The sequence below is a fragment of the Carya illinoinensis genome, chromosome 1 (genome assembly GCF_018687715.1).
Source record: "Carya illinoinensis cultivar Pawnee chromosome 1, C.illinoinensisPawnee_v1, whole genome shotgun sequence".
In the NCBI taxonomy this organism is placed as follows: Eukaryota; Viridiplantae; Streptophyta; class Magnoliopsida; order Fagales; family Juglandaceae; genus Carya; species Carya illinoinensis.
This window is the reverse complement of record NC_056752.1, coordinates 2,722,140-2,790,823: the sequence shown is the minus strand read 5'-3', so window position 1 is coordinate 2,790,823 and position 68,684 is coordinate 2,722,140. Positions and strand designations below refer to the sequence as shown.

At 37.1% G+C, this 68,684-nt stretch overlaps 1 long non-coding RNA gene across 1 annotated transcript; it reads right to left on the bottom strand.

The window, feature by feature from the left end:
- Positions 1-10,174: 10,174 nt before the first annotated feature.
- Positions 10,175-64,453, bottom strand: LOC122305800. Its single transcript, XR_006241251.1, has 3 exons — positions 62,538-64,453; positions 41,781-41,783; positions 10,175-10,236 (listed from the first exon to the last, which is right to left on the bottom strand). It is a non-coding gene; the product is annotated as an uncharacterized LOC122305800 (long non-coding RNA).
- Positions 64,454-68,684: the final 4,231 nt, after the last annotated feature.

Sequence of the window (68,684 nt, the reverse complement as noted above, 5' to 3'; positions counted from 1 at the left end):
TTATGAAACGCTGGCAAAGGATTTTCTTTTTAAAATTCATTTGCCAGTGTTTTAGAAATCACTGCTATTTGATTTGGCAGCTATTCAGGAATTGCTGGCACACAAAATGGCAACAATTTTTGAAACGTTGGCATTTCATTTTTGGTTGATAAATTCCTTTGGCAGCATTTTGTAAATCGCTGCCATTTTATTTGCCAACAATTCCTTAATCGCTGGCAAATAAATTTCATAACCGAAATTTTTTTGCCAGCGATTCAAAAATCGTTGTGATATAATATGGCAGCGATTTATAAAATACTGGCATTTGATTTTCAGTTATTAAATTCCTTTGCCAACGATTCAAAAATCACTAGCATAGAAAATGGCAGCAATTTTTGAATAGTTGGCAAATGGCGTTATGTTTTTGAATTCTTATTCCAACGATTCTAAAATCACTTGCAATTATATAATATTTGACAGCGATTTTTATTTTACACTGCACTATATTGGAAATGGCTAAATAGTACCGGCAATTGATTAGCGAGTCTATAATCGCCAGCATATATATTTAGTGGAGAATTTTTTAGTTTTGATGACGATTTTTAATCATCAAGAAAAGTCCAATCTGTTGTAGTGATTTATAGAAGACGAAACATTATCTAGAATATTCTGTATTTCTATCGAACAGATTTGATACTTGCATTCGGTTGGGATTTTTGCACTGGAAGATTCTTGTGAGGTGTCATAAAGCGGGCCTTATAGTGTTTGTTGGATATAAAATGAAATAAGCCCATAAAAGAATGAAAGTCCATTTGGTGCCTCGAGCGAATCTGAATTGTAGGTCAGCCGATTAAGAGGAAATGAACATATGCTAAGTTTTTAGTTATATATATAATAAATGGCTTATCGATATTCAAGGCCCCTTATGACGTTTCAAAAAAAAAAAAAAAGGCCCTTATGACGGAAACGAGGGAACTCCAAATTAATTTGGTGCTCTCTCTCAACCCCCCAACTGTTGAAAATGGTATTGAAAAAGACTTGAGAGAGTGGTTGGCTAAGGGCTTCTCAAATGCAGATCGAGCAGTAATTTAATATATACATGATTTGTGCACTAAGAACAAAGAGAACTGGATTATCTGTTGCGTCGTGTGTGTAGCTTCTTATCTTTAATTGTCTTTTTGTTTTTTTCAAACCACCATTATTAATTGTTTTCAAAGGGTTAATTTGCATTTACCTCAAATAATTAGAAAAATGTGATCTTGAGCACCATTGATACCCTTCTCCATGCAAAAGAAATAAAAGAACATGGAGTACCATACTGATTAAAAACATCATGGATTAAACATCCTGATGATCTACAGTATTAACGTTGGGGCAGAACAATAATTAAAGGCCGGAAATGCAGCTTAATAACAAATGAAAAAAGGCCATGCATTACTAAATGCACCTAGCTAGCTAGCTACATTAATGCGGCATGCATGGTGAAAGTTAGGTACCCTTCTGATATAATTAGCCAGAAAAGAGTCACGTACGTACACACAACTTGATACTACTTCTAGATACAGTACTACTACTGCCGGAATAGGGGCGAATTATCATGAGATACTCGATCTCTCAGCCAAAACAAGGCTGCCGGGCCCCACACACACACACACACATATATATATATATACACACACACATACATACTTGGTCATTCACATTTGATCTAGATCTGTAGTATTTATACAAGCTATCATTTTTTAATGCAAATATGCTAAATTTTATGGCCGATCGTGGAGGACGAAGTTATCCTGCTTCGTGCATGCACATGATCAGAGGTGCCCATGACTTACTGACTGCATGCCGTACGTGGTGATCTGTGTTAAGTGAAGTAGTGGGACGGTTCTGATCGTCAAGTTCAGGTTACGGCTGCTAGCTGTTCAAGCAAATTACTCATCACATGCAGTCCCTGATGCACAGCCAGCAGCTAGCTAGTACAGAGACTGCTCAAGCAACACCTGCATTACATGCAGGTCATACAGCACGTAAGGCGCAGCAAGCAGGCCATGCAGCACGTAGTGCGCTGCCAGCACACAATGTAGACTCTGTCCAGAATATGCAGCAGCACCCAACAGCTAGAGCATCTTCCCGAATACTCTCAAATCATCCATTGTAGCAGTAGCATCTTCTATTTATTAACTGTACATTTTTCAATTTTACATGTATAGATATAGGGGCTCTGCCTCATTGTAAAGTTGGGGGAAAATTATTACAGGGAAACTTTCGTATCAGCACTACTAGCTAGCTTCAGGAGTAGTACTCATGAATATAGGGGGTAGGCGAGTCCGCCGTACGTGACATTTTGACGCTCAATTAATTAACTGTTTACTTACCTTTGGCTGCCTAAATTAGGTCAACCCGATTCGAACGTCATTGATTTACTCATATAATTTATTATTAATTAATTATTAATTAGAACCTTGGTGCATATCCAAATTGATATGGAATATAAATTCCATTCTCTCAAATCATTCAAAATAATATCATTTATTTTCTTTCAAAACATATATTTGTACTCATTCTTGTAGCCTTATTAGTAAATATTTGATGTCAAATTTAGAAGTGATTATGAATTTGATTTTTGCCAAATATTTTGTAAGATTCTTGTTTATTCATGTATTTATTTCTCATACAATAATTTAGATTTTTCTATTTTTGATAAATTTTCATAATTTCGAGTTTTGTAGTCATTTATAAAGTCCAGCTTGTGCGTTTCATAAAATAATTTCAAATTTAATTATTAATCAGTATTACTAAGAGTCTTATATGTGTTTTGAAAAAATCTTGTATTTTCTCTGTGAATTATTTGTTGAAACAAGCCTGCAACATAATCATTATTCTATCTAACATGAGATCAATTTCCACAGGTTACCACGTACGTGTAGTGGCAAAGTGCAACCTTTTGTGTTGATCGATATATAAAGAAAATTAAGGCTAAAACAAAATGCAAGACCAAGAATAGCATAATTAGCTAGATTTCATTGAAAACCCAACAAATTAATGAAAGCCACAAATTACAACGCCTTATTGTCCGTATGGACACTTGTCCGAAGTTACAACATAACTAAATAGAGCAAAAACTAGAAAAACACAAGTTTTTATTTTCTGGACAAGAAACAGGCCAGAAGAAAATTCAACCCTAGCTAGCCACAACCTTAAATTCTTAATTGGCAATTGAAGCACAACACCATTCTTAATGATACAGCTAAACACAGATAATGAAGTCATTTCCTGCACATGCAACGATCCATGAGAACATATATATATGCATGCAGCATGCATGCAACATATTTTTTTTTTTTTAATAACAGGAAGACTAATCCTCCATATATATAAATAATCTCATTTTTGGCTGAGAAACCATAAGCTTAGTGACAATACAACACAAAAAGGGGGAAAAAGACCTCTAGCTAAACCATTCTATAGAGCACAAGGATGGCCCTTTACAGAGCATTTCTAATATAAGGAAGGCCAAGTTTATCTGTCCTATATAACCCCTTCAAGAGGCTGGGGATGGATGTCAACTCTGTCCAAAAACCTGCACTATTTCTCGAAGCTTTCTGGGCCAAGAAATCAGCTGGTGCATTGGCTTGTCTGAATACATGTTGGATTGAGAATGTTTTTTCTCTTAGTGCTGCCATCAATTCCTCCCAAAAGTCTACCAGGTACCAGATTGGGCATTTTTTCTTTCTCACCCAATTTACCACAATTAAGGAGTCCATCTCTATTTCTATCCTATCCAAACCTCTTTGACAGATTTCCCTCACTCCCAGGAGGAGTGCCATAAATTCAGCAAAGTTGTTTGTGCCGTGAATCAGTGGGGAAGCAAAAGCAAAAATCATATTACCTGCTGCATCCCGTAAGATACCTCCTGCACCTGCTTGTCCCGGGTTGCCTCTACTACTTCCATCCACATTGAGCTTTAGCCAGCCATGCTTAGGACAATGCCAGTAAACAACCTGCACCTTTTTCCTCCTTTGGTATTTCAGTTGGATTTGCAATCCTTCTAATATCCTTTCATCTTGGAGTGATAAGGCCTTTGTTACACGCAGCTTTTCACTTAGCTTCACAATCCAGAATTTTATCGTCCTCCAAGTCTCCTCCACCGATGTGGAAATTCCTTCCATTCTAGCCTTGCATCTTCGTAGCCATAGCACCCATGTGACGATAGTGGGAATTATCCCAATCAGTAGACCTGTTGTGGTCGACTTGGAGGCTCTGTTAAACCATACCTGCACCATTTCTTTCCAATTATTAAACTGGGTTCTCAGCATGCCAACTTGGGTCGCACATTTCTGCCATATGTACCGTGCCACTTCCCCATTAGCTAGTACATGGTTCAGGTCTTCATAGGCACCTTTCTCACAACAGTTGCACTTGGAAACTAGAGGAATACCCAGTCTTCTTATTCTATCATCTAGACTAAGTGCATTGTTAAAACTTTTCCACATTGTGATAACCATCTTTTTTGGGAGACATGGGTGCCAAACCCAATTTGACCACCTGATTTTTGGGGTTCTAACACGTATACACTCCCAAGCACTCTTGGTAGAGAAGATTCCATCTTCCTTAGGCAACCAAATGAGAATATCATCCCCATTCTTTTGGCCACTAACCGTGTTAACTATCTCTTGTGCTTTATGGGTTCCAACCAGCCGATGTAATAGCTCTAGGTCCCATCCCTCCTCAAGTCAAATATCCTTTATTTTCAACTTTGGATCCGTGATGGGGGTATTTGTAGCTAGAATTTCCTCCTCCAACCATCTATCAAACCAAAAAGAGACATTTCCTTCCCTTATCTTCCCTTATCTTCCATTTAGGCATGCATGCAACATATATACATGCAGGAAGACTAAGAAATTGGCCTAGGGATGAATGGGATGCCCAATACCAGGGCTGTGACCTGGAGTCGTTGGCCTGAAGTCAGTGATCATGGCACGAGCAGGAGGCGGCGGGGGAGCCACCGCACCTTCGTCAGCTGCTGCTGTAGGAGGAGACAATAATATGGCTTCATGAGTAATTGCGTTGCTCATGGCCGTCATGTCATGACGATCATCACGGAACTTACCTCCGTGCTTATTAGTTTCCTTTTCATGGATTTTGTTATGAGTTTGGAGTGTTTGAAATTCGTTATTCTTCCCAACAAGCAAATGCCTTCCCTCAATAAACTGAGTTTCTTGGGAGAAAATCAAAACAAAGAAAAGACAGGTGAAGATTAAAATTTTGTTATGGGCCATGGATCAGGCTGAGAGATTGAAAGACAACTGGTTATACAAGGAGAGAGCGAGAGAGATGGGAAGAACCAAATCAGCTAAATTAAGCAAGCTGGTAGTTGCCTAGCCAGAGACTGGAGTAGTTATATCTGCTAAGCATATAAGTTTCCAATAAACTTAAAGCAACCTCAACGTATGAATTGCCTGAAGCCTTAGCTCTGGCGATATTTATAGTTACAAGGAGAGATCTAGAGATAATAGGACAAGTGGAATGTCCATGCATGTGCAAACGCAACAACAAGAGCCTATAGTAACTGTAATGGGTAAAATTGATAGAATATTACAGTGAGTGAACCCAGAGTAATTATTTCGTACTGAACATATCAAAGCCACACATGACATCCCCAGACCCGGACTAGAGAAATATTTTAGCCATTAAAATCATTTCATAAATATAAATTTATTAATTAATGCCGTTGTTTAATATAATACATCATATTATAAAATTATTTTAATTGTAAAATAAATTTAATATATTATGTAAATTTACATCAATTTATAAATTTAACTTTATAAATATTTTTTGTGACTCTAACATTATATATGATGATATAAAAGGATCCACATGTGATCTCTTTATAAGCTCATAAAACTTTTGTTTATAATTAATTATAAAATCTCAGCAAAAGTCATAGTGGCTTGACTGCTTTCCATTTCCATCATGATCTAATTATTAATTACTATTCTACTCAAGAAAAGAAAAACCCTCTAATGCGTGGCTGCGCGCGACAGACGAAATGAAAAGTACTACTGGCATATAATGCCGAACTCTTTGGTGATTCTTTTATATATTCCATTTTTTTATTTCTTGGGTTGCACATAATTTCTTTTGATCATAAAGGTCATCTTTGAATTAGATTCTAATACTACATACGCTCATGATGATGTCCCAACTTACTTGTGGCGGCCAATAAATCTGGCCACACGATCACTTAATGCAAATATGCTAAATTTTATGGCCGAACGTGGAGGACGACGTTATCGTGCTTCGTGCATGCACATGATCAGAGGCGCCCAAGAGTTACTGACTGCATGCCGTACGTGGTGATCTGTGTTAAGTGAAGTGGTTCTGATCATCAAGTTCAGGTTACGGTTGCTAGCTGTTCAAGCAAATTACTCATCACATGCATGCAGTCCCTGATGCACAGCCAGCAGCTAGCTAGTAAGAGACTGCTCAAGCATTAACACCTGCAATACATGCAGGTCACACAGCACGTAAGGCCCAGCAAGCAGGCCATGCAGCACGTAGTGCGCGTGTTAAGTGAAGTGGTTCTGATCATCAAGTTCAGGTTACGGTTACTAGCTGTTCAAGCAAATTACTCATCACATGCAGTCCCTGATGCACAGCCAGCAGCTAGCTAGTACAGAGACTGCTCAAGCAACACCTGCATTACATGCAGGTCACACAGCACGTAAGGCGCAGCAAGCAGGCCATGCAGCACGTAGTGCGCGTGTTAAGTGAAGTGGTTCTGATCATCAAGTTCAGGTTACGATTGCTAGCTGTTCAAGCAAATTACTCGTCACATGCTGTCCCTGATGCACAGCCAGCAGCTAGCTAGTACAGAGACTGCTCAAGCAACACCTGCATTACATGCAGGTCACACAGCACGTAAGGCGCAGCAAGCAGGCCATGCAGCACGTAGTGCGCGTGTTAAGTGGAGTGGTTCTGATCATCAAGTTCAGGTTACGGTTGCTAGCTGTTCAAGCAAATTACTCATCACATGCAGTCCCTGATGCACAGCCAGCAGCTAGCTAGTACAAAGACTGCTCAAGCAACACCTGCATTACTGTCAAGAACCCACGTAAGGGAGGCCACGGCCAAGTGGCTTACGTGCTGGCCTTGGTGTCCACACACCTCGCAACAAGCCCCCGCGGGCCTGCCCAGCACGCGCAGCCAGACCATGCGCGCGGCCCTGCAGGCAAGCCAGGCGCGCACATTGGCCAAACCCATGGCCAGCCAACACGCACAGCCAGGCCAAGGGCTAGGCCTTGCAAGCGGCCAGCAGGCAGCACTGGCAAGCCACGCACGCGACCAGCCCAAGCACCCAGCAGGCAATCTATGCCCACGTCCAGCCATGCAAGCCACGCCAGCCATGCAAGCCATGCACGCTGCACGGCCAGACCACCAACCGTGGGGACCAGACCATCAGCATGCACATGCCAGCGAGCTGGTGGGCCAGCATGCATGCCAGACCAAGTCAGGCAGCTGCACGACCAGCCTGCCTGTCCAGACCCGGCCTGGTGCACACCCACGCACAAGCCATGCGCAGCGACCACCAGCCACCCAGCAGCCATGCTCGACCAAGTGAGCACCAACCCAACCAGCCCTATCTCCACGGACCAAGACATCTCAAGGGCCACGTGGACTTATCCTCACCATTGAAGACTCCCTAGGGTTTTACTATATATTTTACCTTTATGCATTGTAAGAGGGACTTTTTGACATTTTGATTATTTCCGAACACTTATGTTCTTGAGGCTTTCGGTGTTTACACTTGGGCTCTAAGGGTGAAATTCGTGAATCCCTTTGAGAGAAACTTCTCTTGCAATTCGTGAATAGAGAAGGTTCATTTCTATCACTTTATTGTTGTATTGCATTGATTTATGTGCTTGAACAATATCCATTCCGTGGCATTCTTCCATTGTTATCCATTGGTGTTGCATGGTATTGTCTAGCATCTTCAACCATTAACTATCGGTTCTAGCATTGCTACAAGCTTAGCAAGCTCACCAATCCCAACACAACCCATCTCACCATCCTCATCACCTACACGGCCAGCTCTCACTTCACCCACAACCCTTGATCGATTTGAGCTTGATAGCTTACCACCATCAACCGGTCATAGCCATCATCCCCTTTAAACCGCCTGCATCTAGCCTTCCCAAAGGAACCCTACCTCCCTTCCCATTTCGGGAATCCTAGAAAACCAACCCTAGCCGCCACACCTAAAGTGGGGGGTGGACAAACCACCTTTCCAAGGTGCAGTTTGTCCCCTGCCATTTCGGGCAATACCAACCCTACACGCCAAGGCCACACACCCCTTGCCTTGTTCCTTCATTCGGCCAACTTCTCCCCAAGATAACACAAGCCGAGCCTCAACTACACCATTTTGCATTGCATGCATCACGATATTAGTTACCCTCATATTTCGAATATCTCTTCTCCCTCCCCAAACACATTCCCTTCTAAGCCTTAGGAAGCCCCATTGCCGGCCAAGGAGCAAAACCAAGCAAGAGAGTGGCATCTTCGGTCAAGACCATGTCCAAGGCAAGCTCGAGGACCCCAAATTCTTAGGAGCTAGACCGAGGCTCCTAACAATTACATGCAGGTCACACAGCACGTAAAGCACAGCAAGCAGGCCATGCAGCACGTAGTGCGCAGACAGCACACAATGTAGACTCTGTCCAGAATATGCAGCACCACTCACAAGCTAGAGCATCTTCCAGAATACTCTCAAATCATCATCCATTGTAGTAGTAGCATCTTTTATTTATTTATAAGTAGTGTTACATACACAAATGAAACTCACAAAAATAATTTCACAAACTGACATGGCTTTATCTGATACGTTGGATTTACTTTACGATAAAAATAACTTTATAATCTGACGAACCACATTAAGCCACATTAGTTTGTGGGATTACTTTTGTATAATCCCTTTGTAACTAAAGTATTTTCTTTTATTTATTAACTGTACATTTTTCAGTTGTAAAGAATGTTCTTCTTGATACTGACTGTACGTGTCTAGATATAGGGGCTCTGCCTCATTGTAAAGTTGGGGGAAAATTATTACAGGGAAACTTTCATTTCAGCACTAGCTAGCTTCAGGAGGAGTAATCATGTAATTAGTGGGTGGGCAAGTCCGCCATAACATTTTGACGCTCAATTAATTAACTGTTTAATTACCTTTGGCAGCCTAAATTAGATCAACCCGATTCGAACGTCATTCATGATTTACTCATATAATTTATTATTAATTAGTTATTAATTAGGATCTTGGTGCATATCCAAATTGATAAGGAAGATCAATTACTTTCTCTAAAATCATATATTTATACTCATTCTTGCAGCCGTATTAGTAAATATTTGATTTCAAGTTTAGAAGTGATTCTGAGTTTGATTTTTCACAAATTTTTTGTAAGATTCTTGTTTATTTATGTATTTATTTCTCATACAATAATTTAGATTTTTCTATTTTTGAAACTTTTTCATAATTTCAAGTTTTGTAGCTAATTATAAAGTCCAGCTTGTGCGTTTTATAAAATAATTTTGAATTTAATTATTAATCAGTAATATTCATAGTCTTCTCTGTGTTTTGGAAAAATCTAGTATTTTCTCAGTAAATTATCTGTTGAAACTAGCCTGCAGCATAATCGTTATTCTGTCCTATATTAGATCAATTTCCATAGGTTACTACGTATGTGTAGTGGCAAAGTGCAACCTTTTGTGCTGATCAGTGATGTCGGGTGTCGATATATAAAAGAAAATTAAGGCTAAAGCAAAATGCAAGACCAAGAATAGCGTAATTAGCTAGATTTCATTGAAAACCCAACAAATTGACGAAAGCCACAAATTACATGAACGCCTTCTTGTACGTATGGACACTTGTCCAAAGTTACAACATAACTAAATAGAGTGGAAAATAGAAAAAAAACAGGTTTTTGTTTTTTGGAGAAGAAACATGCCGAAAGAAAATTCAACCCTACCTAGCTACAACCTTAAATTTTTTATTGGCAATTGAAGCACAACACCATTATTAATGATACATCTAAACGCAGATAATGAAGTCATTTCCTGGACATGCAACGATCAATGAGAACATATATATATATATATATATATATATATATGTCTGTGTGTGTGTGCATGCATGCTGCATGCAACATATATACATGCAGGAAGACCAAGAAATTGGCCTAGGGATGAATGGGATGCCCAATACTAGGGCTGTGACCTGGAGTTGTTGGACTGAAGTCAGTGATCATGGCATGAGCTAGAGGCGGCCGGGGAGGCGCCACGTACACCTTCGTCAGCTGCTGCTCCCTGGCCGTCATGTCATGATGATCATCACAAAACTTACCTCGATGCTTATTAGTTTCCTTTTCATGGATTTTGTTATGATTTTGGAGCATTTGAAATTTGTTATTCTTCCCTACAAGCAAACGCCTTCCCTCAATGAACCAAGTTAGGGACGAAATTATGAATTTCATTCTCAAAAAATGACGGAATGTTTTGAACGGTCTAGTTAGGGACGAAATATTTTGTCCCAAATTAGTTAACCGTTAGAACACTAAAGATTCACCATTCGAACGTATAAATTTTACCGTTCGAACGTAATTTTGGCGCGTTACATAAATTTTTTTAGAGGAAAATTGATGAATCGTTCGAACGTTAAAGTTTAACCGTTCAAATGATACATCAGCACGGTTCAAACATGATTTGAAGGGGTCGAACGGTGACCATGGTTTTTTTTTTTTTATAGAATTATATTTATATTAACTAGTAATCGTAAGAAATTGGTTAATTAAATAATAGGAATAATGTAAATTAATAATTAGTTTAGAAAATATAAAATAATACTATTTCATAGTTAAATACTGAATTTACAATACACAAAATATTGTCCATGCTTAAAACAAAAAATAAATAAATAAAAAAGATAGAAGGTACTAATTAAGACCCCAAGTCTTTGCACACTTCCTCGACTGCAGCTATACGTTCCTCTATTTATGTCAGTCGAGTACTGATAGTGACCTGAGTCGCAGACATGGCATCAAACTATGTACAAAGCACAGACATAGCAGAATGGATCTCCATACGCACTGCATCGATCACCGCTAATGTCTATTCGCTGATCGTTGCATGCACAATCTCAGCCATCTCCTTACGAGTAACATTGTTTACTAATACCTAGGCCTGTGTAGATGTCCCCGCAGCTGATACTCCATGATCTCCTGGCTCTGCATCTCTCTGAGGATCAATCGGTTCTAGAACATGTCCACGAAGATGCAGTCTCGAGTGTCCCGTGCTGCGTGAGAGGGTAGTGTTGTTTATCGGTCCCATCGGTTCTCATTTACGCTCAGCAACATCAAGCACAACACTAGCAAACAGTAAAAATCGGGTGATCAGGATTCTGAATGGCAGTATATCCATCGAAATGTATCAAGACTCTGATCGAATCCTATCGAATATATACCCCACCAAGTCGTTAGGAATGCCACGAGCGACCCGTATCATAAATTTCATCTGATCAATGTCAATCTTTGTATTGTGCTGCTGAGGGTCAATGTTGTTGACAATTATCAAATTCAAAATCTTGAAGAAAGAAGATAAATCTGTCTGTTTGATGCTCTTCATCCCGTCATACGGTGGAGCATCTGGACCAACAACTAAATCCCTCACCTCATGATCAGCAAGGGTATCAACTACATCAGTATAAACTGATGCCTCCTCCTCAGTTGTCTCCGCCTCAGCTGAAGAATCAGACTCTCTAGGCACCACATTCGGATATGCATCTAGCAGCCTAGGAATACCGAGATGCTCAGCAAGTCCATCCCATGAAAATACAACGGATACTCCTCGGACAGAGATCCTGTAGGCCCCTCTGTCATCTGGGCTGGTACTACCGAGCTCTCTATAAAACTCAGCAACAATGTCAATATAGGAGACTGGCTCCCATGCTTCCTCCCTCACATCTAGGATAGGTCCCCAACCACGATCACTGAAGACTGATCGCAGTGAATGACCCTATACATTTGAATGTGTAAAACAACGTTTGAATGTATAATGTTTACAATTCGAACACCCAACATAGAGATCGAACGATCACTGTAATTTTTGAATGTTTACATGAATGGTCGAATGGTTGCCACTTGGCCATAACGTTTGAACGTCTAAAACAACGTTCAAACGTTGAATACCATTCGAATGCTATTTACATGAATGGTTGAAAGGTTGCATTGTTTTGAGCTGAACGTTTGAACATCTAAATAAACGTTCAAACAATTAGTGAATACTATTCAACCACTGTTTATAGCATTCGAACAGTATTCGAATCGATTTATTTTTCCAGACCGAGTCGACTCAGCCATTGAAATCCATAGAATCCTTTGATTCCATGGATTTTTCACCAAAATAAATCAAATAGAAACCTAAATAAACATTCCTACAAAGGATTAAAGCAAATCTATAGTGAGTATTGATGGATAAGTCGGTTTATCCTAATTCAAACAAATAATCCTTCAAAAACCTAAATCTAAACGATAAAATACTTTGAAAAAAAGGAATATCAGTATGTAAAGGAAGAGGCTTCGAGTGAGTACTATTTACAGCGGCAAAGACGACATTGAACGGCGTAGATCAACGGTTAACGACGGAGAACGTATGAAATGCACACGTTTGGCTTCTGTGAAAACGACGTCCGCGGCAACTTATATATGCAATACCGTTCGAACGTATTAACTGTAATTATGGTTACTATTAAAAGATGATATTTTTATCATTATAATTTTTCATGATTACTATATTTATTATTTTTAATATAGTATATAATATATTTTCATTTAATGGATTATATTATATTATATTATATTATATATAGTATAAGTTATATGATGTAGTATAATATAGTATACCATATAGAGCTCTCTATATAATAGTATTATATAACATATATGTGATATTAAAGATCACATATGTGTTATAGTAAATGCATGTTATGACTTGTTTAGTATACTAACATATTATATTTTAGTTATAAACTAATTAGATGACACTCCCTATTCTAGCACTATATATGGCACTATATATAATAGTATATATATGTTATATATAGTTTAATATATTAACATATTATATTTTAGTTTTAGTTTAATTAGAATACACTCTAAATGCTAGTAACATAGTAATATCTAACATAGTAATATACTATAGTTTATTAACATAGTAATATTTAATAAAATAACAACATTAATATCTAACATAGTAATATACTATAGCTTAGTAACATAGTAATATTTGATTATAATATATAATCAAACATATATGTTCACTGTTTGAATGTTATGTTGGTTAGTGTTAAAATGTTAATTACAAATTAGAATAGTACTAAATCTTTAAATCTATCAATTTCAATATTAATTAAACTACAAATAATTAAGATTCAATAATACTTAAATAATTAATCTTTAAATTAAGTATATGAATTTAGTTTAAAATACAAATAATTAAGATTTAATAATTGAAAAAATACTTAAAATTTAAATTAATCAACTGAATTTAAAAAAAAAAATACAAATAATTAAGATTTAATAATACTTAAATACTTAAAATTGTCATTAATCAAATGAATTTTAATTAAAATACAAATAGTTAAGATTGAATAATACTTAAATACTTAATATTTAAATTAATGAATTGAAGGTTAATTAAAATACAAATAGTTAAGATTTAATAATACTTAAATACTTAACTATTGAAATTCGTAAAATTAATTTTATTTAAAATACAAATATTCTAGATTTAATAATACTTTAATACTAAACATTTAAATTAATAAAATTAAACTGGAATTAAAATACAAATAGTTAAGATTTAATAATACTTAAATATTAAATATTTTAATTAATCAATTGACTTTTAATTAGCATATCTTGCATTGTTTGTATGATACATGTTAGCATATCTTGTATTGCTTGTTCATCAAAATAAACCTTAGACCCGTTCGAGAGTTATCAATCTGAATGAATTAAAAGATTGATAACTCTTGAATTGTCCAGAGTGGACAGTTTGTGTTGACCATATGACTAATACAAGAGGGGGGTGAATTGAGTTGTATTAAAAAAATAACAATTATAAATCAAATATACAATATAAAATATAAACAAAATACGAAATAACAATAAATATAAAGAGCAGGGGTAAGAGAGAAGCAAACTCAGTATGTTAACGAGGTTCGGCCCTGCTGTCTACGTCCTCGCCTCAAGCTGCCCCTTAAGAATTCTCAAATTCACTATTCAACCTCTTTCAAGTGAAGATAGAAACCTATTATACTTTTGAATAACACCACTACAAAGAATCCGTGTAGAACACCCTCTGCACTTACAATCACCTTACACGTAATGATTCAACTATTCCCTGTATAGAACACTTTCTACACGCACAAGAGTTATACATACCATTTTACTGATACAAGAGTTGATAGTGGGTAGGTTATCAGAAAATACTTCTCAATGAGTGAAATAAGAACAATACAACACAAACTATATCTCTCAAAATGAACAAGAATTAAGGATCAATGCTTAGAAAAAAGAGAATAAAAGTTTTGAATGAATGTTTTATTCTCTTAGTGTTGTCAACGTGAAACTCTCAAATGATCTATTTATAGGTATATAAGACTTCATATTCAGATTTAAAAAGACTCACATGTCAAAGATAATATCATTCACTTTTTCAAAAAATTCAACTAAAATGTTCTTCTTTTTTAATTGTCAAAGACAACATCATTCATTTTTCAAAAACTTCAAACCTAATTTTTTACTTTTGGCATATGACAAAAGGATAACACTTTACTTTTCAAATATTTCAAACCTAATCTTTTTACTTTTTGCATATGACAAAAGCAGCATATTTTATTTTTAAATTTTTTAAACATAATCTTTTTACTTTTTGCATATGGCAAAAGGAGCACACTTTACTTTTCAATTTTTTCAAACAAAATCATCTATCTTTTTCATAAGTCAAAAAAAACATCAATCACTTTTGAAAATATTCAAATAAAATATGCACATGTGAAAGATGACAATCAATCATTTTTAATATTTTCAAAGTTCAAAACTTTAATCATGTAATGCACATGTGAAAGATGACAATCAATCATCTTTCAAAATTTTCAAATTTAATTTTCAAAATATTCATGCACATGTGAAAAACATATCTTAATGCTTTATGATAAAGAATTAATTTTAAGCCTTTATCCTAATTTTGAATTTTCAAGAGATTTACAACGTTACTCTGACTTTAATGTGAACTTATTCCCTTCTTGCTCATGTTATTTCCTTGATATGCTTGAATCCATTGTATAGACAACTTGAGTTTGAGACTCCTTTATTCTTTAAATTCATTTGTTATCATCAAAATCCATGTATAGATATATAATTATACAAAACTTGAAACCTTGAGTTCAACAATCTCTCCCTTTTTTATGATGACAAATACTTGATAGAACCTGAAGCCTGTATTAATACTTAAGCTCCCCTTGAAAATGTGCGTTAGTTTTTCAAGTAAAAGTATAAATATAATTTCAAACATATATAACAAGTTTAGCAATTCAAACAATGTTAATGTTCTCTTCTAACACTTCTCCCCCTTTTGGCATTATTAAAAAGCATCCGCAGCAAGTAAATAGACTGAAGAAAACGGTGTGTTAGTAGAAATTATAGATAGTTGAAAAAATGGATCTGTCCATGACCCGACAAGTGTCACTAGAGATTTGAAAAAATCGTTTGATGTTGTTGACAAACGAGACTAAGGGCTCTAACTTTCTAAAACATGTCATTTTCACCAATCGGTAAAAAAAAAATCACATTACTTTTCGACTTGGATGATAACTCGTCTTGTTCTTTATGCTATCTCTATAAAATCAATTTTAAAGTTCATCCAATCTGCATCAAATTTTCTTCTAATCTCTATAACTTATCTACATTCCTTCAATATTCTCGCTTTAAGCCTTCAGTTCTTTTCTCAATGGCTCATTCTTCTAACATTTCTCTAAATCCATCCATGAGGCATTATGCACTTCAACCTCCTGTCCTTTCTGCAATTACCATTAGTGCCATGTTGTAGCAAGAAAATAATAATTTGACTAATAAGTCAGATTCTGATGCTATCTACGACTTGGTAAGTCTTGGGACTCGCTACTCTTCCTCTATTGTTGCTTTTTCCCAAAGGCTACAAGTCAGAAACCATGAGGTTAAAAAGTTTAAAGAATAAATTGTTGTACTTCAACGAATTGTTCAAGAGTCTCATATAAGGGAAGGACAACAAAAAAATAAACAGTGGAAATCTCTATTAGATTCTTCATTTCGCTTGCCAGTTCCCATAGATGGGGATGACATGATATTGTATGAAGAGAATGAGCATCTTAAACATGAGACTAAGAATATCAAGTTTATGTAAAAGTATTTAAAAAATCTCTCTCTATTTTTATTAACTCTAGTCTATCTTTTAAGAGATATTCATAGCATGCATCATTCTTATTTCTCTTCTAATCATACATAATCTATCCTCTGGTAAAGGTTTTGTGAAAATATCTGCTAACTGATCGTGTGTGTTTGTGAACTCTAGTACTATATCGCCTTTCTGCACATAATCTCGAAGAAAATGATATCTTATTTCAATATGCTTAGTTCTATAATGTTGTATTGGGTTCTTTGAAAGATTTATAGCACTTGTATTATCATATTTGATTGGAATGTGATTATACATGAGTTTAAAATCTTCAAGTTGTTGCTTCATGTAGAGAACTTGAGTACAACAACTACCCGCAGCAACATATTCTCTCTCAGCAGTAGATAGTGCAACAGAATTTTATTTTTTACTAAACCAGGAAACTAGTGCATGACCTAAGAAATGGCATGTTTCACTAGTGTTTTTTCGATCTATTTTACAACCAGCATAATCTGCATCTGTGTAATTGATTAGACTGAAAGATGTGTGCTTAGAGTACCATAACCCTAGGTTAATTGTACCACTAAGATATCTAAGAATGCGCTTAACTGCAATTAAATGTGATTCTTTTAGAGATAATTGAAAGCGTGCACACAAGCACACACTAAACATAATATTTGGTCTACTGGCTTTTAAATATAATAAACTACCAATTATACCTCGATATACCTTCGAGTCAACTAGCTTACCGATTTCATCTTTATCAAGTTTAGTTGATGGGCTCATTGGTGTTTTAATTTCCTTAGCACCTTCCATCCCAAACTTATTTAATAATTTCTTAATATATTTTGATTGATTAATGAATGTCCTATTTTTTACTTGCTTAATTTCAATCCAAGAAAGAATGTAAATTCTCCCATCATGGTCATTTCAAATTCTTCCTACATAGTCTTAGCAAAAACTTTACACATATTTTCATTAGTAGTACCGAATATTACATCATCAACATAAATCTGAATTAAATGAATATCATCATTTTCACATTTAATGAAAAGAGTTGTGTCGATTTTTCCTCTTGAAAAATCTTTTTCAATTAAGAAACTACTGAATCTCTCGTACCAAGCTCTAGGAGTTTGTTTGAGTCCATATAGTACTTTTGTGAGTTTGAAAACATGATTTAGGGAAATATAATTTTCAAAACCTGGAGGTTGCTCAACATATACCTCTTTATTTATAAAACCATTTAAGAAAGAACTTTACACATCCATTTGAAAAAATTTGAAATCTTTATAACAAGCATATGCAAGTAACATTCGAATAGCTTATAATCTTGCAACTAGTGCATATGTCTCATCATAATCGATTCCTTCTTCTTGATTAAAACCTTGGGCTACAAGTCGAGCCTTATTTCTAGTAATGAGTCCGGACTCATCTTTCTTGTTTCTAAAAACTCATTTTGTTCCAATAATAATATGATTTTTGGGTCTAAGAATAAGTGTCCAAATATCATTTCTTTCAAATTGATTCAACTCTTCTTGTATAGCTAGAATCTAAAATTCATCAAAAAATGTTTTATCAATATTTTTGGATTCAATCTGAGATAGAAAAGTAGTATGATTGCAAATATTTCTAAGAGATGATCAAGTACTTACACCTAGTGAAGGTTCTCTCAAAATTTGTTCCACTGGATGATCTTTCACAAATTTTCACTGTTTGGTTGCATCTTGTATTAAATTTTGATGATTTTTCCTGATGGTTCTATGTTGAACTTCCTCTATTGTGTTCTATTTGTTAAGATTGAGACTTTTTGTGTTATTTATACCTCTTGTTTCTTCATTAATAGATTTCTTGGAAAGTGAAAAATTAAATTCATCAAATACTACATGCATAGATTCTTGTACAGTTAAAGTCTTTTTATTGAATACTCTATAAGCTTTACTATTAGTAGAATACCCGACAAAGATATCTTCATCAAATTTTGCATCAAATTTGCCTAAATTATCCCTATCATTCAAAATAAAACATTTTCATCCAAATACATGAAAGTAACCAATGTTGGATTTTTTCTCATTCCAAAACTCATAGGGGGTTTTTTCTAATTTAAACCTTAGCATAACTCTATTTATAACATAACATGCAGTACTTACCGCTTCGGCCCAAAAAAAACTAGGCAAGTTGTTCTCATTGAGCATTGTTCTTGCCATCTCTTGAAGAGATCTATTTTTCCTCTCTACTACCCCATTTTGTTGAGAAGTTCAAAGAGCAAAAAAATTCTGCATAAAACTATTTTCATTACAAAATGTTTCAATATTTTTATTAACAAACTCTTTTTCCCTATCACTTCAGATACTTGAAATAGTATAACCCTTTTCATTTTGAATTCTCTTGCATAACTTGATAAAGGCATTATGTGCCTCATCTTTATGAGCAAGAAAGATGATCCAAGTATATCTAGAGAAATCATCAATAATAACAAATGCATAATATTTTCCTCCTAGACTTACAACTCTATTTGGTCTAAAAAGATCTATGTGTATCAGTTGTAATGGTCCAATAGTGAAAATATGTTTCTTGGTTTTAAAAGAAGTTTTTGTTTGTTTACCAAATTGGCATGCATCACAAATTTTGTCTTTAAGAAAATTTATTTTTGGTAAACCTCTTACAAGATCATTTTTTGAAAGTTTGGAAATAAATTCCATGTTGGCATGATCTAGTCTTCTATACCATAACCAATTAGTTTCATTTTGAGCTGAAAAACAAATAGTATCTTGTAAGGTAATTTCTTCAAAATCGATTGTATAAACATTGTTGCTTCTAAAAGCAATAAAATAAATATTACAATCATGATCATTCAAAATAATGCACTTATTCATTTTGAAAGTAACTGTAAACCCTTTATCACATAATTGACTTATACTCAAAAGATTCTGTTTTAAACCGTCAACAAGTAGAACATTTTTAATTATGAGAGAAGATTCATTACCAATTTTACCTATTCCCACAATCTTCCCTTTCGAGTTGTCTCCAAATATCACATGTCCTTCTTCTTTAGATTAATTTAAGATCAAAGAACTTAGTCTTGTCTCCCGTCATATGTCTTGAATATCCACTATCTAAAAACCATTTGTTTTTGCTTGTGGAGGACTTCATGCATACTTATAAAAATAATTAAAATAATTTTTCTTGGTACTCAAGTTCTTTGGGTCCTTTATTTATCAGTATTAGAAGAAACAAGATTTTTAGGTACCCATATGGCCCTAATAGTCATTGTATGCTTTCTTCTAATAGGACAAGTATGATAATTATGATCATTTCTGTTACAAAAATTGCAAATAGCATGTGACATATATGAAGAACTTGAGTGATTATAATAGTATCTTTTTTGACAAAATTATTTTTATGAAAAGAATTTTGAATATTAAATTTTGATGTAAAAGGATTATCAAAAAAATTTTTATAAGGTTTGTATTTTTGTTTTGACATATATCCCAAGCATGCCTAATCAAAAACACATCTTTGACTACCAAGAAATTTTTCAAATTTGTTTTTTCCATTTGTAAAGTTTTCAATCATATTTTCTAAATCAGTTTTTTTCTTTTTCAACTCAAGATTTTCATTTTTCAAAACGATACTTTCTTTTATTAAAATATCAATTTCGTTTGTTAAAGAAGAATTTTTCTTTTTCAAAGCAGTATACTTGATACCCAATTTTTCAAATTCCTCATATACCTCTTCTAAAATATTTTGCAATTTTTCATATGAAAGATCTTCAATATTATCAAGATTTATTACCTCAATGTCATCTTTAACCATAAGATAAAGATTTGCTGATTCTCCATTGCTTGCTTCATTATCTGAACTACTTGAATCATCATTCCATGTAACTTTCATTACTTTCTTGTCCTTATTTGATCTTTCTTTAGCAGAGGACAATCTGGCTTGATATGACCAAACTTATTACATTTATAACAAATTAAAGTGTCATTTTTACCTGAATCTTTCTTGAAAAACTTTTTGAAAGATTTCCTCGGAGGAGTTTTATTTTTCTTTAAGAACCTCTAAATTCTTATTGTTATTATCGCAACTTCTTCATCTTCATTTACTTTCATTTTCATGAGGAATGGCTTTAAGTGTCAAGCTCTTTTTTGGCTTTCCTTCTTATTTTCCTCTTTTCAATGTGTGCTCATGGGTATAAGTGACCTAATGAGTTCATTCATTTCGAGCTTTTTGAGGTCTCTACCTTCAAAAATCACTGTCACTTTTGATTCCCAACGTTTTGGTAAAGAGTTGAGAATTTTTCTTACTATCTCCACTTTGGAATAAACTTTGCCAAGAGCTATCAAACTGTTTATGATGTTAGTAAAATGAGTGTGCATACTAGAAATAGATTCATCATCATTCATCTTAAACATTTCATATTCATGAGTAAGAATATAAATTTTTGATTCCTTGACTTACGAAATTCTTTCATAAGTAACTTTCAAGTTATCCTAAATTTCCTTTGCCGTAACACAAGTCATTATTCTATAAATAACAAATTCATCACAGTTAAATTCAAAGTATAATGTCTATCGTCTTCACGATCAAACTGTTCTTCTTTCTTTTTTACATTTACTCCATCAACCACTTTTGTTGGAATAAAAAGTCCATTTACAATGCATTTCCAGATTTCTCAACCTTGATCCTGAAGGAATATTCTCATTCTAACTTTCCAGAATGAGTAATTGTCTCCACAAAAGAGTGGAGGCCGACTGCTAAATTGACCTTCACCAAATAAAACTACAATATTAGTCATAATAGTTATAATAGTCATAATAGTCACAAAACTGCAATATTAGTTATAATAGAGCTCTTAGCTCTAATACCAATTATTGCCTAGATGACTAACATAAGAGGGAGGTGAATTGAGTTGTATTAAAAGAATAACAATTATAAATTAAATATACAATATAAAATATAAACAAAATATGAAATAACAATAAATATAAAGAGTAAGGGTAAGAGAGAAGCAAACTCAGTATATTAACGAGGTTCGACCCTACTGCCTACTTCCTCGTCTCAAGCTACCCCTTGAAAATTCCCAAATTCACTATTCAACCTCCTTAGGTAGAGATAGAAACCTATTACACTTTTGAACAATACCGCTACAAAGGATACGTGTATAATATCCTCTACACTTGCAATCACCTTACACGTAGTGATTCAACTATTCCCTGTGTAGAACACTTTCTACACGCACAAGGGTTATACACACCATTTTACTGATACAAGAGCTGATAATGGATAGATTATCAGAAAACACTCCTCAATGAGTGAAATAATAATAATACAGCTCAAACAATATGTGACGCCCCCAAATCCTCACGCACGAACACGGGGAAATCTAGACGTCTGGATGATGACATCACGGGTCATTACCCTATCGATGTGTGCCAAGTGTGTGTATAAGTGACGAATGTGCACAAGAAAAACGCAGCGAAAGGAAAAGTCAATAACTAAGTACCAGAATTTTTCTTGTTTAATACAAAGCTGCTCAAAAACATATAGAATAGAATATTACAAACACAAATATAATTTTAAATCAAATACAAAACATAACATCAGTATCCCGGAGGAGCCGCATCCTCGGGCTCAGCCTCATCCTCCTCATCCTTGATCTCTGCACCAAAATCTACAGTACCAAAAATGGTGCCGCAGGTAAGTAAACTCATCTCATTTGGCCTAAAAACATATCGTATAAAACCAAGCCTCGCCATTATCCCTGATAATGGCCCAAACCACCATTTTTCCAGAAAATGGATCGCAATATCCTTATACAAAACCTCGCCATTTTCCCAGAAAATGACCCATTAACCAAACCATCAGAGCATTGTCTGCGGGAATCGCAGGCGGGACCCTACCACCATCCCTACGCGTGCACCGTAGGCGGGAATCACAGGCGAGACTCTATAACCATCCCTGCTCACCACCATCCCTACTCGTGCACTGTAGGCGGGAATCACAGGCAGGATTCTACCACCGTCCCTGCTTACCACCATCCCTACGCGTGCCTCTAACTCAAACCAGTCAGTCCAACCGTTCACATATACCATAAATCATTTCTCGCTTACCAGCACAGCTTTCATTTTTCAAACACATGTACATGCATGCAACTACACGAAAAATCCAATTTTTCCTTTTTAAACATGAACATGCGTGCACTATACAAAGCAAACATCAAGGCTCAAATATCTCAAACAAAAAAACAACAGCAACCAAACAACTCCGTCCTCAATCCATCCGACCCCCGAACTCCTCGGACTCAGTCCGGAATCAACCAACCAGCAGTCAAATAATTATTGTAGGAGCAAAATATATTTAAATCTAAAAGTAGAGTTTGGAAAATACTTACAGCGCTATACGGTATTTTTATAAAGCTCGCGGCGTTGCAAACGGCAGAGGAAAAGCAACGTAACAGTGTAATTTACACTGTGGCCGTGGGTAATAAATTACCCACTTTCGAACGGGGACAAACCAAGGCACGAAATTGATAGGGAATGGTCTTGAGATATTTATGAAGCTAAAGGAAACGAGTTTTGGCCATGGATGGTGGTGGAAATGGCGGTCGAAGGCCAAAAAGGGGCTGAACGGAGTTGAGCTCGTGGGAGCTGCTCCGGCAACGAATCGAGGCCGAAAATGGGTGGTTTAGGTCAGCAAGAGGTAGGGGAAGATACTATGAAGAGATAGTGGCCAGAGGTGGTGCGACGGCGCCGAAATCGGTAAAAAACTGTATGGCTTGGAGGAGCTCGTGGTGGCTAACGTTGGCTCGGATGGAGGTGAAACTTGGTGGGGATGTTCACCAGTGAGAGGGGAAGAAAACTGGGTGGGTAGTGTAGGCCACGCCGCCGGCGAGCGGCGGTTTCAGGCTGCGAAAGCAACCGGCAACAGGGGCAAAAACAGAGCAGGTGCAGTGACTTCCGGCGGCTCGCGTGGCTAACGGCTGGTCCGATGGCTCTAAAAATTGGTGGGGATGATCTCTCATGGTGCACTAAACGGTGGCCGGACGGCGGAGAACTAGGCGGTCAAAGGGGCAGCAACGGGAAGGAGAAAAAGAAGCTGTTCGGCGTACGCGGGAGAGAAAGGAGAAGAAAGAAGAAGAAAAGAAAGAAAAAGAAAGAAAAAGAAAGAAAAAGAAGGAAAAAGGAAAAAGAAAAAGGAAAAAAAAAGAAAAAAAAAAAAAGATGAGGGAAAAGAAATGAGGTCCAGTCCTCACTCTGGAAACCAAAACTGATCCGTCGAAAATGATTTTAAAAACCGTAAAACGAATAAATAAATTAAACACCGCATCAAATAAATAAAAACCAATCAAAATACATTAATTTAAAATAAAAGAACTATTATATTAAATAAATTAAAAAGCGCCTTCAGTGAAAATACACGTAAAAACGGGTCATCACATCCTCCCCCCTTAAAAACAAATTTCGTCTTCAAAATTTGCAAGATCAACCATCAGCGCCAAACAGATACAAGATACAACTACGAACATATATGAGAGATACATAACATCAACAACTCCCAACAAAACCAATGGTTATTAACTTCACACCATAAATTGCTAATATCCACGACATCTCTGCTTTACCTTCCAAACTTTCATCCCATTCCAACTTTGGTAACTTAATAGCCACCTCCAAAGTTAACCATCCATAAACCAAATTGCACGACCAAAAGATTAATCTCCCATTAAAATTTCGAATCACTACTAATCCTTCAAAATCAACACAAAATTTGAACTTCTAAGAATCTCCAAAAATCATGCTTTCGCGCGCACTTTGATAACTCACCAAAATACATAAAGGCTATGTCCTCAAAAATTAATATCATGAAGTATAAGCTCAATCAACACCTAATCACAAGAAAAGCTTTACCACCTTTCCGTAGAAAATCATATACCTTAAAAAAAACCATAAATCTCCACTCGTTCCTCAATTGGCCATCGCTGTCCTAAACGAAAACCAACATTCCGCAAAAATACATCCATTGATTGATGACAGAAACCAGTACTAATCAACCTCTAGGCCCCAATTTGAAAACACGTAGCATCATCCTAAAATACACATGTCTCTCCTAAAGATAAGGAACATCTCCAAAAGGCCCAAGTCCTTCCCGGCCAACCAACGAGAGCGCTTATAACTTCTATCCGATATCCCATACTTCAAACTCATTACCTATATTATGAATAACATTTAATCTTGCAATAACTCAAACGCTATAAACTACCACTGACTTCACCTAGACATAATCGAAACACTCTTGGTAACTCACCCACCTACTTGTACTCTCAAAAACTTTAGTTTTAGCACAACTAATTCCTTCAATAGCACTTCACAAAAAAAACATCTCAAGATAGGTCATACTGTTTAAATCTTCAATCCATCAAAAACTATTAAATAACATTCAAGGATCCTACTGCTTTATTACTTCATACATATGATCATGCTACCCACCTTTGATGCATAAATTTCAACTTCCAAGATTTATTACTTCATACACCACATATGGTGACCTAACGATCTCTTTTCAAGTTAAATAACCATATCCTCAATTCTCCCAACTGGATACTTGATCTCCAAAGAAAAATATAGCCTCACCAATATAAATTCATATGACTTCAAGTCGCAATTAATTTTCAAGATAAACACAACAGTCGTTTCAAACCATCATCCCAATGGATAACCCGCTTCGACTGCACATTCTGTTCAACTTACCAAACAACTCAAAGCCAAAATCTCTTGAATTTAATATTACCACACAGATTCCTCTTCAACTCCTACCAAGCCAAAAATGGATGAGACTAGAACCAACACTCCCCGAAATCCATACGCACTTACCATTACTACTCATTAATCTCATGTACTCTTAGCCAACACCACAAATCATTCAAACGTACAAGTGATCCATTATCACATTTCCATCACCTGGACTTATATCCTCAACTCAACAAGAATCATTCCTGAATCTACTCAACTTATATCCTTAAATCAGCAACTAGCCATTGCTTAAAGTTTGGTACCGAGAATGACCTTAAACTTGCTAAGAATCCATTCTCAAAAGTCTACGGATCGTATAGCCTCAAATTCAATCGTATTCAATACCAACACAAAATCTACTATTTCCAACGCCCTGATGGACCTATATCTTTCGAATCAATAGAATCATTTCCTAAAATCTGCCACTACAACCTCGAGTTAACAATAATTATTTTCTAAACTAACTCGATATCTTCAATCCTCAAAGAAATACACGCACTAGGTCATTACCTCCAATCCTCAAAGAAATCTACTCTAGAAAAATTTTCATTTCAACAACTCAACTCTAATCAACCCCATTTTAATGGTTACAAACTAATCACTCACTAGAATAGATCAAGCTATAACACTAAGTCTGTAAAACTAAGAACTCAACTCTTATTATAAATCAGTCCTTCAACTCTGCAATTCTAAAACCTTAAATCAAATAAGAATCATCTTCCAGAACTTCTAAGATCAAGAAACTTACATCGCATAAAAGAAAATCGACTCTCAAATCCTTCAAATTCTAAAACATTACTAGATAATAAATCATTTTCTGAAATTCTCAAGATTGGTAGCTTTAATCCAAAACATTCACCTTAAAAGCTTGTAAAATCTAAAGCCCCAATTGCCACCAAATTATTCATCCGAATCACGAAATCTAAAACTCGAAATCTAATTATTCCACTCCAAAGCTTGTCGAACCTAACACCTTAATTACCATAAACCTATTTTCCTAAAATCTATAAGGCCCCAAGCTTTAAAACTTTAATGAAACTTCATAAAATCTATCCTTGAAATTCGTTGAACTTACAATCTACTACATTATAGACCATTTCATAAACTCCACGGAACTAGAGAACTCAAGTATTCTACTTCCCTAAAAGATCACCCAGATCATGCCATTCTCTCCAAGCCTCGATAATATACATATATAAAAGAAAAGAAAACAAAACCACACAAGGCATTCATCACGAAGGATTAAATTAGACCCATACCTGCCATGACTCCAGCATTCTGAGTCTCTCTAACCTCGCCTTCAATGGTACCAGGAGTCATTGCGTACATTCGAACCTGAGCCAAATGCCTCTGGTTAGCTCTACCACTGCGACGAGCTCCATGGCTTTCTTGAACTCGACTAGGGCATTCACGAGCAAGATGCCCCGTCTGACCGCACTCAAAACATTGGTTACTACCCAGACGACACTCGCCTCTGTGAGCTCTATTACATCTTCCACAAACTGGCACTCGTCCTCCCATACGCACTCCCGAGGCTGCTAATGGTCGAATCCCAGTCTGCTGAACAAACTTCTGAGGTGAACCCGAACTACTTCCTTCACCAGAAAAACTCCGCCTCTTATGTCCTGGAGGGGAGCCCATTCTCAAATTATTCTCTCGCTCCACAAGAGTGGCCACATCCACTAAAAAGTGGATATCCGGTGGCTGACCACCATATGGCGTATATCAGGACGTAGACCCTCCTGGAAATGCTCGGCTCGCATTTCTTCTGTGGCGATGAGATGGGGAGCAAATCGCCCAAGTTCTATAAATCTTCGGGCGTACTATTCCACTGTCATGCTCCCTTGAACCTTGAGAACTCTCTTGCCTTTTGCTTCCTTACAAAAGCGGGAAAGAAGCGGTCGTTAAATTCTTTCTTGAAGCGCTGCCAGGTCACAGCGGCGAAAGATCCCAATTCTGATTCCAGCATCACCCTCTTGGTATCCCACCAATCAGAAGCGGTGCCTTGCAACAGATAGCTGGCATAGAGTACTTGTTGTGCCTCAATGCAACCACACACCTCAAAAGTTCTTTCCAAGTCCTTGATCCACTTTCCAGCTTGAAGTGGATCCTCTTCTCCAGTGAAGTGTGGAGTCCTATGCGCCAGAAAGCGCTCATAGGTGCCTCCGGCTTGCACCATGCTACTAGATCCTCCCGGGTATAGCCAAGGCCCTCCCTGATGTGGCCAAGGACCTCGTGGTTGTGGCCAAAGTCCTCCTTGTTGCGGACAAGGCCCTCCTTGTGGCGGCCAAGGACCCCTTGTTGTGGCCAAGGTCCTCCTGGTTGTGGCCAAGGCCCTGTCTGCTGTGGCCTAAAATTCTGCTGCATAAACTCCATCATCTGCCGTATTACTTGGGCTATGGAGTCATTTCTTGATGTATTGTCCCGTGGCTCCTGAGTAGATTTCCTTGGTCTCCCCATTTTTCCTGCCACCACAACCTTTGACCCCCTTTAAGAAAACAAAAACAAATAAAACCAACAACAAACAAAAACAAAAACCAAAGACCAACACCACATAACAAGAAACAAAAAGAAACCAGCTTACAAAAACATAACTAAATAAATAAAAACAAGCAAACAAGCTAAAACAAATAAAACAAATCAAATAACAACTTTACTTAACATAAATTTTAAAACACAACCTAAAAAAACATTCTGGTACTACCTACGGGACATATGGTTTTACCCAAAGCCAAACCGCTCTGATACTACTTGTGACGCCCCCAAATCTCCACGCACGAACACGGAAAAATCGAGACGTCCGGATGATGACATCACAGGTCATCACCCTATCGACTTGTGCCGAGTGTGTGTATAAGCGACGAATGTGCACAAGAAAAACGCAGCGAAAGGAAAAGTCAATAACTAAGTACCAGAATTTTTCTTGTTTAATACAAAGCTATTCAAAAACATATAGAATAGAATATTACAAACACAAATATAATTTTAAATCAAATACAAAACATAACATCAGCATCCCGGCGGAGCCGCATCCTCGGGCTCAGCCTCATCCTCCTCATCCTCAATCTCTGCACCAAAATCTACGGTACCAAAAATGGTGCCGCAGGTAAGTAAACTCCAAACACCACTAGATAAAAACATAATAAACTCCACAATATGCATGAAAGAATGCAAATGCTCTCATCCCATAAAATCACATTTTTTCCACGCACGCCAAAATCTCATTTGGCCCAAAAACATATCGTATAAAACCAAGCCTCGCCATTATCCCAGATAATGGCCCAAACCACCATTTTTCCAGAAAATGACCCATTAACCAAACCATCAGGGCATTGTAGGCGGGAATCGCAGGCTGGACTCTACCAACATCCCTACGCGTGTACCGTAGGCAGGAATCACAGGCGAGACTCTACAACCATCCCTGCTCACCACCATCCCTACGCGTGCACTGTAGGCAGGAATCACAGGCAGGATTCTACCACCGTCCCTGCTTACCACCATCCCTACCCGTGCCTCTGACTCAAACCAGTCAGTCCAACCGTTCACATATACCATAAATCATTTCTCGCTTTCCAGCACGGCTTTCATTTTTCAAACACATGTACATGCATGCAACTACATGAAAAATCCGATTTTCCCTTTTTAAACATGAACATGCGTGCACTATACAAAGCAAACATCAAGGCTCAAATATCTCAAACAAAAAAACAACATCAACCAAACAACTCCGTCCTTAATCCATCTAACCCCCTGATGACTTGCAAAATTTCATATTGCAGAATTCACAAGTTCGCTCGAGCGGAGGCTTTTGGCCGCTCGAGCAAATTCAGGCATATTCAAATGCTCGACTGCCGCTCGACAGGGAGCTCGAGCGAGTTGCTGAAAAATAAAGATCGCTCGAGCGGAGACATTGGCCGCTCGAGCGAAATCAGGCAAAGTCGAACGCTCGACGTGCGCTCGACACCCCGCTCAAGCGAACATCGTATTTTGACAGAATTAGGGTCTTCCGCCGTGAGACCATATAAAAGCAATTTTTCACTCTAGAGCCGAGAGTTTTTGACTGGAGAACACTTCTTGGGAGAGAAAAACATAGCTAGAGGGATTCAAATCATCTATTTTTGGAGAGGGAATTCTAATTATTGCACGTACGTTGGAATCATACACGAGCACGGACGAGAGAAAAGCGTTGAATCGTTCCCTTGAGCTTTTGACGACGAGTTGAGGCTGCAAGGAGGATTTTTCAGTGTTTATTTTCTTCCCATCTTCTTAGAACAATTATGGTGAATTCATTTATGTTGAATTCTATTTCTAGCATAAGCTAAATTTTCTTCATTCTAGGAAAACGATGTAACCTATTTCTGAACTATGCTTGATTGTCTATGCTAATTTAATGCAATTCTCTCTTTGTTTATCTGATTTATCCTAAATTTATTGCTTCTAATTAGCTGGCCATTGATTAGATGATAAGTAATCTTGTGATTTGCTATTGAAAAAGGGAATCATAGGGTAGATCTTGGATATTTCAGCATGGGTAAGTATAGAGATCGAAAGACTTGTATGAACCTATGTAGTAATTAAATCATTGGTCTTATTGCATTCTTGATTATTGAATTTGCATACTCTTGTGTGAATTGATAAACTAGAATCACTTCCAATTGACTATCAAAAGAGGCTTTTGGAAGAATTAGAGATTTGCTAATAGATAAAAGAGAATTAAATTAAGTTAGCTGGATGAGAAAAGCATAGTGAAGAATTAGGTGAAATCGATTTCCTAGAAGTTTTCTTCCCATTAATTTGATCTTCAAACATCAGTTTTATTTCATTTGCATATTTTCTTTGAGTAGGTTTTAGTTTAAATTTGCAACTACAAAAATCTTAGTGATTCCTCTAGATAAAATCAAGTTTAGTATAATTTTGGTATTTGGCAAACATAAGGTACCAATCCCTGAGGACGATACTCTTCTTATTACTTTACTATAAAACTACGATACTGTGTACTTGCAGTTTTGCACCGGTCACCTCCGAACTCCTCGGACTCAGTCCGGAATCAACCAACCAGCAGTCAAATAATTATTGTAGGAGCAAAATATATTTAAATCTAAAAGTAGAGTTTGGAAAATACTTACAGCACTATACGATATTTTTAAAAAACTCGCAGCGTTGCAAACAGCGGAGGAAAACCAACGTAACAGTGTAATTTACACTGTGGCCGTGGGTAATAAATTACCCACTTTCGAACGGGGACAAACCAAGACACGAAATTGATAGGAAATGGTCTTGAGATATTTATGAAGCTAAAGGAAACGAGTTTTGGCTGTGGGTGGTGGTGGAAATGGCGGTCGAAGGCCAAAAAGGGGCTGAATGGAGTTGAGCTCGTGGGAGCTGCTCCGACAACAGATCGAGGTCGGAAATGGGTGGTTTAGGTCGACAAGAGGTAGGAGAAGAAGCTGTGAAGAGATGGTGGCTAGAGGTGGTGCGACGGCGCCGGAATCGGTGAAAAATCGTATGACTTGGAGGAGCTCATGGTGGCTAACGGTGGCTTGGATGGAGGTGAAACTTGGTGGGGATGTTCACTGGTGAGAGGGGAAGAAAACTAGGTGGGTGTTGTAGGTCACGCCACTGGCGAGTGGCAGTTTTGGGCTGCGAAAGCAACCGGCGACAGGGCCAAAAACAGAGCAGGTGCAGTGACTTCCGGCGGCTCGCGGTAGCAAACGGATGGTCCGATGGCTCTGAAAATTGGTGGGGATGATCTCTGGTGGAAGAGGAAGAGAATGGTGGTGGTGGTGCACTAAACGGTCAAAGGGGCGGCAACGGGAAGGAGAAAAAGAAGCTGTTCGGCATATGCGAGAGAGAAAGGAGAAGAAAGAAGAAGAAAAGAAAGAAAAAGAAGGAAAAAGGAAAAAGAAAAAGGAAAAAAAAAAGAAAATAAAAAGAAAAGATGAGGGAAAAGAAATGAGGTCCAGTCTTCACTCCGAAAACCAAAACTAATCCGCCGAAAACGATTTTAAAAACCGTAAAACGACTAAATAAATTAAACACCGCATCAAATAAATAAAAACTAATTAAAATACATTAATTTAAAATAAAAGAACTATTATATTAAATAAATTAAAAAGCGCCTTCAGTGAAAATACATGTAAAAACGGGTCATCACACTATATCTCTCAAAATGAACAAGGATTAAGGCTCAATGCTTAGAGAAGGAGAATGAAAGGTTTGAATGAATATTTTATGCTCTTGGTGTTGTCAATGTGAAGCTCTCAAATAATCTATTTATAGTCATATGAGACTTTATATTCAAATTTAAAAAGACTCATATGTCAAAGATAACATCATTCACTTTTTCAAAAAATTCAAATAAAAAGTTCGTCTTTTTTAATTAAGTTTCAAAAATTTCAAACTTAATCTTTTACTTTTGGCATATGACTAAGAGAGCACACTTTACTTTTCAAATATTTCAAACCTAATCTTTTTATTTTTTGCATATGACAAAAGGGGCACACTTTACTTTTTAAAATTTTCAAACATAATCTTTTTACTTTTTATATATGACAGAAGGAGCACACTTTATTTTTTAAATGTTTCAAACAAAATCATCTACATTTTGCATAAGTCAAGAAAAGCATCAATCACTTTTGAAAATATGCAAATAAAATATGCACATGTGAAATATGATAATCAATCATCTTTAATATTTTCAAAGTTCAAAACTTTAATCATGTAATGCACATATGAAAGATGACAATCAATTATCTTTCAAAATTTTCAAATTTAATTTTCAAAATATTCATGCACATGTGAAAAATATATCTTAATGCTTTATGATAAAAAATTAATTTTAAACCTTAATCCTAATTTCAAATTTTTAAGAGATATACAATATTACTCTATAACTTTAATGTGAACTTGTTCCCTTCTTTCTCATGCTTGTTTTCTTGATGTGTTTGACTCCATTGTGTAGACAACATGAGTTTGAGACTCTTTTATTTTTTGAATTCATTTGTTATCATCAAAATCCATGTGTAGATATATAATTACACAAAACTTGAAACCTTGAGTTCAACAGTTTGGAATTGTAAGATCATGCTCGCAAACTATCGAGAATATGGAAGATGCACGCCAACATCCTTTTCAAGATGTCAAACCTTCTGATTGAGAAAAATTTTGTGACATATTTGAGGATCTATCATATAAGGTATAATTAAATTAATTATTTTAGTCGTCTTATTTTTAATTTCACTTTCTAATATTTTCAATTCCTATGTAGGAACAAAGTTCTATAAACAAAACAAATAGATCGAAATTGAAGATTACTCATCATGCAGGCTCAAGATATGTCCATCGCCTCTCTAAAAAATTGGTATTGCTATTTTTTTCATTTGTATATAGTTAACTGAATATATGAATCCTAATGACTTTATATATTAACAAATATTTATTATAGCAAGATTCAGATACCAATTATGATCTGACAAAATTATATGCTGCATCACATACTAATCGTAATGGAGAATGGAGTCATCCTGACGCCCGTGAAAATTAAGTATGTATTATAAATTATCCTAAATAAATATATTAGAATATTTATGATGATATTAACTATTTATCTTATGTATAGGATAAAATGGTTGTCATACGTGCTGAATCTACGTCAGATCAAAACTCCTCAACAAATGATGTTGAGATTTTCACACAAGTTTTGGGTCAACGCTCAGGATATTTTAGAGGTTTGGGTTGCTTTGTAAAACCTTCTCCATCTTCCTCTTCTTCTGGGTCTGCCTCTGCGGCCTCTATAGCGCAAGAGAATTCGAATCGCAGAATCGAAGAATTGGTTGCAAGGCAGCATGAGTTAGAGGCTCAATTGGTGAAACAATGAGAGATCGAGACGCGCCTTAACCAACATGAAGAACAACAAGAACAGTTTAGGAGAGAAATGCAAATCCAAATACAGCAGCTTATGCAACAGTCACTACAAGATATATCGCTTTTCTCCAAGGGTGCTAATCGTGGCTAAAAATGCATTTTTAGTGGGTAAAAAAATCTTCCCACAAGTTTGGCCCGTGGAAGGCTCGTGGTGTATAATTGGCCGCAAATACTATTATTTGCCATGGTGACTGTAATTGGTGGGGACTAAACATTTTTAGCCACGGCATATTCCGTGGCTGAAGACTTTATTTCTCATGGCAAAAGTTCATTGGATTTCCAACAATCTCATGGAAAATGAGAGAATGCCACCATACCAGCCCGTGGATAACATCTCTGTTTGACATCATACCATATTATGGGTGAAGAATTTCTTCCACCAGATCAAATCGTGGCCAATGGATTAAATACCACCATATGAACCCGTGGGCAATAGATTAAATACCACCATATGAACTCGTGGGAATTTAAAAAATAGCACCATAAGTACTCCTGGGTAGAGGTATGTCTTCCACCAGAGCAACTCGTGGCCTAGAGAGCAAATACCACCATAATAGCTCCTAGGTTGACGCCGAACATAATAGCGATTATCCTGCAGGCTAGTCCAACAGATGATTCACAAGAGAAAAATCACCCAAAACCAGAGAGAAAAGTCTCTAGGGTTTAACTGAATATTATCAAATCAAGCAATAATGAAAATCAGTCCACAAGCCTGACTGTTATAGCTAAAAATCATGTTTATCCGAATTTTGCCAAAAATAGCAAAATCTCAAAAATACTCCAAATTGAAATTTGAAATAAAATAAGCAATCTGCAAAAAATCTGGCCCAAATCGGGTTTAAAATGACTTCCTAACTGACAAGCGAAATATTACCATAAATAAAAAAATAACGAAAACTAGTGATTCGGAGCGGAAAACAGCAGAATTTGAGGTCGAAAAAAAGGCACATGAAGCCATGCTCAATATGAACAGTGTGTGCGCCAAAAAGAGCTTTCTGAATTGGGGTCTTATGTGCGATTCCGACACCCATAGCCAAAATTATGGCCAAAAGACTGAAACGCACTCAAAACAGCCCCAATGAGGAACATATCACAATCAATTCCCCCGCCTTTGCGCTGATTTGCCAACTCATGGTATCTCAGCGCCATCAAGGTGCAATCTGACAGCTAAGCATCATCTGTCTTGGATCTCCCTGCATCAGTCGGCCCAGGTTGGAAAGAACTCGTCCTCGAGTTCAGAGTAGTGTCATCAAAATCCACAAAACAAGGACTTAGGTGCTTCACATTAAAGACATCAGAAGTCTTCAAGTGACTGGGAAGGCCAACCTGTAAGCATTATCATTGATCTTCTGCACGACCTCACAAGGTCCAATCTTCCGATCCTTAAGCTTATTATATTCACCAACAGGAAAACGATCACGAGGTCATACAGCCCAAACAAAATCACCAACATCAAAAAGTACCTGACGACGATGACTATCAACCCGAGTCTTGTACTTGGTATTGCTCTCATGAATGGTCTGTTTCACCTGCTCATGGATACCCCAAAGATGCTCTACCATCTCATCTGCTTTAGGACTGAAACGTCCTATACATGGAATAGGGGCTAAGTCCAGCACCCCGGATGGGTTCTGACCATAGACAATCTCAAATGGGCTTAAGACTGTGGTTCTGTTTTTCGATCTGTTGTAGGCAAATTCTGCTTGAGGCAATGCCAAATCCCACTACTTCGGTTTAGTTCCTGCCAAACATCTCAAAAGGTTGCCCAAACTCCTATTCACCACCTTAGTCTGGCCATCCGTCTGGGGGTGGTAGGCGCTATTCAACTGTGTTCCTAGTTTCCCCTACAGGCTCTTCCAAAAATGACTGATGAACTTGGTATCACGATCTGAAGGATGGATCAAGGAACACCATGTAAACGCACAATCTCCTTGAAATAAAGATAGGCAATCCGGACAGCATCCATAGTCTTCCTACAAGCTACAAAATGGGCCATCTTGGAAAACTTGTCAACTACAACAAAGATAGAATCCAAGGCCCTTTGGGTGCGGGGTAAGCCCAATACAAAATCCATGCTGATATCGAACCAAAGAGTTTCAGGAATAGGTAAGGGAGTGTACAAACCCGCATTGGTGAGGACTCCCTTAGACCGCTGGCACACATAACAACGGTCCACATAATGGGCCACATCATTAGTCAACTTGGGCCAATAAAAGTCAGAAGAGATAAGGGCCAAGGTCTTATCTCGGCCAAAGTGTCCCTCATTATGAAGCTCACTTATAATTTGTTGCCTCAATGAATAGTCTGGAATGCACAACTGTAATCCATGAAACAGATACCCATTATGCAAAATAAAATCATGACGGTGACCATCAGTTACCTCCTGAAATATTCTTCCAAAGGAAGGATCAGCTGCATACATATCTGTGAACATCTCAAAGCCTGCAACTTTGGTATTCATGGTGGTGAGGAGTAAGGTACGACGGCTCAGGGCATCTGCGATGCAGTTCAGACTTCCTGCTTGGTGCCTCAGCGTAAAGGTGAACTCTTGCAAGTATGCCACCCACTTGGCATGCCGTCTACTCAGCTTGTGTTGGCCATTGATGTACTTCAAGGCCTCATGATCGGTAAACAAAATAAACTCCTTCTGTACTAGGCAGTGATGCCAATGCTTCAGGGACTGAACTAGGGACTTAACTATGGCATAGAACTCCAAGTCATAAGTGGAATAATTTTTCTTTGATCCCGATAGCTTCTTGCTGAAAAAAGCAACTGGACGTCCTGCCTAACTCAGAACACCACCAATGCCAATGCCAGATGCATCACAATTTACCTCGAACACTTTGTCAAAATCAGGGAGTGCCAAAATTGGAGCCTCGGTCATCTTCTGCTTGACCAGTTGAAAACTGGCCTATGCCTCCTCAGACCACTAGAAATCACGCCCCTTGAGGCACTCTGTGATAGGGGCAATCAGAGTGCTGAAATTTCTAATGAACTGGTGGTAGAAAGATGCCAATCCATGGAAACTTTGATGTCATGTAAGGTCCTTGGTCTGGGCCACTCCAAGACTGCATTTATCTTTGACTGATATGCATGAACACCATTAGTAGACACAACAAAACCAAGAAAAGTCACAGAAGTAGTGAAGAAAGAACACTTCTTCTTATTGACAAATAGGCACTCCGTTTTTAGCGTCTCAAAAACAGCACGGAGGTGATCGAAATGTGAAGCCCATGTCAGACTATAAATGAGGATATCATTGAAGCAAACTACAATGAATTTCCCCATAAAAGGCCGCAAGACCTGATGCATAAATCTCATGAACATGCTGGGAGCATTGGATAGCCCAAAAGGCATGACCATCCACCCATACAACCCTTGTGGCGTCTTAAACGCCGTCTTCCACTCGTCTTCATGCCTTATTCTGATCTTGTGGTATCTGCTTTTAAGGTCAATTTTTGAGAAGACCTTAGAACCGGATAGCTGACCCAACATATCATCCAGACGGGGAATTGGAAACCAGTACTTCACTATAATTCTGTTGATCGCTCGGCTGTCAATACACATATGCCAAGAACCATCTTTCTTTGGCACTAGCAGGGCAGGGACTGCACATGGGCTCATACTCTCTCAAATATAGCCCCTCTCCAACAACTCTACCACCTGTTGCTGCAACTCTTCAGCCTCCTTGGGACTGAAGTGATATGCTGGTCGATTTGGCAAATTTGACTCAGGAACAAGGTCAATTTGATGCTGAATATCCCTCATAGGTGGTAGCCCAGGAGGAAGATCCTCTGGCATCAAGTCAGAAAATGCTGCTAGCAATCGTTGCACCTCTACTGGTAAATCTGTATCCATGTCTACTGCACTATTCTCGCAAGGTACTAAAGCATAGACCACGCCTCCATGCTCAATCTCATCTAAAAACCTGGACATAGAAAGCGGGTTAGTATTATTGGCTACCGGGGTAGGAGTGAGTCCTTCCCGCCGAGGCGCCAACACAATCTTTTTTCCCTTGATGTTAAGGGAATACGTATTATTCCGTCCATCATGAATGACACTGCGATCATACTGCCAAGGTCGACCCAACAATACATGACACGCATCCATAGACACAACATTACACCAGGCATTATCGAAATATTTTCTACCAATTGAAAAGGACACGAGGCATCACCTATCAACTGTTACTTCACTTCCTTTATTTAGCCATGACAACTTGTATGGCTTAGGATGACGGTCCGTCTTCAACTGCAATTTCTAGACAACCTCCTTAGACCCTACATTCTCACAACTACCACCGTCAATGATCATTTTGCAGACTTTATCTACAACTGTGCAGGTCGTGTGAAAAATATTGGTTCTCAACCAATCGTCCCTTGAATCGCCCTTGGGAGTCAGTAGACTCTTATGAACGACCAGAGTCTCATGACCATCTCCATACAACACATCATCAGTCTCATCATCATTATACATGGGCTCGCCAATCTCCTCAGTCTCGTCTACCATGTTTTCCTCAATCAACAAATTTTTCCCCTTTTAATTAGCAGGCTTCCTGCAATCAGTCGCCCTATGCCCCTGTTCACCGTAACGAAAACATCTAATAGTAGGGTTAGAATTACCCTGCGGTGAGTGCTGGACAGGATGGGAATCTTGAGGGCGAACTGGCCTACTGTTTTGATCGCTCCTAATCATTGGTCTCCTGTTTTGCTGTTTTTTAACAGCAAGTGCATGCTGGTAGGCCTCCGAAACATTCCACAGTGAATGAAGGCTGAGGACATCTTGCAAGGGCTAGAGCAAACCCCCCAAATACAGCGCCACCATCTGCTCCTCCGTCTCAGATAAATCATTCCGGGCGACCAATTAGTAAAACTCCTCCATGTAATCGTCGACTGATCGCGTGCCCTGCCTCAACGCGTGAAGTTGCTGAAACAAGGTTTGCGCGTAGCCGAAGGGAAGGAAATGACCCTCCATCTTCTTCTTCATCTTCTCCCAATCAGTGATCTTGGCCTTGCCCTGCCTGTCTCATGAACGTCGCAACTGCTCCCACCATGCAAATGCTCTGCCCTTAAGTTTGATTGCGATTAGTTTCACTTTCACACGATCGGGGACTTCCTTATAATCAAAAATACGCTCCACTTCGTTAATCCAATCCATGAATCCCTCGGCCTATAACATACCAGAAAACTCGGGCAGATCGACCCAAAAATCAAGGTCTCCATGAAGCTCTTCCCGACCACGGTGCTCTCAGAATAGAGCACGATTGTGATATGGGTTTTTGAAAGTGGAATTAGAATTGTGATTAGAGACCTCACGATCCTCGAAATCCTGCGCCGCCAGGCGCTGGGTTAATTCTGCAACTTGCCTCTGCAAATCCTCAATTATCACATCCTGAATGCTACGATCACGGTGTTGGGCTTCCTCATTCGGAACCTGCCCAAGACGACCATGACTACGACCACCAGCCATTGAAACTGGTGAAATTTCCCAGGAAGATGTTGAAGCTCTGATGCCAACTAACGCTGAACAGAATAGCGATTATCCTGCAGGGTAGTCCAACAGATGATTCACAGGAGAAAAATTGCCCAAAACTAGAGAGAAAAGTCTCTAGGGTTTAACTGAATATTATCAAATCAAGCAATAATGAAAATCAGTCCACAAGCCGGACTGTTATATCCAAAAATCATGTTTATTAGAATTTTGCTAAAAATAGAAAAATCTCATAAATTACTCCAAATTGAAATTTGAAATTAAATAAGCAATCTGCAAAAAATAAGGCTCAAATCGGGTTTAAAATGACTTCCTAACTAACAAGCGAAATATTACAATAAATAGAAAAAAATAACTAAAACTAGTGATTTAGAAGGGAAAATAGAAGAATTTGATGTCAAAAAAAGGCACATAAAGCCATGCTCGATGTGGACAGTGTGCGCGCTGAAAAGAGCTTTTCGAATTGGGGTCTTATCTGCGATTCCGACACCCGTAGCCAAAGTTATGGCCAAAAGATTGAAACGCACTCAAAACGGCCCCAACGAGGAACATATCACAATCAATTCCTGCCTTTGCGCTGATCTGCCAACTCATGGTATCTTAGAGCCATCAAGGTGCAATCTGACAGCTCAGCATCATTTGTCTCAGATCCCCCTGCATCATAGGTAGATGTATTTCTGCCACTAGAGGAACTCGTGGGTAAAGGAGTTTTATACCTCCAGTAGTCGTTGTGGGTATATATCTATTAGCCACACCTATTGTGGTAGGAAATAATCTCCGCTAGAAACATATCCTTGCCCATTAGACATGATAGTGACGGTGGGAATTACTTACTTCCCATGAAACGGGCTTGTGGCAAGAAACCCAGTAATCTATGGTGGTAAGAATGTATAAAATTATGCCCCACAAAATTCACTTGTGGGAAATAACTTTTTTCCATGGTTTGCACCTGTAGGTAATATGTATAGACATGTCATTGCTAGACTTTTTTGAATTGGTCCATGTTCCATGTGAATCCCATACGAAACCTGGAACCATTCTCTCACAAAACCTGATCCAATATATGGTAGTCAATGTATATTGATTCCCACAATTCAGTATACATGAATGGTTCTTCATGATAGGCAGCAAAGAGATAATACACTACTTTCTTCACAACCATGGAACATAATTTCCCATAACATAAATATTTACAGCATTCAAGAATGTTCCCATATTCATTGATGGAAATGACAATACACTAATTGCAACTGTGTGGGAAGGAGAAGAGGGTCAGCAACATGATTACAACTACTTTAATTACACAACTAGGTATCTAGCTTCCGTTCTACATGCATTTTAATTCAGGTTCACCTTCCTCCAACTTCAATCTCCTGATAGCTCCATTTTCTTAATTTCTGGCCTTTGCAGAGGGCTTCATCTCACCAGTTAATGCACCAGCTTATATATCCTATTGGCTCTCTATGTCAAAAAATTCCCCCTGCCTCTGTTGGAAAAGACTTGCAATACATGCATACATTATGTTATGATTTTAATCAAAGTCCAACTGACTTCAACAAAGGACATGATCTCCTGACTATCCAGATAGATTTATTAGTCATTGAGTGGTCCTTTACAATCATAACACTAAGGGATGTTTGAATGTAAATTCATGGTAGCTGTGATACTATATAGGATTGAGGCGATGACATTAAATTATCCAACAATGCAAAACAGAAATTAGACTATGGGAACCCAATTTACACCATTTATAATTAATGGTCAGGTTATAGCAGACTCATATAAAACATACCCTCCTAACCAAATCCAAATACAATAAAAGCTACACCACCATTCATTATGACATAGGTGTACCCACATGTTCTGTGTCGATATACTTGATCAGTCCAAGTTTGATGAAGTTTTCCTAAATGCCAAATCCGGACCTAGCATATATAAATTATTTCTGTGCTAATAATTGATCCATCATGGCAATGGTTCTAGGGATAGCATACATGTACCTATCTCATTAATAGATAACTCATACTCCAAAGTTAAATCCCACTCATCTTTCCCTATTTTCAGCAGTTACCTACTGACTTTTTTTCTCCCTAATATCCCATATGGTCATTTACAAACACCACAATGTCACTTATTATAATGCCTAATTATGTACACTGACAAAAACAAATTCCAAAACTGTGTTCTACACCGCTGCTTCAAGGAACACCATGTCCACATGTACTCACTTTATGGTATAGTATTATCAGCTTCAATTACCATATAAAATACCATATAAAACATTTTAAATATAAGCTAAAATTTCAGTATGAAATAGGGCATGCAGTGGTTCGTGTCCAATGATTGTGTATTACAGTTTCAATAAGCCAACTTTGCAACCAATTCGTACCATACTCCTTGAAAACCAAGAAATCAATTCATGCACGAATTCCATAAATATTTACGCCAACTGCTCAGGAAAACTAGGGAGTGTTGTACACCTGAAATATTAATAATCTGTAACTCATTCACAATCGAGTTTTAGTACTATTGATAATAGAAATGCTCTTTAGTTCTTCACTTTTTTTAGCATGGATCTAACTGTTTCAATCTCCTATATTCAATGTATATATATCCAGGAAATTGTATATTTGCACACATATCATATACGTGGCAAACACTATACTTTTATTAAGTGACCAGACAACCAATGGCTGGTAAACTGACTAAAATTTATGTTAACATCAGTCCCAACTGTTATGATTTCCAGCTAATTACTCTTTCATCCCACTAGTCATTTCCTAATATGGTTTAATTTAAACAAACATGTGGTCTACCCTGAGTAGCATATAACAACATCATTCAGCTATGAGAAGTTTGTGACATTGACTAAACCACTAAAGGAGGCAAATATGATTTTTACCATCACTGGATCTGGAACTTATCCAATTATGTTCCAGATTTTTGACATCTCTGCATGGTTGCCATTCATGGAATCTCTAAAATGAATGTGTGTACATGAATCCCCTGGTGCCATCACAGAAAACAATGGGCTTCTCTAACACGTGAGAAAACTAAGCCCATGAGTAAATCTGGTGTATCCCTGCATGGAAAAAATATCACAATCATAAAGTATACCCACTCAGGTAATGAATATACACCAGCCTGGAAATTATAACTACTTCTCAATTGTTATTAAATTGGATACTCACTCATGCTAGTGCCTTACCATTAGGAAATTCCTCTTGACCACCAATTTTAGCTACCAACCACTTCCATTTTATACCCAGTTATATATTCCCCAAAATACAAACAGTCATCACTTACATCAAGTCCTCCCACCCTTTTTGTCAAAACATGACCCCTAACCCATCCCACCCCATATATGAATACCTTTGAATTTATATCTATTGCCATTTCCAAGTTAAGGGGAACAAAAAACACAAAAAGCCCCATGACCTTCTTCAAAAAATGTCAAGGAAGAGAGATGTTATGCAGCTCCTTGAGTCTCTTATTGAGACTCCCTACTTGTCCCCAACTGTGATGACATGGCCTAATTTGGTTGTCATGCTCAAAACACTGTTTGCAAAGCTCAGCCATATCACCCAAGAGTGCTTCAAGTTTACTCTTATACAAGTCTACAGATTCCTTGTTCCTTTCATTCTCCTCGGCTATACGTTTAAATGCCTTATTCTTTTTCAAGAACGGGGAGGGCTCAGGTATGACTGAGTGGCCCAGCCCTTGTGCATACCCAGATTTGAACCCCATCACCTCCTTGAAAACATCACCAGCTGCTTCCTGAACATCTTCTTCAGTTTCTTTCTCATTCAACCTCTCTAGCATCAGATTCTGAAATTTTGCCAAAAAAACCCAATAAAGATCATGAAAAATAGCTCAATGACACAACCATTATATAAAAAATGCAAATTCAGCTAAGAGGGAAAGATCTAACTAACATAATTATGTTTACTTACTGCATTGATGAATTTCCCCGTTTTGGATGACCAGTGTGTTTCTTTGTAAAATTTAATCATATTCCATGCCTCCTCACCCTCAAATTCAATGATTGAATTTTTAGTATAAACAAAGATTTATCAAAACTCCTTATAATCACTTTAATAATCAGCTTACCCTCTCTTCCATAAGCCGTACAAAAGATTTTCTCCCACTTGTATGCCTAACCTTCTGTCTTTTCCTATTATTGTTGTTCCTACAAGACTACTCCTGAAAGAATATCAATATAAATCATTGAATTTCCTGATACACTTATGTACTCGTAAGTCTTAACGTGTGTATATATATACACGTTAATTTTTATAGTGCCAACAACAGCTCATTAAGGTGCTGAAACAGTTTGAAGGTAGATGGTTTACACACTAGTGGTCCTTACCTTGAATTTGGGGCTGGCCCACATTTGACAAAGCCACTCCCATACATGTGGCTCCACCCATTCCTTCCGACCAGCTAATGCCTCCTCAAGCGAGGCAAATTTCTTGTAGTGCTTGTGTAATTCATAGTGGTAAGCGTTGTACCTATCAACTAGTGCGTTTGCTATAGCTTCGCGATGGTTCTCTCTAGTCCAATCCAACACGAAATCAGCCTGCATGGATATTGTATCATATCACATCTTCTTGTCATTTGAAAATACAACCTTCAAAATCATAAATAACAAGCAATAGGAAGCATTATTAAACCCCTACTCTAACACGATTGATGAGCTCGTGCTTCTCCTTGTCATCTACGACACTCCAACTTGCATGTCTCATATCTGCATGTACTCTTATAATCCAGCTCACCCAACTGGTGAATAATGTGGCATTCTCGCATGATAGGCCTCTATGCCCATCCTTTATACTTAAAGGGATCTTACCTATCTTTTGTAACCTTTCAAAAACTGTACTCTTAGCAGGCCCACGGCCTCATTTTTTTATGGGTGGAACTGTAACAATGAACAAAATAAAACTGTCAGTTAACACAAAAGGAAGCTTACCCTATTTAAATGCTAAAACAGTGCATTACAATACATGTCCAGATAACAAGCCATTAATTTGTACACCATACTTGTGCTGTTATCCCCCTCAGTTACATCATGTTGTGCAGTTTGTATGGACTCTTCTACCCCCATAGCTGGTACCGCTTCCCGTGAGTCATCAACCCTAGGATCCTCCTCATCTCTTAGGCTCCTTGTCTTAGGCACCAAATCTGGAACTAAATTGGACTCTGTTGGTACTGTTTCAGTTGAGTCATCTATTATGGGATTGACGAAATCCCTTAGTCTCCTTGTTGGAGGCACCCTGGCTGGAGCTTGATCAATTTGTCTTGATACTATGAGTGGACGTTGAGGTCTAATTCTTCCCCTCCGGCCTCTTTTCCCAGATATCACCATTACTACCTACTATGTAAATGTATATATTAGTGATACATTAATCAACATATATATAATACTTGTTCAATTAACATTGTTGTGAAAGTTTATCAACATGTTACCTTTTCTTAACTTTATCTCAAGTTCTTAATATACAATTACTTGTTCCAAGTAATGGTGGGGATGTTTTTGTTTGGCTGAAAATATGCTTCAGTTCCTCAGGTTACATCAATGTTGTCACATGTAGAGTATATTTTTACCTTCTGAAATGAATAAAAGTGCAAAACATATTCTATGCATTAATTGTCACATAAAGCTGTTATATTCAACCACCTAGTCAAAGGTGGAACACAAAAGCTAGTTTTGTTAGACATTACCATGATAATGAGATGAGGAATTTCCCCCCCATCTCCAGACCATAATATGATCATTGGTGCCATCTTATCACTTTACACAGACTTATTACATTGGCCTGTGTTTTATGATCAACCCAGAGACTAGATATGACATTTCACAGAGATTATCACATGGTGGAAAATTCATGGAAATTATATTTGCATGTTCTGGTCTATTTCGGGCAAGATTGATGAAGTGCTAGTCTCCATTCACTCTGTAGGACTGTAACTAATTTATGCTTTCTGAAAACATACATTTGAAAAGACTGTAGTGGTGATTTTTTCATCAAAAATTACACCATGCTGTAAACCACAGATGCAATAAACACCTCAACACCGTGTATGCTGCTACTATAATTATTGGAAATGGTCTTACAAAGAATGCTTGGAAAACCATTCCCTTCACCACTAGGACAACAACCACCAACTACCCATGTTGTTGTTTCACTATGTTCTTCTACTCATTCCTGAAATGCAAACCCTAGTATGACCTTTTTTTGGCTCAATATCTATATTCAAAGTTCCTATCGTTTATTAAAAATATTTCCTAAGATCAGAATTCAGATCTAACTCAACATATATGATCTTCTCTGAAAACAGGCGTACATCTTAAGAATTATTCCATTTAACAGAAAACCATGAACATAAAATGTCTTGGCTTATCTTGTAAAGTAAAGTTGGAGCTTGTGGGGTTAAAAATCTATTTACCTTTTTTTGCCTCTGTTGGTTAGTTTGGCAGCAAAATGTTGAGCTATGTCTTGAGCTCTCTGTGAGTTTTCTGTCAGTCGCAGCTATATGGTTTGAGAATCCAGCTAAAGTTTTCGCTCCTCATTGCAAATACCCCTACCAGTTGCGTACTTCCCCACCCTACTAGAGTCTAGAGCACCTTCTCACGATCTGGAAGTTGATGTGAATCTATCTTCTGTCACTTCATGCTCAAAAGACTTTAACCACGGGCAGTACTAACTCTCCAAAATTAAAATCCCACCAGTGGCAAGTAATTTTTAACTTTCCCGCGTGCTCCATTCCTCGGCCATTTGGGAATTATAGCATCTTGTATTTGCAGGATATCGGGCTTTTAATGTATATTAAATGGGCTGCCCAGCAATAAACATTCTGTCTATTAAAGTCTAGTGTTCCCGTATATCCTTTGCATTAATAGATCTGCCAATGTATGCTACACATGTATGGATTTAGGCCTGCCTGAGAACATGCTATATAAAACTTCATTTATAATTACCCCTAGATCAGATCAGAGGTATCATTTCGTGGACCTTGTCACATTATTATCTTTGTGTTCAAATATTCTGGACAGAATTGGTAAATCAGTTATATGTTGATGGATAGCTGATTTGGCATAAAGTATGATATACAATCTGGGAAAGATCACCACTACAGAAGAACATGTTAAAAATTATTACATTTGTGGGACCCAATGGCTTTTTTGGCCAGGCTTGTTTGTTTTAATAGCTTTCTCTTCTGACATGTTAAAATAGTCAGGCATTTAACACCAGATTGGGTTACGTTATTCAGTGCCTGAACTTGACCCCACTTGTGCATTGCCTTAATATATCTCATTTTCACAAAATGAGAGAACCATTAGGCCCATAGTGATCCTGAAATGATATGCTTCACAAGGTCATAGGCTTACACGTTGTCTTTATGTGAAGCAGGATTACTCTAGTCTTGCAACAACATTTTATACAATCAAACGAATCTGTGCTGTATAATAGAATATCATTTGTAACTTGCTGTAATATTTTTCGTCCTGTTTTTATGTTTATAATTTTTTTTTTTTGCATAGTATATAATGAGTGGTTTAGTTGGGTTGAATTATGACTCTGTATAATATAAATCTCATTTTTAGCCTTTTAGGGACCATGGAATTACAGGATTTGTCCAAGTAGCTACAAATTTTGCTAACGCCTTTATCTATAATGTCCATTTCCTTGCCCTTTTAGCTCCATTTATCTTGTGATCCCATTCTATAATTACCTGCATAGAATAATTTGTACTTAACATGTCCATTACAAGATTGTGCAACCAGCTTCATTATAGTCATTAAACCAATATTCTATTTGCATTCGTTTAGGCCTTTTTTAAAAAATATCCAGCTCACGCCCATTTTGGACTACTCTATCCATCCAAACTGCTAAACCAATTCTTTTTTTATGCTTTATGCCTTCGTTTACCTTATTCCCCTTTCATTCCCAATTTATATCAATATTTATAAATTGATATAAATTGGCAAATGTCCATCATACTTCCACTTATCAATTTGGACCTTTACCTTTACATTTCCATATTTATCAACTCAATGAAACATTCTTGGTTTCATTGAGTTGGCAATGGTGGAAAATTCATATCAATTTTGTCTTACAAGAGACCTGGATTGTGTTATTACATATACCATCTAATGTCAAACCTTTCATATAGTGTGCCAAATATATTTCAGGTTTGACCACCACCACTCTTCCATCCCAGGAAAATGCCATCAACCCAAAGTTCCCTCTGTTAAGTGTCCAATTGGTAATATTAAATTTATCCATTAATGTGTTTTTGATGGATATACTACAGAACCTATATTAGAATTGGTTAATTCCCAATTTTTTCTAGTCTGAATCTTTCTTACGTATAGAGGCCTTAGGCTAAATATTTTTGTTTGCATGCAACAAAAATGATTCTACAATGCAATAAATAACCGGTACAAGGCTTCTTGTATAACCATGGAATTCCCCAACCCATGTTATTGTTGCATGATCCCAATGTATTCTGTAGGGCATTAAATTGAATTTGACAACTAGGTCTGAAAATTCAATTTTGGTGGAGTTTAATAAATTAAATTGAAAGTAGCTCATTACTTTGAATTTTTGAGGATTGATATGTGACTTAAACCAACTCATCTCCAGGCCAATGCATTACTCTATTTAGTCGTCTGTGTAATATTTATATGCACTATTCCATATAAATTGAGTAAGATGGGACAATACTTCATTGCTTTAACGGACTAACTGTACCCTTATCAGCAGTGGATTCATCAATAACAGTGAAAAACAAACTTTGGACAGTTTATAAGTTTGAGTGACTGCTTATGAAGATCAACCCATTTGCATGCGTGTACCACATCAATAATGGAGACAATAAGCTATATTGGTGTCATCCATTTCTTCTAAGTGCAGTTTGAAAAAGCTGGACATTGATATAATAATAATTATATCAGTGTGACTAATTCCATTACTTTTCTAGTGCTTTGATTTAAGTTTTTCCCTGTGAACATTACACCTTCTATGGATTGTGCCGGGTATGAGCAACATTGGTTTATAATACATTATGATTAAGTGTATTGTGGGAGTAACTTCCTCAAATATAGTGAAGCACTCCCTATGTGTGCTTTAGTTCTGCTTTCACAACTCAATGCAAGACCCTCTAACTTCGGGTCTAGTTATTATCTTCCTAGTGCAACTACATTTACAAGATGAAATGCAGGAGGTGGCTGTAACCTCCTCCTGGAATATTGATGTACAGAAACGAATACCAAATGTAGTTGGGTTGTGGAAATACACTAGTATTTCCCAAATAGCCAGAAATTAATTCAAAGTCTTTCCATGATGCAAACCATCACCCAACTAACTGACCAACAGCAGAAAAACCCAAGGAAACTAAGTGGCAAAAACCAACAGCAGTCGATTATAAAGCAAATTGGGATTTGCTTTATAATGTGGAATCAGGGAGAATGGGGTTGGGAGTAATCTAGAGATATCATAAAGTAAAAAATAAGCCGGCCAAGCCATCATGCTTGTAGAGAGGCAAACGGCTCACTTTACATGTCTTACCTAAATCTCTCCTCATTCTCCCTGTAGACCTATATGATATTGAAGAGTACCCCGTATGCACTCAGCCATCAGTAGGTACTGAGATGTTAAAAACTTGGTTGGTTAATGACAACCAACCAAGTTTTTAACAACAGTTTTCAATAACCACAAAGCTACCCACACTCAGCAATGGTAAGAATTCCAAACTGTTTGAACATTCATTGTGCTAACCCATGTTTTTACTCTTTCATCCCATAACAAATTGTAATACATGCATTACTGAAAATGCATGTATTAGTTTAAGGAGCCAACCAATAACCTAAAGTAAGGAGTCCACCACCAATGGGCTTCTAAAAGCTGGATGTAGATGGAGATAAGAGGTAGTATGGGAATCTAGCTTCTGTACTTTTCTATTTATTGAGGGGCTTACATCTTAGTACCTTGAATATTTGGAACCATACCTTGTGTTCCATTATTTAATTATGTATGGTGATATGCATGAATCTAAATAAGCTCACATAATTATCTTTATGCAACTGCCAAATGAAGCAACATTCATTTCAACTAGTACCAACCACTTCATAGGCATGTTATAATTCCAAACATCATGCGGCAGACTAACAAGCAACATTCAGAAAATGAAATAGACGGTTCTATGGATAACCACACTATGTTTCCTCATTGCAAATGAAAGTAAAGAAGACATACTACAAACCACTGTTTCATCTATCTTCCATGAAGGCAGGATATGATCCCTTCTTTAATAAACCTCACGCGCTGTCTGCAAATGGAGTAAATTAAAACTTGGTCAGGCACCACTATAAATACAAACATATACCATCATCCCTCATGATGGTACAATGAAGGGCTTTAATAGAATAACAAAATCCTCATTGGCATATAATCCACTTGTCCTCATTTTCATGTATGGGGGGGGGGGGGGGGGAATTCTTGACTTATTTTATAACCATGGAATAGCCTTGTAGAACAAAAACAGCAATGATCTGGGTTTGTTTATAGATACCAGATGCAATAATTCCTAGGATTAAATAAACCAACTTTGGAAAATGTATAATAGTGTTATTGAGGTTTTCAATATGTACCAAGTCTTTCCACATCATCTGTGTTCTCCTTCTACAAACGAACGTTAAGGGCTTCATCATCAATACAATCATCAGCGTCACTTTCTCTAGACAACTGTTCAAGTGACAGGGTAGATGGATCAACCGGCAATTGGTCTTCATCTCCTCGGGTCAGTGGATTGAGGATCTCCGGGATAGTTTCATTGACAAGACCGTACTCCCATTCCTCAGTGTCACTCTCGTCTTTGGAGTCAAAAGCGTCGGACTCATCATCATCATCATCAGCATCATCATGCAAGTCCGAGGTATTGTGGCGAATATTGGAAACATTCCTATTGGTTATCTTGTGTACTGCGTGCCAACTTCCCCCCCAATTCGGGTCCTTGATGTAAAATACTTGCAACGTTTGACATGCCAGGGCGAATGGCTCATCCTTATACCATTGTCGGTTGGTATTAACACTCGTGAAGTGCTCCCCAACATGTATGCCCCTTCTTGTATCGCCAATGTCCCACCAATCACATTTAAAAATGAAACACTTACGCCAACCCATATAAAGTAATTCTATGATGTCTTGCAACACACCGTAAAAGTCAACAGGCAAACCTTGATGTTCGCCATGAACAACAACCCCACTGTTTTGGGTGCGACGACGCCCTTCGAGCTTCTTGGTGTGAAACCGAATTCCATTCATTATACATCCAGAATATGATGCGACACGTGGATCTGGACCACAACTCAATGCAAATATGTCATCACTCACAGCGGGGAGAGTCATTGAGTGCAACTCGGCAATCTAGCATGGATATTTGATTTATCAATAACAGTATTATAAAAAGGCTAAGTTACGATAAAGGGATATTCCTGCATATGAAATAGAGAAATCTTACGCGTGTTCTGAACCACGTTGGAAATTCAATTTGGTGCCTACGCTCAAAATTAGTTGGGTCCCCTTCTTTCATCTTGTTACGGTGATCCCTACAAATATATATATCAATATTTAAAAGATTATCCACTGACAAAACTTAAAAAACATTATTGGCTGAAGTGGACAACGAGAGTGGACTTACTCTAAATAGTCCTCAATCTCTAGATAATTATTAAGGACGTACCAAGTGGCCTCGGCCAACAGAGAGTTGAGCAAATTTGCCATTCTTGCTGCCCCTAGTGGGTGCACCTTTTGGATGAAAACCGATATATTCAAATTTACGGAGCTCTGCCCAACTGTGTCAATGTTACATTCCTCTCGATTATATCTAGTCTCAATATCATTAAGGTACATAGAGCAAAAAGTCAGGCACTCGACATGCAAATATGCCTCTGCAATTGAGCCTTCTGGACGGGCTCTGTTGCGGACATACCGTTTGAACTTACCCATATACCTCTCGAATGGGTACATCCACCTGTATTGGACAAGTCCTGCTAGCAAAGCCTCATCTGGCATATGAATAGCAAGATGAACCATGATATCGAAAAATACTGGTGGAAATATCATTTCCAGTTTACAAAGAATGATGGGTATATTAGCTTGAAGTCGTTTCAACACTGTTATGTCTAATGTTCGAGAACATAATTCTTTGAAAAACAAACACAACTCAATTAAACATCGACGCATATCCGGTCGTAGGTACCCACCAATAACAACCGGCAACAAATATTGCATGAAGATGTGACAATCATGGCTCTTCATTCCCATTATTTTTCCATCAGTAAAGTTGACACACCGGGCAATATTAGAGGCAAAGCCATTAGGAAATTTAACTTCTGCCAAGCGTGCACAAAAACTCCTTCGCTCATTTATGTTTAACATATAACAAGCAAGGCTCATAGAAGTGCTCGTACCATCATGTCTGAGATGTAATTCTTTCCTTAGTCCAAGATCTTCCAAATCCATACGCGCAGCAGTAGTGTCCTTACTTTTTCCTTCAATATTCATCAAGGTTCCCAAAACATTATCACAAATATTTTTCTCAACATGCATGACGTCTAAGTTATGGCGCAATCCCAAGTCTAACCAGTATGGAAGTTCAAAGAAGATACTCTTTTTTGTCCAATTAAGTTCATCGGGCGTACGTTTTCTCTTCTTTGCTGATTTACGAAACTGCAAATTTGAAACCTCATGTAATTACTCCATTAAAGCTTGTCCCTCCACCATTCTCGGTTGGAGACGGTGTTCCTACTTACCATTAAAAGTTGACTTTTTCCTCCTCCAACTGTGATCTTGGCCCAACCAACAACGATGGGCCATATAATAATGTTTTCGACCATGCACAAGCCACAGTGAATCTGTCTCAACGTTACATGTAGGGCATGCCAACTTACCCTTCGTGCTCCAACCAAAAAGATTAGCTTATGCAAGAAAGTCATTAATGGTCCAAAGTAACGCTGCCCTCAACTAAAACGATTCTCGTTTGTATGCGTCATATGTATGAATTCCCTCCACCCACAAATCTGTCAACTCATCTATTAGGGGACGCAACAACACGTCTATATCATTTCCCGGAGCCTTTGGGCCAAGGATTAATAATGACATCATTAGGTATGGATCTTTCATGTATAAGCAAGGGGGCAAGTTGTAAGGCACAAGTAGCACTGGCCAAATGCTGTACAGTTTGCTAAGATTATTGAATGGGTTGAACCCATCACTCGCTAGACCAAGTCTGACATTACGAGGATCCTGGGCAAACCAAGCATGTTTGTTATCAAAGTCTTTCCATACACTGGAATCCGCTGGATGTCTCATGAAATTGGGATCGTCAAGACGCTCTTCAACATGCCATCTCATCGACTGTGCAGTCTTCTTTGACATAAACAGCCTTTGCAACCGCGGCTTCAAAGGAAAATATCGAAGGAATTTTTGGGATATCCTCTGTTGGATAGCTGGCATTGAGGCCCACCTAGATGCATTGCATTTAGGGCACTCATCTTTATCAGCATGCTCCTTCCAAAACAAGGCACAATCATTTGGGCATACATGTATTTTTGTGTAACCAAATCCCAAAACCTGCTGTAAGCGGCGAGCCTTGTGGAATGAGGCAGGAAACAGTGCATGAGAAAAAACTGCTTGCAAGAGCTTTATAACCATGTCAAAAGACTTCACAATCCAACCACCAACTGTCTTTATATGAAGCAACTTGACTATGAATGATAGCTATGAGAAGTTTGTGCAGTTTGGATAAAGTGGCTTTCTTGCATTTTCTAGCAACTCTTCGAAGGTAGTATGTATCGGATCATGAGCAGTGTGTTGTGAAGGCCCTTCATCTAAATTCAATTCTGTTCCAGCAGAATTATCCATAAAGGATCCCACACGGATGTCATTTAACATCTCGTCAACATCATCAATGTAGTCATTGTAGTTATAGGCATGAGAAACTTCTTCCTCAGAATCTGTGGCTTCAGGCAAAAATTCCTCCTCGCCATGGAATATCCATGATGTATAAGATGTATCAATTCCTATGATGAACAAGTGATCCTGGACCACTCCAATGGGATGGAAAGTATGATTTCGGCGTCTCCTACATGGACACCTAATGCAGTCTCTACCAGGTGCATAGGCCTTCACCACATCTATGAATTGTTTAATGCCTTCAGCATATTTGCTAGAACGCAATCTATCTTCAATATGCATACAAGCCTTGTCCATCTGGTTGAGTGACAAGGAATTGTACAAGTTAAAATCAGGTATGAGGAAAATATTGTTTCACTATGGACACAATGAAAGTGTGTAATGATTTATCGCTCAAGTAGTTGAAGATAGATCGCAACAGTAACGAAGAGCAAAATTTGCAAATGGGTGCTAAGATTGTTCGACAGCATTGTATGGATTGATAACTGTCAATTTATTCCAAAATTGACGTGGTCAATTTATGTTTGCTGTAATGAAAAGGGAAGACCATATGTAAATGAATACATTAAGGTCCTAGCTACTTTCCTAGTAATTCCCAAACACCACATGTATATATATATGCATCCATATATAAAAATATATATATGTATGAATATGTATGACAAATAGCAAAAAAGTAAAGTTACATCTATGAACAACTATAGAGTATGGAATAAATTAAGAGAATTAAGGTATAGTTTTGTAATATACATCATATTATTGATCATGGCCCTGTATTATATGCAAGTGATACACAATTTTTAAGAAACTGCCTATTTGAAAGGAGGCAAAGATGGGATGTTTCAGGAGATGTTATAATTATACATGGTAATAATACAACAAGCAATGACAATTCCCAAGCGGGTATGAAGTGTGCCTTGAGAACCAGGGTTAAAGTCTATGGAGTTCAGTTAGGCAAATTGGTTTTCATTGCATATATGAGAAGCTATACTTTATATAAAGTTTACTTAGACAGAGCATTTTTACTCTTATACTTGATCAGCAAAATTATTGTAAACCAAAATTTTTTAACTAGGCAATACATCAAGTGCATGATTACACAATGGTGGTTAAAGAGGGCTTGTTCTCCTAGTGCTACTTAGCAAATTTCAGGACTGAATATGCTTGGCAAGTGATAGGCTTTATCATGAAACACTTTCCAAGTTTAGTTTCCAAGGTGAAATTGAGCAATAAATTTGAAATGTATATGATATATACATGAGCAACGCACTAAACATACGGCTGATAAACTGACTTCAACACCTTGTGAGTGTAAACCTCAAACCACAATGCAGCTCCTAGGACAGCTTCAAGGGGTGTTTCAACTTACATGTATGTTTATATTGAGAATTAGGGTTATTATATTAAACCCTGGTTTGGCTTGAATTAATTTAAAATCAGTTCACATACCAACAAATATAACACCAAGGACTTGCTTTAAATGTATAATGGTGGTAAGCCAATTAACTAACTTGTGGCCAATAGGGTGCTGGTTTGAATAAGAAAGAAGGGGATTATGCTCCAACTAGATCCGACAATAGCTATAACAAGGCAATAGCTTCATAAACCACAAGACGAGCATGCACGGTATTATTAAAAGTAGATTTAATCACCATATTAAATCAACTAATCACATGTACAAGACAGGTGAATGTCCCATTAGCAAAATTATCGTGACATACTAAAAATCTAGAGTCAACAACCAATAACAAACCAGGAATGAGCCACACCTATATGGACAAGAAGTGTAAATGAGATTTAGGTGGAATCTCAAAAGCTCATATAGAGTTCAGAAAAGTGCAAAACATGAAATTTAGCTTCAAGATATAAAAGGAAGCTGTTATTACAAGATTGCCTTATCTTGTAATGGAGACAAAATATAAACATCAGAAAGTAAAACAGCTTAATGTGAAGGGGTAAATTGCATGTGAAGTACATGGTGAACATCCAAAGTGAATGTTCCATGTAAAACATTTCAGCATAGAACAGGGCTCACAGATATTATGACATCTCCTAGAAGTCTGCAAAAATCTCTATCTTTGCAACATGTTTTCATCAAGACCATCCCCTTGTGCAACCTACATTGCACAACTAGACTTGTGCAATCAGGACGGATCAATTTACACAATCTTGACAACCCATCGTTAAAGGCTACAATATTTTGCATCAGTTTTCTACCCATGACTCCCAGCTATATAACCATGTCCACAAGATATTTGAAACTCGTTAACAATTTGGTGCCCATGATCATTTCAACTGGTCACGTTAAACACTATACTTTATACCTGAAAGTATCAATATTTGCAAATGGGATGATAAACAATATACTAACATAATTATGAATTGCAACATAGTAGGCAAAAATTAATATTCAAATAGAATAGAGTGCATATATGGCATAGGAAACAGCTCAATTCGAGTTTTAAGATCCAATCAGCAAAGGTGAATATTGAAGATACTCACCTTTGTGGTTAATCTGAGAAGTTTTTATGGTAACAACAACACCTGTAAAGCACAAGAAGGGCACAAATGAATTGACAAATCTATAATATATGAGTGGATTCGCAATGGGAAGAAAGGTTCTCTCTATGAAAACCATGCCAAAATCCCTCACATCTGATGTGAGGGATTTTGGCAAATTAATATCATGTGGTATCCTAAAAAGTTATAAGTAAGCATTAAAATTAACACTACTGTCAGCTGCCTGCGATGCTATAAGTTAGAGAGAAAAACTCATTGTGGAAATACATTTTTAAGTGATATCCTTAAATTGGATGATCAGTCCAATTCAGTTTGTGGTCACTGGTAGAGATAGGAAGTTTCTTTCTCTTCGTGGCCAACAAAAAGTTAAACGACATAAAGTGACGTTAAAAGAACATATAATACGCAAGAAAACTGTGATAAACATTTTCATGGACAAATCTATATAACTATTGGAAATCTATACCCCATCCGAGACCACTAAACAAATATAGAACAACCTTTCATGAATTTCTAAGAAGAGGATTGTAAGAAGAAAAAAATCTAAAAACAACCGTGGTTCATGGACTAATAATAGGACAGTATATATTGCTATTATCAAACTTTAATGTATGTACCTAAATAGAGGTCATTTATGAATGAATGGAGAACTGCTTACAAGGACTAATACACTCATTAATCCTGAATGTACACATTTCTGTCTTGAAGAACCTTTAGAATAAAACATAACCGGTACATTACAGACACTCAAATTCCCAACTATTATATTTAATATAGAACTAAGTTCAGAATTAACAGAGATAACATAGTTACAATCTGAATTTTTTAAAGTGGTGAAACTAAAATTGTACACCAAAACTAGTTATGTGTATAATTAGGCCTTAAACCCAGGAAATTGTAGCTGCATAATCACATGGTTATGGAGGTCAAATATATAAGTATAAACAGGATAGAAGCACTGAGATTTAATTTTCCCCATTTTTTTCCTACCATCCATGTAAAAAATTGACAAAGACAATCATATGCATGCACAAACACGTTTTGCTATAATAGAAATGATGAAGATTACGCCCACTATTGTGAATCTTAGTGCCTTGTTCTGCTTCTATGCAATATATAAAGGAAAAGCTAGTGCATGAAAAGATGTGATAATACACATATAAACTTGCCACAGTGCAAGTTTAATTAATAGGCGATCGTGTGCGTATTCGAGAAACTAATCTCATCAATTTATATCTCCAAACACCAAGCCAAGACCCCAGTATATACATCAATGTACAAATTCATTGATGTATATTAAAGTAATATACATGCACAGCGTTTAATGATGGTGACAGGCTGGCCCACATTATAAGGTTAAACAGTATTCAAAAGTTAAAGCAATTAACCATTCATTCATTTCTGAATGAGTGGTTATTCCTTGAAACATTAGGCAAAATTCTAAAGCATGTGTGTACAAATTGGGTTGAGAAATCCAGGAAATTTCCCAAATGTATAAGATCAACCAGGCAACATTTTTTTTACACAACCATAGCCAGACTCTCATTTGCAACCCAGATCAAATTTGCAAGGGTGCTTCAATTTGATATAACTGCCAGGCTGGAAATGCTGATGTTTTCCAGCCTGCCAGTGAGTAATGCAAATGCCAAGAATGCATGAATGTTTGATACAATCTTGTGCATGAGGAGATACATTAATAATTCCAGATCATCCCACGTGAGTATTTCTCAGTCACCCTGTATTGGACTGTAAAGAAAAAATTAAAAAAAATTTCATCAGTAACCATCAACATCTCTTTCTCTCGTTCCTGCACAGTACAATACTTAACCAAACAACATTCCGACCAGACTCATACATAGTTGGTCCTTAGGCTCCTTGTCGTTCAGTTTGGCCTTCCCTGAAATTATAATTTTTTCCAATGTTGTTCGGCCTCATGGTAATTATAAAAGAGGCAGGGAAAAAACAAAGTTTAATAATTTGGTGCTAGGATGTAAACATATTTTATGATATCACCACACCTCCCCCCACCTTTTCTACACATATTATATTCGAACATCACCTCTACTTATGAATACCCTCCTTCCTTCTTTCTCTCCATTTCTCAGATTTTCTATTATGTTGTTTATTTCTAGCTCTTGAGAGAGAGAGAGAGAGAGAGAGAGAGAGAGAGAGAGGGCAAGATAAGGCATATATATTGGGTACTCTACATTATGACAGTAGAGGTAAAGAGTAGCAAAGATCAGGAAGCACAACTGGGATAACCATCTAGTCATTCAGCTTCCTTTTGATTAAAAGAGTGCCAATAGGGGCTTCTCGTATGCAATATGGCAAGATTCATAGGTATATCACAATTGGTGATGGAGCTATTGGAAAGAAGTGCATGCTGAAATCTTATAGCATGGAAATAACCCTCCCACAGCATGAAAGTGTTATGTTTCATCACACTTGATACTGTCTAAATTTACACAAGCAGCTTTCAACTAAAATCATAAATTAAACAATATTGTGGTCTCAGCAAATCATTTAAGATGATGTTTTCTAACACATAAATTTATATACGATTATGTGCCTCCCACTCTTTAAACATTAGTGAACATGTTCAGGTTGCTGGCAGCACAGTATAAGTATTGACTATGGCCCACAGCTGGTAATTAGTACTAGGTAATTGTACAGTCAGAAATTTTCATAGGACCACAAAAGTTTATGCGATTGACAAAGGACATTTTAATTAAATATATAGGTTGGGTGAAGACAGGGCAGGAGCATTATAACAACATGTTAACTTTGAGTTACAAACAGGGCCAAAAGAGGAGGAAATTGCTGGCCTTCTCACTCATAAGAAAAAGCCAAATAAGCCACAATATCCTTCAAGGTTTCACATTTAAAACCCAAAATGGAAAATTGTTCATGGACCAATTTTTGGCATTCATGCTTTATGATTCAAGTTCTTAATTAAGATCTTAGTCGACATTGTATTGAAATGGCCACATGTTTTCTTGGCCATGAATTCCACATTGGTGGAATCCTAAGATGTTATGCAGTGCCTTACAAAAACTCGTGCCAATAGTCCTTGACAATAAAAACTTGGTACAGTTATTACATATACATATATAGGCATATATATATGTATATGTAAGTACTTCATGAGCCTCAATGTATGCTAAACATGTATGTGAATTTGGATCAACATACTACAGATCTAATGAAAAACACAAGGAGAAATCCTATTTATCATCCTGGACTTGCATCAGTCTCAAGTGCTCAGGAAAATCTCTATATCTATACATGATGCTAGCCCCCTGAAACTTAATTAATTTCCTAATTAATGAAATATACCTATTCTATATCACGCAATTTATGGTAATTTCCAAAAAAAACTGGCCTTCGCAGGGTGAAGACCTCAAGAAGGCAATCGACAGCAGGTGTTTACATGGAGTGCATAACCAAGGAATAACCGTTAATTTACCTAATTAAATATCCTGAAATTAGACTTGTATAATAAAGTTCCTAGCATGCGCATAGATCTACCTCCAAGACAGGAAATCTAATTTTGGGTTTCAGTATTCAACCCTCGTCCCTTTGAATGTATATTCATAGCTAAACAAGCAGATTGAAAAATTTCCAGAGAATGAAACGGGCTCAATCCCCAGAGATACACAGTATGAAAGTCTTATGAGGCAGCAATAGGCAAGAGATTTACCAAGTGGGAGAGGGAGAGATGCTCAATCTTGAAAAGAGAAATAAACGCCCTACTCAGCTCGTGGCGCCAATTGGCGACAGTGAGGTGGTAATGGGCGGCAACTGTCGCCAGCAAGTGGATGTCGAAGGGAGCTGACGTTTCGAAAACCACCGTGATGATCGAGTCTGTCTAAGAGTAGTCGAAGGTGAGGTGAAATTGCAAGTTGGGGCTCAGCTCGTATATGGTTTCCCAACAAGCAATACCCTGACCGTGTGAAGGGCTTTTGATTAATGGCCTGTGTTCTAGTTTTAATTCCCGCTCACCCTTTTAACACGAGAGAAATGTCGTCTTTGAAGGCACTTATAGGCACGGTTTATGAGTCGTCGCACCATAACTCGTGACAATAAACATTAACAATTTCGTTGTTGACTTTTTGTGGCATAAGCCATCTATTTCCCACCAACGGTTGTCATGGAAAGGAAAATCGTGGCTAAATAACATATTTCTTGTAGTGAGTACGTGTGATGAAGTGTTAGAAATGTATAATTAAGTTGTTTTAGTGAGTGATTTATTACATCAAATAAGGGTTGAACACTTAATTATGCATCAAAATTTTAATACTTAATGAAAAATTTATTGATGATAATATTTTGCACATCAAAGTCTCATATTTGCCCTTGAAATACTTAAATTATAATATCATTTTATTTATATATTGTAGGGCATTTATGGAAGGAAAGAAAGAATGGGACCTATGAAGAAATAAAAGAATTGATTATGGTTTTTGTAGAATCTCATCTAGCAGGAGATCAATTGCATATCACGTTGGAGATAGCTGAACGTGCAGCAGCAGCAGAGATTTAATTCTTTCTTTCTCGTTCGGCGGTAGCCTTTAGCATGTGAATTTCTTTTTTTTGGGGATCTCCAACGACAAAGCATGTCTGCATCATTCTGAACCTGCCCCCCTCCTCTCCAAGGGATGAACACATCAGAATGCCAACATGATGGAATAATAAAAATGCACACATGCATGACTTCCTGGGAGCAACGTGGTAGTGGGGAGTAATTAATTTTATTTCTTTCTTTTTTTGTTTAAGTTGGAGCAACAGGAGATCACATGGGATCACGCATAGACAGACGGGTTGGAGCTTTTCATTTCATACCTAGACTAGAGGATTATTCGGTTTCAGCTTTTGGCATGTGATTTCACCGAATTTGTCAATTAAGCTGAGACATGGAAGACAGTTGGACGAAAAGCAGCAGCAGGAGATCAGCTATTTATTTAGCTGGAAGCAGCAGCAGATTGGATAGTTTTGCTTTTATTTTGTTTTCATTCCAGACCTAGAGACTAGAGTGTAGTCTTTGAGTTTTAATTTTTCTTTCCCTTTCGTTCAGACGTAGAAAGCGGCTGATTGTTTTATCTTTTTTTTTTCACTTCTTGTTTTCATTCGAGACCTAAGCAGTAGAGTAGCTTTGAGTTTTTATTTTCCTTTCTTTTCATTTAGTAGAAGGCGGCTTGCTTTGTCTTCAAGCATTTAATTTTCGTTTAGACATTGGCATGCTATTGGTCTTCACGGCTGGAGGTGTTTTCCAGACCAAGGAGTAGCTTTTATTTTCTTTCTTTTTTTCATTTAGTAGCAGGCGGCAGTTTTTGGTTTTATTCATTACTTTGCTTTTCGTTTGGAGTGAAGTCGGCTAGTGTTATTATTTTTTTCATAGCTTTATGTTTTCAGTCTTGTTAGTTTGGACGGAACTCTCTCTCTCGCATTTAGCTTTTATTTTTTTAGTTCCTCAATATTATTTCTTAGTTGTTCATTAAGCTTGTTTTATTTATTCTCATGTATTTATTTTCATACAGTAACTTGAAATGTTAGGATTTATTATTTTTGAGCATTTTATTAAGTTAGAGATGATAGGCTAGATTTTGAGTTTGGGATTCAATAAGTAACCTATAACTGTTTTGGGGTGGATTTTCTTCAATGTTATGTGATTTCAATGATTAACTTGGTAGATGATATTTCAATTTACTTTTAGAAATGATCGAAGTTCTTTGTTCTTGGTTTAGATTAGTTGTAGACGTAAAGGCACAATTAATACTTGAACAAGTAACAAGACTTTGATGGTTTTCTTTCACTATTTTACAATTGTCATATAATCTGTCAAGTATTTTTATTAGGCCAAGAATTGTGGTTCATTGCTATATTATCCGACCATGACTTCTAGGAATAGGATCATGGTTGAGAAAATGTGAAAAAAGAAGTAAATCCATCTCCAAATCAGCAAGTGAAAATTGCATCCCAAATATTTGTTTTATTGTTTCTTACAAGTTTAATTCATTTGATACACATTTTCTCTAAACTTCTTAGTTTTGGTAATTTAGAAACATAGATTCACATTTATTTTTATCTTTCATAATCGATACATTTTTTACACAAAGGAAATCTCACAAACGCTTTGATAACTCTTTGTCCCTATGGAATACTATCCTGGACTTATCCTTATATTACTTTGACAGCTTCTACACTTGGAAGACAAAATTATAAGCTGATCAACGTGCCTCCAAGCAACTGATGGTTTTTTACATATAGATTAAGACATTATCTAATTATGTATGAACAATGTCAGTCTCATGGTTATTTATTAATTCACACTTATTATAAAACTTTCGTGAGTATTAAACAGTTTCTAATTTATGTTTTACAAATATCATGAATGTCAAATTGGTTTTTTATTATTATGGGGTTTTAATAAAATAGTTTTCATTCAAACGACCATGTAACATTTGAACATTATTGATTGAGCCGTTCGAATGACATCAGAGTAGTCAAAAAATGTTCGAACACAATTTATTATCGTACCATTCGAAAATAACTCAACACCGTTTGATCCCTTTACCATTCGATTTGTTCTTTTAACGTTTGAACGGAAATCTATTTTATACCGTTCAAACGTTATCAAAATGTGTGATCGTTTGAACATGTTTTCATAATCATTCAACTAATTTAATTTCGTTCGAACATCCAAAAGTAACCATTCGAACGTCATTCTGGAATGAAATTAAACTGTGACAAAAAAACTAACCCGTTTGAATGGTATCAAACGGTCAATTTCAAAATTGTCCCTAAAGATATATTTTGGGACAAAATGGTGATTTTCATCCCAAAATATCTTCTGGGATAGTGATGTAGGGACGACCTTGGTTTTTCATCCCAGAATATTTTCTGAGACAAAATCCCTACAATTTGGGATGAAATTTTTCATCCTAAAAAAACATTTCTAGTGTAGTGGTGGGCAAGTCCTCCATAACATTTTGACTCTCAAATATTAATTAATCGTTTAATTACCTTTGGCTGCCTAAATTAGATCAACCCGATTCAAACATTGATTTACTCATATTTATTATTAATTAGGAATTTCCTATGTACGTGCAGTTGCAAAGTGCAACCTTTTGTGCTGATCAATGATGTCGGGTGTCGATAAAAAAATATTAAGGTTTTAAAAAAAAGGGCAGGATGAATAGCATAATTAGATAGATTTCATTGAAAACCCAACAAATTGACAAAAGCCACAAATTACAACGCCTTATTGTACATATGGACACTTGTCCAAAGTTACAACATAACTAAATAGAGTGGAAACTAGAAAAATACAGGTTTTTGTTTTTTGGACAAGAAACAGGCCGGAAGAAAATTCAACCCTAGCTAGCTATAACCTTAAATTCTTAATTGGCAATTGAAGCACAACACCATTATTAATGATACATTTAAATGCAGATAATGAAGTCATTTCCTGCACATGCAACGATCAATGAGAACATATGTATATGCATGCAGCATGCATGCAACATCTATACATGCAGGAAGATTGAGAAATATTTAGCCTGGTCATGAATGGGATGCCCACTACCAGGGCTAGGACCTGGAGTTGTTGGCCTGAATTAGTGATAATGGCATGAGCTGGAGGCGGCGGGGGAGGTGCCACACCTTCGTCAGCTGCTACTATAGGAGGAGACAGTAATATGGCTTCATGAGTAATTGCGTCGCTCATGGCCGTCATGTCATGATCATCATCACAGAACTTACCTCCGTGCTTATTAGTTTCCTTTTCATGGATTTTGTTATGAGTTTGGAGCATTTGAAATTCGTTATTCTTCCCAACAAGCAAATGCCTTCCCTCAATGAACTAAGTTTATTGGAAGAAAATCAAAACAAAGAAAAGACAGGCGGAGATTAAAATTTTTTTCTGGGCCATGGATCAAGCTGAGAGATTGAAAGACAACTGGTTATACAAGGAGAGAGCAAGAGAGATGGGAAGAACCAAATCAGCTAAATTAAGCAAGCTGGTAGTTGCCTAGCTAGAGACTAGAGTAGTTATATCTGCTATGCATATAAGTTTTCAAGAAACTTAAAGCAACCTCAGCATATGAATTGCCTGAAGCCTTAGCTCTGGCGATATTTATAGAGTTTACAATGAGAGATCTAGAGATATATAATGGGACAAGTGGAACGTCCATGCATGTGCAAACGCAACAAGAAGAGCCTACAGTAAATGTAATGGGCCAAATTGATAGAATATTATAGTGAGTGAACCCAGAGCAATTCTTTCATACTGAACATATAAAAGCCACACATGACATCCCCGGACCCAGACCAAAGAAATATTTTAGACATTAAAGTCAGTTCATAAATATAAATTTATTAATTAATGCCGTGATTTAATAAAAGACGTCATTTTATAAAATTATTCTTATTATAAAATAAATTTAATATATTCTGTAAATTTACATCAATTTGTAAATTTAACTTTATAAAATCTTTTTGTGACTCTAACAATATTACATATGATGATATAATACATCAATTAATGTTAAATTAAAGGAATATCCCATGATATATACATGATTTAATTTGTGCACTGAGAACAAAGAGAACTGGATTGTCTATTGTGTCGTGTGTAGCTTCTTATCTTTAATTGTCTTTTTGTTTGTTTTTTTTTTTCAAACCACCATTATTTTCAAAGGGTTAATTTGCATTTACCTCAAATAATTAGAAAAATGTGATCTTGAGCACCATTGATACCCTTCTCCATGCACTGATTAAAAACATCACGGAGCAAACATCCTGATGATCTACAGCATTGACGTTCGGGCAGAACTATAATAAAAGGCCGGAAATGCAGCTTAATAACAAATGAAAAAAGGCCATGCATTACTTCATGCACCTAGCTCGCTAGCTACATTAATGGGGCATGCATGGTGAACTGAGGTACCCTTCTGATATAATTAGCCAGAAAAGAGTCACGTACGTACACACAACTGGATACTACTTCTAGATACAGTACTACTACTGCCGGAACATTATCATGAGATACTCGATCTCTCGCCCAAAACAAGGCTGCCGGCCACACACACGCACACATATATACATACTTGGTCATGAATATTTGATCTAGATATGTAGTATTTATACAAGCTGTCATTTTTTAATGCAAATATGCTAAATTTTATGGCCGATAGTGGAGGACGACGTTATCGTGCTTCGTGCATGCACATGATCAGAGGCGCCCAAGAGTTACTGACTGCATGCCGTACGTGGTGATCTGTGTTAAGTGAAGTGGGCCGGTTCTGATCATCAAGTTCAGGTTACGGTTGCTAGTCGCTCAAGCAAATTACTCATCACATGCAGTCCCTGATGCACAGCCTGCAGCTAGCTAGTACAGAGACTGCGCAAGCGACACCTGCATTACATGCAGGTCACATAGAACGTAAGGCGCAGCAAGCAGGCAATGCAGCACGTAGTGCGCAGACAGCACACAATGTAGACTCTGTCCAGAATATGCAGCAGCACTCAACAGCGAGAGCATCTTCCAGAATACTCTCAAATCATCCATTGTAGCAGTAGCATCTTTTATTTATTAACTGTATATTTTTCAGTTGTACATGTATAGATATAGGGGCTCTGCCTATTGTAAAGTTGGGGGAAAATTATTATAGGGAAACTTTTGTTTCAGCACTAGCTAGCTTCAGGAGTAGCTGCCTCATTCTTTATACTCGAATTTGTTTAATTGCCATATTAAACAGTCGAAACACATCCCGGCCACGCTGACCATCAAGTACGTAAGGCTAAAGCCAAGTCCAAGGTGTTTATAGTGGCCGTGATGTTTTTATGATCTCGAGATTGGGCAGTCCTTAGTACTTCATCGAAATTAAATTGGGGTATAACATACTTATAATAAGTAAAGCGTGCATTTACATGATATATATAACTTCATTTGATAAAAAAAAAATTAAATTAAATTTAAATCTTACGTACCATGCAAGTGGTGTGGATGGTGTTCTAGTACACACCAACTTGCAAATAAAAGAATTCGAGAACAAAATGTTGATGATTTAGCAGAAGCCTGAACTATGCATTTTTTCACATATATGCTCGCTATGGATGGAGCCTTATTTAATTGGTCTAATTAAATGGTCTTTGGACTTTTACCTAAAGAGGAAATTCCTTATATATATGGTGTTTGTTTGGATCGATTTGATTTCCCTTGCTACCGATTGACTTTTGTGCACGTTGTTAAGTTTCAGATGAAATTAAGATCATGAACTCGAGATGAAGAGAGAAACCTAGAACTGAGATATATTCTTCTGTATTGACTGAATGAATTATTACAAAATGAAACTCTGTTTATATATAAGTACAAGAAAGAAGTAAAAATGACTAACTAACTAACTCTTCTTCCTCTTTTAATTTAACACGTGCTGCTGCTGCTTTAGACTTCAATTCCATTTGTTCAATCTTGGATGTTATACTCCAACACCCCCCCTCAAGATGAACATGGATATTAATGATGTTCATCTTGCGTAATGTGTGATGAAATAGTAGAGAACCAAGGGATTTTGTCAATATATCTGCCAGCTACAATCTTGAAGGGATATGAAATAGCTTGATGACTTTTTGCTGCAATTTTTCTCTGATAAGGTGACAATCTATTTCTAATGTGCTTTGTCCTCTCATGCTGAACAGGATTTGTTGCTATGGATAAGGCTGCTTTGCTGTCTGTATAAAGCATTGTTGATTGAGAATGATTAATTCCCAAATCTTTCAAGGCATAAAGAAGCCATTGAATCTCACAGGTGGTTGATGCAATGGCCCGATATTCTGCCTCTGTAGATGACCTGCTTATTGTTGCTTGTTTCTTGCTTTTCCATGAAACCAGTGAGTTGCCTAGAAAAATAACAAACCCTGTGACACTTTTTCAAGTGTCAATGCACCTTGCCCAGTTACTGTCCGAAAAGGCTTTCAATTGCAAATCTGATGATGAGGGAAAAAATAATCCCTGTCCTGGTGTTGCTTTCAAATATCTAAAAACTCTAGTGGTTACCTGATAATGACTGATTGCTAACTTGGAAAGGAACTGACTTAAAACTTGAACTGAATAGACAAGATCAGGTCTGGTGAGAGTTAAATACAATAATCGTCCAATCATTCTTCTATAAGCTGATGCATCATCATACAAGGCAGAATTTGTTCCAGTGAGTTTAAGATTGGATTCCATTGGGAATGCAGTAGGCTTGGCAGCAATCATCCCAGTATCTTGAAGTATATCAAGAGCATATTTCCTTTGGCATATTGAGATTCCATTCTTGGACCTTGCCACTTCCAAGCCAAGGAAATATTTGAGTTCTCCCAAGTCTTTAATTGTGAACTGGTGATGTAAGAAATCTTTGAGAAGTTGAATTTCAATCAAACTGTCACTAGCTAATAAGACAAATTCCACATAGACCAGTATAGCTATGAAGGATGATTCAGATCTCTTGATGAACAAAGAAGAATCTAAATTACCTTGGAACCATATTGAAGCAAGGCCTTGGACAGTTTTTCAAACCATTGTCTACTAGCTTGTTTTAAGCCATAAAGACTCTTGAGAAGTTTTCAAACTTTGTTTTCTCCCTTTTGAGCCATACCAGGAGGTAATTCCATATAATCCTCCTCATGTAAGTCACCATGTAAAAAAGTATTATTCACATCTAGTTGGTGAAGATGCCAATTTCTAATGGTAGCTATGGCTAGGATTAACCGAACGAAAGTGACCTTTGCTACTGGAGAAAAAGTGTCAAAAAAATCCAATCCCTCTTGTTGATTGTAGCCTTTAGCAACCAATCTAGCCTTGTGTCTCTCTATAGTGCCATCTGCTTTATATTTAATTTGAAAGACCCACTTGCAGCCTATGGTCTGTTTATGTTTAGGAAGAGTAACAAGTTCCCAAGTCTTATTTAACTCTGAGGCATTTATTTCTTTTTGCATAGCAGCTTGCCATTCAGATATTTGGACAGCTTGTTTAAAGGTTTTGGGTTCTTGGGAGGCAGAAATGGATACTAGGAATGCTTTATGAGATGAAGACAGTCTAGTTGTGGATATAAAATCAGAGATGGGGTAGAAAATACCTTTGTTAGGAGAACAAGCAGCATGAGGAGATGAAGAATTTGCTTGTATAACATTTTGGACAGAACCACAAAAACAATCCTATAAATATATAGGTGTTTGTTTCATGCTTGAAGATCTTCTAAGCTGCTAAGAATGATCAATATTGTGAGAATGTTGATCATTAGAGGATTCAGTGTTGAGAGTTGATTCAATATTGAGAGTTGATTCAGTATTCAGCATAGGATTTTGACTATTTGGTTCAGTCAGTGTTTCTGTGTTTGGCATTTGTTCAATTGGTGGATTTGATGCATTGGAAAATGGATTTGAGGGAGTATTAGGAAAAAGGGAAGAAAATTCTGAAACAGAAGTATTTGGTGGAAATAGAAAGGAATGAGCCTCGGAATTAGATGGTAAGGCTTTAAAAGGAAAATGGCTTTCATAGAATATTACATTCCTTGAAATGAATATTCTGTTTTGTTTAGATCTAGCAATTTGTATCCTTTGATATCAGAGGGATATCCTAAGAATAAGCATTTTAAAGCTCTTGAATCAAATTTATGCCTGTGATTTGAAAGAGTTGATGCAAAGCAAAGACATCCGAATACTTTTAGATGGGAAAGATTAGGAGCTTTATTGAAGAGCATTTCAAAAGGTGTTTTATTTTTAAGGAGAGGAGTAGGTATTCTATTTATGATGTGTGCTACTGTCAACACACAATCACTCCAAATGGTTAGAGGGAGGTTTGCTTGGAATATTAAAGCTCAAGCAGTGTTTAGTAGGTGTTGATGCTTCCTCTCCACAACAACATTTTGTTGTGGAGTTTCCACACAGCTCTTTTGATGTAATATGCCATTATCATGATAGAATTGAGGAATAAGGAATTCAGACCCATTGTCTGACCTGAGAGCTTTGACAGAAACACTAAATTGTGTTTTTACCATTGTACAGAATATTTTTAAGATGGAAGGAACTTTAGACTTTGCTTTGAGCATATATACCCAAACACATCGTGTGTAATCATCAACTATTGTAAGGAAAAATCTAAAACCAGAATAAGAGACAACACCAAAGGGGCCCCATATGTCACAATATATCAAATCAAAAATATTATTCGAATGTGTCTGAGAAACAGGGAAAGAAAGCTTTCTTTGCTTTGCAAAATGACACGTGTCACAAACATTATTTGAATCAAGAGATATAGAAGGTTCCAATTGTCTAAGAAAGGGTAATCTAGAGACAGAAACATGTCTTAATCTGTTATGCCAGATATCTAGATGTTGTTGGATAATAGCTGAAGCAAATGGTAGAGAATGAAACTTATTCTTGGTGTAGGTAGTAACTTTTTTGAAGTGGTAAAGTCCATGTTTTTCATGAGCAATCCCAATCATCCTCTTTGCTTATTGGTCCTGTAAAAGGCAATAAG